This window comes from Eumetopias jubatus, unplaced genomic scaffold (assembly GCF_037043125.1).
Source record: "Eumetopias jubatus isolate StellerSeaLion01/CBP00866 unplaced genomic scaffold, mEumJub1_p1.0 scaffold_8, whole genome shotgun sequence".
Taxonomy (NCBI): Eukaryota; Metazoa; Chordata; class Mammalia; order Carnivora; family Otariidae; genus Eumetopias; species Eumetopias jubatus.
In genome coordinates, this window is record NW_028274814.1 from 94,333,327 (window position 1) to 94,405,415 (window position 72,089).

Here is a 72,089-nt window from a genome sequence, read left to right on the forward strand (position 1 = left end):
CAAATGGTGTTGAGAAAATTGGACAGTCACATGCAAAAGAATGAAACTAGACCACTATCTTCTACCATACACAAAAATCAACTCAAAATCGATTAAAGACTTAAAGACCTAAAACTGTAAGACTCCTAGAAGAAAACATAGGGGGAAAGCTCCATGACATTAGTCTTGGCAATGATTTTTTGGAAATAAGATGAAAAACAACAAAAGCAAAAATAGATGAATGGAATTACATCAAACTAAAAATCTTTTGCACAGCAAAATCAACAATCAATAGGGTGAAAAGGCATCTACAGAATGGGAGAAAATATTTGCCAACCATGTATCTGATAAGGGGTTAATCTCCAATATATTTAAGGAACTCCTACAACTGAATAGCAAAACAAAACAAAACAAAAAACCCTAATAACCTGGTTAAAACTGGGCAAAAGACTTGAACAGATATTTCTCAAAAATAGAACATATAAATGGCCAACAGGTATATGAAAGATGCTCAACATCACTAATCATCAGGGAGATGCAATCAAAATCACAATGAAATATCACCACAGCTATTAAGATGGCCACTGCTATAAACTAAACGTTTGTGTGCCCCGCCCCCAATTCATATGCTGAAGACTAATCTTTGTTGTGATACTATCTGAGGGCAGAGCCTTTGGGAGGTAATTAGGTTTGGATGAAGTCATGGAAGTGGAGCCCCCATGATTGAATTGGTGCCCTAATAAGGGGATGAAGAGCCCAGAGATCTCCCTCTCTGCCATGTGGGGACACAGTGACCAGACAACCTTCTATGAATCAGGAAGGGGGCTCTCACCAGAGAACAAATCTGCCAGTGCCTTGATCTTGGACTTCTAAGCCTTCAGAACTGTGAGAAATAAATGTTTATTGTTTAAGCCACGCAGCTCATGGTGTTTTTGTTATAGCAGCCTAAAATAACAAAGATAGCCATTATCAAAACAAAACAGAACATAACAAGTGTTGGTGAGGCTATGGAGAAATTGGAACCCTTGTGCAACGGTTGGTGGGAATGCAAAATGGTGCAGCTGCTATGGAAAACAACATGGAGATTCCTCACAAAATTAAAGATAGAACTACCATATGATCCAGCCCTCCCACTTCTGAGTACATATCCAAAAGAAATGAAATCAGTTATCTTGAAGGAATATCTGCTCTCCTATATTTATTGCAACATTGTTCACAATAGCCAAGAGGTGGAAATAACCCCATGAACATTTATTTATTCACTGACAGATAAATGGATAAAGAAAATGTAATATATATGCATGATGGAATATTAGCCATAAAAAAAGAAAGAAATCCCATCATATGCTACTATTTGAATGAATACTGAAGACATTATGCTAAGTGAAATAAGCCAGTCACAGAAGGACAAATATTGCATGATTCTATTAATATGAGTTATCTAAAATAGTCAAACTCATTGAGGTAGAAAGTAGAATGGTGGTTGCCAGGGGCTGGGGAGGGGAAACTGGGAGTTGCTATTAAATGGACATAAAGTTTCAGTCATGCAAAATGAAACAGTTCTAGAGATCTGCTCTTCACCATTCTGTCTATAGTTAATAATATACACTCCACTTAAAAATTTGTTAAAAGGGCAGATGTCATCCTATGTTTTTACCACAATAACAATAATTTTTAAAAATTTAAAAATTTTTAAAAACCTACTTTAATTTCCAGACATATCAATATCCCCAGCAAGAAGAGAAACCTGCATAGGAAAAAAATAGAAAAGCTGTGGATTTCTACCATGCCCATGGATGCACCAGACTTTCCAAATAATCTTGCCATCTGGAAGCCCATTCTTGGTCTTTAAAGTATTTAAAGGCTTTGCAAAAGTTCTCATAGGTGAAACAGCAGGCAGCATCTACAACATCTCAGAGGGAGCCTTCTGCTTCCAGGAATAAAGTCACACATTCACAGGTGCTTCCTGTTTTTTCAAACACCTTGCCCACCTTCTGCACACCAAGCTTGCATTCTGCAAAACGTGAGCCCAACAGGAAGCTGCCTGCAAATTCAGGTAGCTTTTCTGATTCTTACCGAGGTCTTGAATATACTTTCAGAGAAATGTCAGCAAAAACTATAGTCATTTGGAGAAGAACAAGTCTGGAAGAAAAATACACAGAGGACTAGCACCAAGAGGGTGAGAATATTTTTCTGTGAAAATGCTGTCTAAAAGTTACATATTTAAACAAATACATGTGTTTTCTTTATGTTTTGGGCTCCTGTGGGTGGAATTAGGAGAACTGACTGCATGTGGGTGGTGTTTGTCATTTCTCTGTTGTGAGGGAAGGAGTGGAAGAAGGAAGGTGAAGCAGAGAGTAGGAAGGAGAACTGGATGGCTGTAATGCCCCCAACTAAGCTCTGGGGAAGAATTACTGGAAGAATTTTTCTATTTTGGGATGCTCACAAGCTTGTCCTGAGATTTCAGAGCCGCCATCTTGAAATGAGCATGAAGAACATTGATTAAATTGTGATAGTGTTCCCAGTAAGCTTTGATTAAACTATTCTGGGTAATGTCTTCTTAACATGGTCAGAGGTGGACTTGGAATAAAAATTGCAGGCTCTGTACTCCGTTTTCAAATGGGTTCAGAGAAGAAGTTGTTCAAGGCAATGTATGACAAGTCATGTATTATAGGTAATGAATAATCTTGGGTAATAGATTGATTATTTGTAATTAAAATTCAAAACTGGAGAAATTAGTCATTTCTAGTAACAATATTTGTTTAGCTCCCAATTTATATTTTTATATTTTCTTTTGTTTTTTCCATTTTTTTGTCCAACCATGTTATCAGATTCAGTTCAACTGCATAAATGTTTCTGTTTATTAAATTGACTCTTTGATGCTCTTTTTTTTCCACAATGAAATTAAGATCAATAACCACAAAGATAAGCTTCTTCTGGTTAACTGGCAAAAAGCCTGGATGGGAGAATTTTCCTCTTCTGGGATTCAAACAAGTGTCTATAACCTACAGCGGTGAGAACTGGTCCATATACATCCTAGAAGACCATGCTTAGCAGTAAGTTAAAGGAACAAAGCTAAGGTTGGTTAATTTCTTTTTGCTTGTAATAACAACGGTGGAAAAACATGAACATCTTATATAACAAACCAAAACTTTCAAATAAATACATTTTATTTGGAAAACTTTATATATCTAAGAGTTTGAAAAACAATGATTTTTTTTTAACTGCAAGATCTCTCCTACACAAGAATTTATTCCTCTTTCAGCTGTCTCATGTAGTTTGGTAAAGCAGCGTGTCACTGTGGGAGAATATCTATTGAGGATCTCAACATGTAAATGCTACCGATTCAAAGAAGTCCTTGTGCTGAGGAACCTGACTTCCTCTCTGGACATACATATAAGACGGTGCAAAAAAAAACAAATAACGACAAAGGCAGGCAGGGTTCTAGTCACTTGGTTCTATTGCTTACTAAATGTCTCTGGGTTTCTCATCAGCAAAAGGAGAAAATTGGATTAGGTATTCTCTGAAACCTTTTCTGGCTTTAAAATGTATTGATTCTTAGGTTTTAAGAAAACCTAGAATAGAAGACAGCGCATGCTAAGTGTCAGATGAGTGGCTATATTGGTTCTGAAAAGGAAGACATTAAATAGGCCTGGACCAACTGGGATGAACTCTGCAGACAGAGAGCATGAGCTGTGTCTGGAAAAGGGGAAGAACCTAAGAAGGCAGAGAGGAGAGGCAGGAGTCCCCAGGCTCACTCTGCAGATAAGCGGATACTCGAATATGGCTAGATTCAGAGGATGTTCAAATACGGCCAGATGCACATCTGAGTACTATAGATAAAATCTTGTTTCTTGCTGCCTTAACGTGCAAGGTTAATAAAGGTCACTTGTAGAAAAGTATTGTAGAAAAGAAAGAAAACCTTGTAGAAAAGGTTTAGTAAGTTGAGACAGAAGTTCTAATAGGCACAGTATCCTCAGAAGAGAGTCACCAAGATTGGCTGGATTTTCTTAAATTTTAATTTTAATTCTAATATAGTTAATATACAGTGTTATATTAGTTTCAGGTGGACAACATAGTGATTCAACAGTTGTATACATCTCCCAGTGTTCATCTCAACATGTGTGCTCCATAATTCCCGTCACCCAGTTGACCCATCCCCCCACCCACCTTCCCTCTGGCCACCATTAGTTTGTTCTCTGTAGTTCAGAGTCTCTTTCTTGGTTTCTCTTTTTCCTTTACTTATTTGTTTTGTTTCTTAAATTCCACATGTGAGTGAAATCATATGATATTTCTCTTTTTTAGACTGACTTATTTCGCTTAACATTATACTCTAGCTCCATCCAAAACGGGTCAGCTATATGCAAAAGAATGAAACTGGACCACTTCCTTACAACATACACAAACAAAAACTCAAAATGGGTTAAAGACCTAAATGTGAGACCTGAAACCATAAAAATCCTAGAAGAGAGCTCAGGCAGTAAAGACTCTGACATCAGCCGTGGCAACATTCTTCAAGATTGGCTGGATTTTAAAACCAGAGCTCTCTATTAAATGGTTTAGTGTTCCTTTAAAAAGTTCAGAAAATATGTCTTCTGGAACAAAAACTATGCAAAATCATGGCTAACGGGACCACTGGCTCTAGGCAAGGGAACAAGTCACTAAGGGTAAAAATGATACTACCCAGCAACTAAGAAAGCGGCAGCTTCCTACTTTCAAGTAGGTCTACGTGACTCCTGCTCTATGCTCTCTGACCCCATTCTGTTCTCTCAATCAGTTTATGATCTCTCTTGCTTCCAGGCCAACTCGGCCTGTATGGTCAACTAGTATTAGCTCCCACAACCCCATTTCTTTGTCCATCTGCTATTCAACGATCCCATTTTTTGCTCTCCCCAATTCTACTCCTAAGCGACTGAGCCGTATTGTAGAAAACTGGAACTGTGCCAAGTGTGGCTTCCATACAGAGTTCTTTTTAACTCTAATTAGACTATCATTGTTATTCAACCATTTTTAAAAATTCCTCCATAACCACCTTCTTAATCCTCAGATTCTTACTGTTCTACTTTTACTTCCTAAAGGTATCTTTTACTATCTTTTTCTTTTACTTTCTAAAGGTATCTTACCATCCGGTATCCTTGAAAATTTTGATGTTCCCTGATACTTTCTCAACTCTCCCTATCATTTCATCTCCAGTTTGTGCCGTATCTTCACCCAGGTACTTACTTAGCTAACATTTAAAACATTTATGACCTCACTGATATGAGGAATTCTTAATCTCAGGAAACAAACTGAGGGTTGCTGGAGTGGTGGGGGGTGGGAGGGACGGGGTGGCTGGGTGATAGACATTGGGGAGGGTATGTGCTATGGTGAGCGCTGTGAATTGTGTAAGACTGCTGAATCACAGACCTGTGCCTCTGAAACAAATAATGCAATATATGTTTAAAAAAAAAAAAGGAAGAAGATAGCAGGAGGGGAAGAATGAAGGTGGGGACATCGGAGGGGGAGACGAACCACGAGAGACTATGGATGCTGAGAAACAAACTGAGGGTTCTAGAGGGGAGGCGGGTGGGGGGATGGGTCAGCCTGGTGATGGGTATTAAAGAGGGCACATTCTGCGTGGAGCACTGGGTGTTATGAACAAACAATGAATCATGGAACACTGCACCAAAAACTAATGATGTAATATATGGTGATTAACATAACAATAAAAAATTGTAAACACAAAAAAATAAAAATACAAAAAATAAATACAAAAAAAAACTAATGATGTAATGTATGGTGATTAACATAAATTAAAAAAACATTTATTATGATCCAGGCCCTTATCTACATAATATCACTTCATCTTTTCAACAACGTTGTGAGGTAAATACTATCATCTCAATTTTACAGATTGGTAAGATGTGTGCCCAAGATCATTCAGCCGGTAAAGAACAAAGCCAGGATTTAAATTTAGGCAGTTTCAGCTCAGAGCCTGCCTGCATTCTATTCCCTTACCATGAGGGGAAGTGGGGAAAGGCTATGTGTGTTTGGGTGGGGGGCAGGATTTGAACGTCCATATGTATATATGATGTCATATCCAAGACTAATCTGTCTCTTCTGCCTCTGTCTTCTATCCCATCCTTACTCACCTACTCAAGGACTTTGTATTTGCTGTGTAACAAATCACCTCAAAACGTGATGGCTTCAAACAACAATCGTAGAGCATTGCTCACAAGTCTAAAGGTAAGCTGCATGTTTCTGCTCGTGTGGGCCAGTTTGGCTAATTGTATCTGTGCTCACTCACATGACCAGCTGCAGACCTACTTGGGACTGGACAGTCTAGAATAGCTCTACTCGGATGTCTGGAAAGTGGCCTGATGTCAACTGGGGTAACCAAAGTGGCTAGGCCACGTGTCATCACCAGAAACATCCAGGGCCTGTTCACATATTAGTGATTGCAGAACTCCCCCCGCCTCCAAAGGGGCAAAAGAGAGCAAGCCTCTGTGTGCAATCACTTTACAAGTCTCTGTCTGCATCACACGTGTTATTGTCTCATTAGTCAAGCAAAGTCAGGGTCAGGCCCAGAGTCACCAAAGGGAGCCACACCTACAAAGCCTATAGATTTTGATGCATTAATTATATACTACCCCTTCTCTTTAATCCATCCCTTTCCACTGACTCCTTCCCTTTATCTACCGATTTGGTGGTCTATACTCTGTTCTAGAAAACCTCTCTTCAATCCCATTATCCCCTGAGGTATTATGTAGCTGAGTATTAGGGATTGAATGCATCACTGAAAGTTCTCTGAATTAACTTCCATGTAGAAAACAATGATATTGAAAGGATGAAGTAGTTTAAAAATATACAATAACCACGATAATTGTAAAGAATTTAGACTTTTATTCAGGGAGGAATACTATTTAGAAATGTTGACACAGGGTGATAATAAGAAAGCAGACTTTTAGTTGGTTATATTTGTTTTTAAATTCTCAATAGACAATGCACCCCCCACTACCTGTGCCCGAGAAAGATGTTCCCACTGCTCTGTCCTTGTATGCCAGTGCTCCAGAATCTTTCTCCTGAGCCTTAGCAAGGATGCAAGACATCGCACCCTGAAGTTTCATCTTCATTTATACCTCATTATGTTAAAAGACAAGACTAAAAAAAGACCCTAATTTTTCTCTGGCTTTCCCTAAGCTCTACTGAAGGGCATATATACTTAGCTTACAAGATTGTACATAACTGCTCTGTGATTTTCCAGCACTGTGTGAGAGTTTCCATTGCTCCACATCTTTGCCCATACTCATTATTTTAATCCTTTTCAGTTTAACAGGTATAAAATAGTATATATTTTAATTTGCTCTTCCATGTTACAAAAGCCTTGTATGCTTCATTGTAGAGAATACTCAAGTGAAGTTTTTCTTTTATTTCTCTTGCTCCATCCCCCAATCTAATTTCTTTTAGGACTAATCTAATTCCTTTTAGTTTGTGATCTTTTAGCTGACAAATTAGTCACCAGTTTGTTCTGGGTAAATATATCTCAAAACAGGTGTTTGCTTCACACAGTAAAAGAAAAGGTAAATTATTTGCCTAAGTAGAGGTGATATGGCTGTGCCAGTTCTAAGGTTGTGAAAATGTCTCTTGATTTTGTCTCCAATTTTCATTCTCTTAAGTCCTCCCATCAGTTGGTAACCACTGGGAGCAGCCAAACAAAGCACTGCGTATAAGGTTGTATTTGTGATATTTGCAGCTTGGCTTAAGAAAATGAAGTTGCTGTAAGTCTGATAAAGATGTACTCCTGACACTTTCCTACTCTTGCACAGTGGTGAGGTATTTCAGACATGAAGCGAGCTCCATTGGACTTGAATCATTTTGAAAAGAACCTCAGATAAGCACCTGAGTTCGAGGCCTTTTACAAAAAAAGAACTTCTTTATGTTTTAATTCCAGGATTTTATTGGGAAGATGAAGGTTGTTGCTTTCTTCCTTTAGAAAATCTCCCTCTGTATTTATGCAGCTCATGATTGACTTTCCGCTCTTATTCAGAGAGCATACAAGTTGGTGTTCAACTCAGTGAAAGCATCAAAATATCCAGCAATGTCAGATCATTAAATAGAACATTATACAGTTATCAATAGACATTATAAAACCTTTTTTAAAAAGTCACTGAAGACTCTTAAGTGATCTAAAAAATGTCCATAATATAAGGCTGAGTTATTGGCAATATATATATGTAATATATGTAAAATATATATGTGTATACACACACACACACACAAACACACACACACACACACACACACATATATACATACCAAAATATTAACAGTTGGTATCTTTGAGTGAAGAGATTATGAATTAGTAAACACTTAAAAATGGATTTCTGATTTGCAATAGGTCTACCAAAAACATGTATTGTTTTTATAATCCAAAATGATTAGAACAAGAAGTTATTAATAAAAATATAATGTGGCAAAAGTTCCGGGAAGACTTAATCTTATACTATAGAAGCTTTGAGGCAGTGATATATACACTTATCTTCCCTTTTGCTTTCTTGAGTTTGACATTGATTTAAGAGAATAATGGAAGTGTAGCTCACTAGATCTATTCTGTAAACAAACATTCAGCAAATTCAGACATGTACAGGCAAGTTTGGTAGTCTGCTGGGATCTATTTGTGTGAAGGAAAGAGGGTCTTGGTAGTAAAAAGTTATTATTTTCTTGATGGTTGATACCACTACGCCCTCCCAAAACTCCATTCACTGTGGCATGGGGGAATATTTAAACTTCCCAAGCACTGGGTGGCATTCCAGTTGAGGAAGACATGCATCATTATAGTAGAGATGGAGTACACAAGCTTAGTTGAGAGTGTTCTTGGGGTAAAGAAGAATTCAGTTAGACGTTCATACAGTAATAACAAGCTTCCTACTCCTTCAGAAAACAATTGTGACCCTCAGGAGAGGAAGCTATGAAAGAGAATGAGTTAAATTAATGCTTTATTAATCAGTGTTGATACAAAGCAAATAGGTCACAGGGCACTCAGTTTCATTAATATTCATCAAAGCATCATTACATTCATGTAGAAGCCTGCAAGGGAAGAGAGACAGTCAGTGGATGATGTCATGAGGCTCTTCCCCCCTTCTTCTATTATAATAATAATATTATTCTATTATATTCTATTGTAATAGATAATATTATTATTCTAATATCTTCTATTAGAATAATAATCATAAATTCATCTCTTAGATCAACAAATTTAGAGATTTTTAAAATATGCTATTTTATCCTAACTTGTTAAAATCCCTATATACAATTTCATAAGACTGGGGGCGAATTTAAATAAACTTTTCAAAGCAACTGAGCACGTGTTTCTGAAATGGTCACACAATGTGTCTAGCACTATACGACATATTGTAGAGGCTAAAGAGCTAAGACACTCCCTCTAAAGAAAGATCTTAGGATCTCATTGGGGAGATAATAATAGACATACATGTAGCACACAAACAACCTTACGTATTCTAGGAGGCATAGTAGGGTGAAGTATAGACAAACTGCAATTTTAGAATAAAACTCTGGATTTGGCTCCCCTGAAAATCTAATCTCAGTTCCTTTTATTACTATTGGGCAAGTTACTTAAGCTCTGCATGCCTCAGCTTCATCTATGAGAATATGGCGAAAAATTAAATCTGCTGCATAAAGTAATCTATATGTCATATGTTTAGAAGAGTGTCTAATACACAGATGGAGCTCAATAAAAACTAGCTCTTATCACCACCATAGGTAAAGAAAAATACTTCCGAGAATACATCTGATACTTGTAATATACCAATTGCCAGAGCTGGACCAGACTTTTGACAGAAAGTGATGCCTTTTAGAAATGGCACGATCAGATTTCAAAGAACATTTTCAGGTTTGCATTTTATAAAAGGCCAAGGATTATTCATCCCAATGACAGCTACAAATCATTCCCAGACAGAAAAGAAAGTGGAAAAAATATGTCAGTTGATTATTTTCTTTAAAAAAAAAAAATCTCAGATCACAGATTGGAGGTTTCTCTTGAAATTTTGAAAAAGTCCACATTTCACAATGATGACAATCCTGAGGATATAGGAAAATCATTTCCCATGCAAGAAGAAGAAACTATCTAAAGAAGAGATAAGAGTGTGCCATGAAATCAAAAAAGGTAAGAAAATAACATTTATTCAGTCAGTCAGTCAACAAACATATTAAGTGCCTACTACATAAGACATGGCACTGGGATCTAGAATCTAAAATTAAAATAGTCCAGGCGCCTGGGTGGCTCAGATGGTTAAGCGTCTGCCTTCGGCTCAGGTCATGATCCCAGGGTCCTGGGATCAAGTCCCGCATCAGGCTCCCTGCTCAGCGGGGAGCCTGCTTCTCCCTCTGCTTCTCTCTCTCTCTCTCTCTCTGTCTCTCATGAATAAATAAATAAAATCTTTAAAAAATAAAATTAAATTAAATTAAATTAAATTAAAATAGTCTGTACCCTTAAGAGTTTTTGACAGTTAAGTGATAAAATGCAATGTGATAAAGGTTAGAACAAGTCCCTACAGAAGGCATGCAAGGGGTATACAAGGCAGGGATCAGGAAAGGCCTCCTGGAGAAGAGGCTTCTGGATGGAATGCAGGATGAAGTACTGCAGGTACTTTACTATGGCTAGAGCAGCAGTATGGTAAAGCACGGCATGGAGCTAAGCCTGAAGACTGAAGTCCAGGCCATGTGAAGTTCTGCCTTTATTCTGAGACCAAACTGAATCCATTGAAAGATCTAAGGAAGGGGAATGATTTAACTATTTTCATTTTTGTAAAATAACACTCGTATACTAGAAGCAAATTGGAAAGTGGACCAGAGCTGAGCTTTTATGAATTTTGTAGCCAAAAATCTTGTATGGTTTTCTATCTATATGAAGTCTGTGAAGTTCAATGAAACTCCCTTTCTCTTAAATCTGTGTGGCTTGCTGATCCAGTCCAGTGCTATTATCCATTCATCATCAGTTCTCCTCATACTCCTACTCAGTTCCCTATAATTAATATGGCTGTCACAGTAGATGAAGAAAAGGAGGTTGAGGTATGAACTTGCTTTTTCTCTTTTTCAAATAGAAACTAACAGACACTTGGGGACCCCATACCACGAAGAGAGAGTATTATGCAGTGGTTAATAGCACAGGATCTTGATTAAAAGGCCAGTTTTGCCCATTGCTCTCTAAGTGAACTTGGGCAAATTTGTCAATATCTCTGGTCTCAGTTTATTATGAGATATGACTAAAATCATGTCTGCCTTGTATTAGTCAAAACTGGCTAACTACTGTAACAAATGAACCAAATCTCAAAGGCTTATCACAATAAAAATTTATTTCTGGCTGAAGTCAAGAAAAGGCATGAACTCAAATGATAAAATAAGTTAAAGGTAGCAGGATAAAAGCAATGCATTCAGAAATTATTTTTCATATGCACATATAATAACTAATGAGAAGACATCATCATAGAAAAACTTCATTTACATTAACAACAAAGAAGATTAAATACTCTGGAATAAATGTAAAAGGAAAGGTGCAAAAACGAGGAACAACAGGGGTGAGGAAAACACTCTTGAAAGCTATAGAAGGAGAGCTGGACAAATGGAAAGACACTCCATTTTTGTTTTTGTTTTTGTTTTTTAAGAGAGAGAGTGTGCACTGGGGGAGGAGAGGCAGAGGGAAAGGGAAAGAATCTTAAGCAGGCTGTATGCTCAGCTCAGAGCCCAACACGGGGCCCAATCTCACGACCCTGAGATCATGACCTGAACCAAAAATCAAAAGTCGTAGGCTTTAACCAACTCAGCCACCCAGGCACCACAACACTCCCAGTTTTTGGGTAGCATGACTCAGTATCATAAATTGACCATTCTTTCTAAGTTAATGTAAAATTTAATACAATCCCAAGAAAGACACAAATAAGCTTTCTTATGGAGGTAGACAAGTTGATATTAAAAATCATGTGGAACAGCCAAACTGTGGAAAGAGCCAAGATGTCCATCGACAGATGAATGGATAAAGAAGATGTGGTATATATACACAATGGAATATTATGCAGCCATCAAAAGGAATGAGATCTTGCCTTTGCAACCATGTGGATGGAAGTGGAGGGTGTTATGCTGAGTGAAATAAGTCAATCAGAGAAAGACATGTATCATATGATCTCACTGATATGAGGAATTCTTAATCTCAGGAAACAAGCGGAGGGTTGCTGGAGTGGGGGTGGGGTGGGAGGGATGGGGTGGCTGGGTGATAAGACAGTGGGTAGGGTATGTGCTATGGTGAGCGCTGTGAATTGTGCAAGACTGTTGAATCACAGATCTGTACCTCTGAAACAAATAATACAATATATGTTAAAAAAAAAAGAAGAAGAAGATAGCAGGAGGGGAAGAATGAAGGGGGGGATATCTGAGGGGGAGACGAACCATGAGAGACGATAGACTCTGAAAAACAAACTGAGGGTTCTAGAGGGGAGGGGGTGGGGGGATGGGTTAGCCTGGTGATGGGTATTAAAGAAGGCATGTTCTGCATGGAGCACTGGGTGTTATGTTACAAACAATGAATCATGGAACACTACATCAAAAACTAATGATGTAATATATGGTGATTAACATAATAAAAAAATTTTTTAAAAATCATGTGGAAAGACAAACATGCAAGAAAATCCAAGAATACACTGAAAAGGAAAGACTGGGAAGAAGGAATAGCTCTAATCAACATAAAATATGCTATATAGTCTTTGTAATTAAAATGGTGTGGTACTGGTGCATGAACAGACCAACAAAGAGAATAGATAAGCAAACCCAGACATGGACCCAGGTACATATGGAAATTGAGTATACGGTAAAGGCGGCATCACAAATTACTAGGAAAAATACTGTAACTTTAATAGATTGTTCTGAGACAACAGGATAGCCATTTGGAATAAAATAAAATTAGATCCACACTTCACACACCATACATGAGCATAAACTCCAAATGTAAAACAGGGATCTAAATGTAAAAAAAAAAAATTGTAATTTACTAGAAGAAAACACAGGTGAATAGGTAAATTCCTCCTCAACCATGGTGTAAGAAAAGATTTCCTAACTAGGACGCAAACCCAGAGGCAATTTTTAAAATATTGAAAACTGGCTATATAAAAATAAAAATTTACCTGTATGACAGAAAAATCATAAATAAAGTCAAAGATAACAAACTTTGAAAAGGTGTTTACAACATAGCTCTAACTATAGATAGAATACTAATATTGCTAATATATAATGAACTTAAAAACTGAGGGGAAAAGAATCTTTAAAAACTCATTAAAATGGAGAAAAGGCAAGAGAAGGCAATTCACAAACAACTTAAAAAAATGACCTCTGCATATAGGAAAAGGTATTTAGCCTCATTCATAATTAGAGAAATACAAATCAAAACAATACTGGTATATAATTATCAGATTGGCAACAATTTAAAAATATAACAACACATTCTGTAGAGAAACAGGCACTCTCATACATTACTGGGAGGAATGCAAACTAGTACAAGTTTTTGGGAGGGAAATTTGGCAATACCTAAAAATTACATCTACATTTACCCTTTGACTCAGCAAGCCCACTTTTTTATTTAATTCCAGTACAGTTAACATACAATATTGTATTAGTTGCAGGTGTACAATATAGTGATTCAACAATTCTATACATTACTCAGCACTCATCATGGTAAGTGTATCCTTAATCCTTATCATCTATTCCCCCCCGTTCGCCCCCCGCCCTGCTCTCTGTTGGCCATCAGTTTCTTCTCTAAAGAGTCTGTTTTTGGTTCATCTCTTTTTTTATTTCTTAAATTCCACATATGAATGAAATCATATGGTATTTGTCTCTCTCTGATTTATTTCATTTAGCATTATACTCTCTAGATCCATACGTGTTGTTGCAAATGGAAGATTTCATTCATTTTTATGGCTGAGCACTATTCCATTGTTTGTATGTATACCACACCCTCTTTATCCATTCATTTATTGGTAGACACTTGGGCTGCTTCCATAATTTGGCTACAATAAACATAATAAACATAGTATATTATAATGCTATAATAAACATAGGGCTGCATATACCTTTTTGATTAGTGTTTTTGTATTCTTCGGGTGAATACTCAGTAGTGGAATTACTGGAGCATAGGGTAGTTCTATTCTTAATTTTTTGAGGAAACGCCATACTGTTTTGCATAGTGGCTGCACAGTTTGCATTCCCACCAAGAGTGCACAAGGGTTCCTTTTTCTCCGTTATTTTTGCCAACACTTTTTGTTTCTTATGTTTTTTATTTTAGCCATTCTGACAGGTGTGAGGTGATACCTTATTGTGGTTTTAATTTGTATTTCCCTGATGATTAGTGTTGTTGAGCATCTCTTCATGTGTCATCTGTATTGTCTTCTTTGGAGAAACGTCTGTTAATGTCTTCTGCTCATTTTTTTTCATTGATTTGTTTTTTCAATGTTGACTTTCATAAGTTCTTTATGTATTTTGAATACTAACCCTTTATTGGGTGTGTCATTTACAAATAACTTCTCCCATTTAGTAGGCTGTCTTAGTTTTGTTGATTGTTTCCTTTGCTGTGCAGAAGCTTTTAGAGGTAGTCCCAATAGTTTGTTTTTGCTTTTGTTTCCCTTCCCGGAGACATATCTAGAAAAATGTTCCTATAGCTGAAGTCAGCGAAATTACTGTCTGTCCTCTCTTCTAGGATTTTTATGGTTTCAAGTCTCACATACAGGTCCTTAGTTCATTTCGATTTTTTTTTTCATATGGTGTAAGAAAGTGGTCCAGTTTGATTGTTTGCATGTGGCTGTCCAATTTTCCCACACATTTGTTGAAGAGACAAACTGTCTTCTTCCCATTGCATTTTCTTGCCTCCTTTGTTGAAGATTAATTGACCATATAATCATGGATTTATTTCTGGGCTCGCCATTCTGTTCCATTGATCAATGTGTCCTATTTTTGTGCCAATACCTTACTTACTGTTTTGATTACCCAGCTTTGTAGCATATCTTGAAATCTGGGATTGTGATACCTCCAGTTTTGTTTTTCTTTTTCACCAAAATTGCTTTGGCTATTTGGAGTCTTTTGTGGTTTCATATAAATTTTAGGATTATTTGTTCTAGTTCCGTGAAAAATACTGTTGGCATTTTGATAAGGATTGCATTAAATCTGTAGATTGCTTTGAGTATTACAGACACTTTAATAATATTTGTTCTTCTAATCCATGAGCAAAGAATGTCTTTCCACTTCTTTGTGTCATCTTCAATTTCTTTCATCAATGTTTTATAGTTTCCAGACTACAGATCTTTCTGTACTTTCTGATTAAGTTTATTCCCAGGTATTTTATTATTTTTGGTGCAATTGTAAATGGGCTTTTTTGTTTTGTTTTAAGGTTGAATTTATTTAGATTAATAAAACATATTTATCTTTCTGCTGCTTCATTATTTGTGTATAGAAATACAGCAGATTTCTGTATATTGATTTTATATCCTGTGACTTTACTGAATTCATTTATCAGTTCTAGAAGTTTTTTGGTGGAGTTTTCAGAGTTTTCTATATATAGTATCATGTCATCTGCAGATAGTTTTACTTTTTCCTTACCAATTTGGATGCCTTTTATTTCGTTTTGTGTCTGATTGCTGTGTCTAGGACTTCCAATACTATGTTGAATAAAGGTGGTGAGTGGATATCCTTGTCTTGTTCTAGACCCTAGGGGGAAAGCTCTTAGTTTTTCACCATTATGATGTTCACTGTGGATTTTTCATATATGACCTTTATTTTATTGAAGTATGTTCCCTTTAAAACTATTGTGTTGAGGGTTTTTATCATGGATGGGTGTAGCACTTTGTAAAATGCTTTTTTTGCATCTATTGAGAAATCGTAAGGTCTTTATCCTTTCTCCTGTTGATGTGATGTATCATGTTGATTGATTTGCGAATATTGGACCACTCTTGCATCCCAGGAATAAATCCCACTTGATCATGGTGAATGATTTTTTTAAATGTATTGTTGGATTCAGTTTCCTACTATTTTGTTGAGGATATTTGCATCTATGTAAATCAGAGATATTGGCCTGTAGTTCTCATTTTTGGTAGTGTCTTTATCTGGTTTTGGTATCAGGGTAATGCTGTTCTTATGGAATTAATGTGGAAACTATCTTTCCTCTTCTATTTTCTGGAAACTATCTTTCCTCTTCTACTTTGAGAATAGGCATTAACTCTTCTTTATATGTTTGGTAGAATTTACCTATGAAGCCATCAGAAAGTGGATTTTTATTTATTGGGAGTTTTTTTTATTACTAATTTAATTTCATTGCTGATAATTAGTCTGTTCAAATGTTCTATTTCTTCCTGATTCAGTTTTGGGAGGTTATATATGTTTCCATTTGTTCTAGGTTATCTGATTTGTTTTGGCATATAATTTTTCATAGTATTCTCTTATAATCCTTTGTATTTCTCTGGTGTCAGTTATTATTTCTCCTCTTTCATTTCTGATTTGGAGTTCTCACTCTCTCTCATGAGTCTGACTAAATGTTTATCAATTTTGTTGATCTTCTCAAAGAACCAGCTCCTGGTTTCATTGATTTGTTCTATATTTGTTTGTTTGTTTGTTTTATAATATTTATTTATTTATAGTTTCTATACTATTTATTTCTGTTCTGTTCTGTTATTATTTCCTTCCTTCTGCTCATTTTGGATTTTGTTTGTTCTTCTTCTTAGGTGTAAGGGTAGGTTATTTGAGATTATTTTTTTGTTTCTTGAGGTAGGCCTATATTGCTATAAACTTCCCTCTTAGAACAGCTTTTGCGGCATCCCTAAGATTTTAGGTCATTGTGTTTTCATTTTCATTTGTCTTCATGTGCTTTTTTATTTCCTCTTTGATTTCTTGGTCGACCCTTACATTGTTTAGTAGCATGTTATTTAACCTCCATGTATTTGTGTTCTTTCCAGATTTTTTTCTTGTGATTGATTTCTAGTTTCATACTACTGTGGTTGAAAAAGATGCATGGTATGACTTCAGTCTTTTTGAATTTGTTGAGAGTTGTGTTGTGGCCTAATATGTGATCTATCCTGGAGAATGTTCCATGTGCACTTGAAGAGAATGTGTGTTCTCCTGTTTTAGAATGGAATATTCTGAATATATCTGTTAGAGTTATCTGGCCCAATGTGCCATCGAAAGCCACTGTTTCTTTGTTGATTTTCTGTTAGGATGATCTCTCCACTGATGTTAAGTGGGGTGTTAAAGTACCCTACTATTATTGTATTAGTATCAAATATTTTATGCTTGTTATTAGCTGCTTTATGTATTTGGGTGCTCCCATAATGGGCACATACATATTTATAATTGTTATACCTTTTTGTTGGATTGTTCCCTTTATGATTATATGGTGTACTTCTTTGTCTCCTGTTACAGTCTTTGTGTTGGAGTCTTTTTTGATAAATATAATATATTATTGGTTTCAGAGGTACACGTCTGTGATCCATCAGCCTTATATAATACCCAGTGCTCATTATATCACATGCCCTCCTTAACGTCTATCACCCAGTTACCCCATCCCTCCACTCCCCTCAACCCTGAGCAACTCTCAGTTTGTTTCCTATGATTAAGAATCTCTTACGGTTTGTCTCCCTCTCTGGTTTCATCCTGTTTTATTTTTTTCCTCTCTTCCTCTATGACCCTCTGTTTTGTTTATTTTAGAGTCGATTTTGGCCAACATATGTATTGCTACCCTGGCTTTCTTTTCACTTCCATTTACATAATAAATGTTTTCTTATCCCTTCACTTTTGATCTGCATGTGTATTTAGGTCTCAAATGATTCTCTTGTAGGCAGCATATAGACAGGTCTTGTTTTTTTTATCCATAGCAAGTCCACTTTTAAGACTTTATCCAGAAGATACCCTCCAATAATACAAAAAATACATTTGCATGGGTTATTAATCACAGCATTGTTCGTTGTTGCAAATATTGGAAACAATGCAAATGTCTAAATATAAGAGAGTGGTTAAATAAGTTACATACATCTACACAGCTGTAGGAAGAAAAAACTACAAGAGGATTTCTATGAACTAAGATGGACTGTTTTCCAGGATACATTAAGTAGAAATAAGACAAGTGCAAAGGAGTACCTATTATGTGCCATCTTTTATAAAAGAAAGAGAAATAAAATATACATGTATCTACTCATTTCTGCTCCCCCCCCCAAAAAAAAGATAACCTGAAACTAAAGATTACTTACTTACAGAAATAAGAGGGAGGGGCATGAGGTGGAAGGGATGATGGCAACAGGGTAAGAAACAGTTCTTTGAGTATAATTCTTTGTACAGTTCTGAATCTTAGAAACCATGATAGTATTTCATCCACCAAAAATACAAATAAGTAATTCAAATCAAAGAGGATGAGAGAAGAACCCAAAATTCATACAAATAATAACAAATGAGTCTAACTCTATTACAAACTACACTACCCTGAAGGGGGTGGGGAAGAAAAGAGTAAACCTAAATAAGTTTGAAAACAGTATTTTGACTATGTGCTCTTAAGACTAAAGACAAAAGGAAATGTACACAACCACTGTATACTAGTTATTCACTTCCTCCACCCCCCAAAGGGGCAATGAGTTAGTTATTCTGAAACTAGTTCATGTATCTTTTAGGACTGTGCAAACAAGTAAATAAATTTTGAATAATGAAAAGGAGATTTCTTACTGTCAGAGAAAGGAGTTACAAATAAGAAAAAGTATAACCGTAAGTAATTATTTTAATTTTTAGGGTTATCCTTGGAAAAAAGACCCCAGGGTTGGAGCAGGGAAAGTATAAAATTAGCCTGAAACATCTTGTGGTGCAGGAAAAAGATGTGCTCAAAAAAATAATGGGCAATGTTGAAAGGACACAGAAATCAACTTGAAGAGACTCCCAATGGTCAAATCTGGGTCAATTTGAAGAACAAAGTAATGATAGTAAAGGATTAGAACATACAGAATAAAATAAATATTTCTCTCTCTCTCTCTCTCTCTCTCTCTCTATATATATATATATATATATATGAGGAAAAAAAGAAAACCTCTCTTCTTTACAGAATTTTAATTAATGTCAAAAAATGATGGAAATTAAAAAATTCATTTGGAAATTAGTGGGTTAATATAGGATAAGGTACAGGGTATTTACATAGTTTTAAAGTATCTCTTTATAAGATACTAATTAAATACAAAGGGAAAAATAGTCCCTTTATCGTACAGAAATCGATTAGACACTACCTTAACCAAGTGATCAAAATTAACATCACCAGAAATAAGCTACATCAACATCATAGACTCCAAGTACAATGAGTTGAGAAAATTACAATGTCACTTCTGTGGCATTTATATGTATAATATGAATTTAATCATTATTGATTTAATCATAATCTAGATCCTGGACCATAAAATGGGCATTTATGGGATAACTGGCAAAAGTTGAATAATGTATGTAGATTAGTTAATAGTATAGTATCAATGTTAATTTCCTGATTTTGAAAATTGTACTGTATTTAAGTAAAATGTTAATATTTAGGGAAGTTGAATAAAAGGTATATGGAAATTTTATACTATATTTTGTACCACTGTTGCAAATTCTTATTAATCTGAAACTATTTCAGTATAAAAATTTTAAAAAATACTAAAGAAAAAAAAGCATTTTAAAATCCTGCCATCCTGCACATTGTTAGAGCTTAAGAGTTGAGGCCGCTGGCTGGCCGATGAACTCACAAGTGTAGGTAGTGTGCTACATGAGGGGCAAGTCTTTTCACTAACATCACAAGGGTCTCTGGCCCAATGAGTGGAGTTTGATAGTAATTCTTGCTCCAAGTATAATTCAAATGTGTCAGCTTTAAGGAGAAATCCTTTTTTAAATGATCTGTATTTTCTTTTCTCCATATTTCTTAACTGCTTGGGCCTCACATGTTACTGGACCTTTTCGATTTTCAGAACAACTTGATGAATCCTGCTATAAGGTCCTAAAAAGGGAGCTCACTCAGGGGGTCTGATGTGATGGATGCTCGCCAGGGAAGTTCTGCGCATGCGTGGCACCATTTCCCAAGAACACCCGTGGTAGGTCACGCCTGATCTCTACTTCTACAGCGATCCTGAAGAGATTGAAAAGGAAGAGCAGGCCACTGCTGAAAAGGCTGTGACCAAGGCAGAATTGAATTTCAGGGTGACTGGACGGCTCCAGCTCCTGAGTTCACTGCTACTCAGCCTGAAGTCGCAGACTGGTCTGAAGGCGTGCAGGGGTCCTCGGTGCCTATTCAGCAATTCCCTACTGAAGACTGGAGCGCCCAGCCGGCCACTGAAGACTGGTCTGCAGCTCCCACTGCTCAGGCCACTGAATGGGTAGGAACAACCACTGAGTGGTCTTAAGCTGCTCTTCCACAAAGGCAAACAAAATGGAAATAGAAATGGAAAAGGCTGACGGAAAATAAACAGTTTGCAAAAAAATAAATAAAGTAAAATCCTGCCATCTATGGTTATATAAAATTTTGTTTTTAAAGGAATAACCTGACACCCTCTCAAAATAAAAGGATATTTTCTTCTCAAAATAAAAATGTTAAACATTTGCTTTATGAAAAGCTAAAAAATATACATGGAAAGATATACATATATATTTTAAAGATTTTCTTTGAGAGAGAAAATGCATAAGCTGGGGGAGTGGAAGAGGGAGAAGCAGGCTCTCTGCTGAGCAGGGAGCCCGATGTGGGACTCAATCCCAGGACCCTGGGATCATGAGCTGAGCCGAAGGCAGACACTTAACCAACTGAGCCACCCAGGTGACCCTGGAAAGATATTTTTTTATATAAATTCTCCCACAGATCAGTATGTTCCCTCTCTCTGACTCATTATTTTAACTTTCCAAGTATTGCTCATATTTTCAGAGGATATGATCCAAGTAATGATATAATTTTTCTATGAATAAACTCCTAGTGATTGTACTCAATGATCCTTGATTGTCTTACAGTCTAATTTTATGTATATATTGTTCTAGGCAGATGTCAGGGAGTTCCTTTTCTGTCCAAGTTATCAGCTGTAATTTAGCAGTAAAGAAGAGCTGGCCCACATGTGACAAGTGCTCATGTGCAATTATGAAGTTTTCTTCTCTATTTCAGAAAGAAAGGTGAAGAAATGGAGAACAGGATAAAGGCCTGGAATCCCTGCTGCTCCAGAAGGGTGAGGACAGTTTGGTCAACTATAAGACCCTTCACTACTCTGTGCTTTTTTCACATTCTTAGTTTCAGGTTACATTGAAGTGTGCTTTAGTTTCTTAAAATATATTTATTTACAACAAGCAGCTAATTAGGATGAATGCTTTTTAAATTTCATTTTAATGAAATGTTTTGCTTTGGAGAACTCAAATAAAACCACAGCAAGTCCCCTGACTTTACCACCAGAGGGCATATGACATTAAGAAATAGGACCAACAAAGCCCACTTGCTTCTGAGATTCTCTGATTTCATGGTTTGAAATCTGTAGTTCGCCACTTCCAGAAATAAACTCATTCAGAAGACAAATAAGGTATGTGCAGATGAGGACAGGAAGAGGTTAGGAGTGAAAAATTCACTCTTTTATAAGAATATAATCCTCAACCTTGTTCTCGAAAGTGCTCACCTACATTCATTTATTAATTACATTATTGATTTAGGTTAAACACTCCATTCAGTGTTGCAAAAGGTTGGCAGTAATGAATTGTGATGTTTCCTCTCCTGGTGATGTTTAAGAAAAATATTGGCTGGCTAATGCAATGGAATTTAGAAAATGAGGGATGAGCTAGTCCAGAATCAATGAGGCCAAGGTCTTTGAGTTCAATTTGTATATGGATCAGTGAACATCTCTGAAAATCAGGTCCACCCCCTCACTGTGACCAGTAGGTGCACATTGTGGGTCACAGAGGGCATGCAGAGAGAGTGCATGTACATGAGCACCCGGCCAGCCCCACGCTAGAGAACTGAATCAAAATGAGTGCTCATTCTACTGATGTTGGGTTGATGAGATCTCCTTACAAATACATGGTATTTTGATCTTGAAGTTAGAAATTACTTGGAGTAAAAACAATTCAAATTTCCCTGTTCCTCCTACCATCATTCTCCCATTTCCCCCTTTCTTATTTCTATTTCCTTTCTCACCTAAGCCCCAACCCCCCTTTTTTCCTTTGATTGGCACATACATGGAAAAAGTGATGAACTATAGATTTTAATGGTTTAAAACTTATTTCAATTCTGCTAATAGTTGTGCTGAAACTGTCTGAATGGGCAGGTGATCTTAGGCTTGGACTTGAATCCAACTGGTCTCTGCATGAAACGGTACCTCACTCAGTCATTATACAAAGTCATTTTCTCCACATTGTATAAAAATCTCTCACACTCATTTCACAGATGAGCAATTTTGAGGGAAACTGTGCATGTTAGTTGGAATCAGTAAGATATTTCTATATCTAAAACAGTCCATGTTAGTTTGAGGATGGTCATGACTAATACTGCATTTGTACAGCTGAAATACCAGTGCACCACATTTTTCTCCCACAATGCTTCCAAATCTCTCTAAACAGGTAAAAGCAAACTAGAGAGCTAATTTTCTTGGCTAATTTAGCCAAAAATGGTGTAAGTATTTGTGATATATCAAGAAGGATGGTTGTGCATTATCTGGAATGTTTTTATATTATTCTAACATGTTTGAGATAATTGCAATGTTTCTTAATTTTTTCAGAATAGTCCCAGAAGTAATTATATAAATGTTCTGCATTGCCTAAAATTTACTGAAGTCTATTTTTTGCTAATATAGCTCATTATTCATTCCTACTTTATCACCTTCAGCTTTTTAATCAGTCTACTATTATAGGATTTAGTGTTCCTCTTTAGATGTGAGTGTTGAGCCCTAGCTCTGATAGATGAAAATCATCTTTTGAATCTGCCAATTCTGACTGTTCTTACTGCTGTGATACCTTTGAGAACCAGATTCTTCTTTAATAAAGTTGAGTGGGTTTCAAAAGCAAACCTGCCTTCATCACATTTTGCACCCCCCCCCCCGCCAGGCCCTGCTCAGTGTGAAGCCCATGGAAATTGATACTATTCTTTTGCTTTGAGCATATGACTAACCTCTGTGAGTCCATATTGGAAATGACAGAGAGAGAGACCATACCATGAGCTTAACAGAGTTCACTTTCCCATCCCCAGCCACTCATTTGTGTGCCCATGAATTATACTGTTTTGGGGAATATCCAAGGCTAAGTTAGTTTATATATAGCAACTGTTTGTAGGGCAGCCAGATTTTGCTGACATCCGAGAATAGAATGTTAGGGTATACTGGATAGAACCTCACCCTAAGGATCCAGGTTGAGATTGAGGTTACACCCTCACACCTGGGTAGGCTTCAATATGTCCCCCAGGTAGCAGGGGTGGAAACGTCAAATACTACCTAGATATATGGAGAATATGCAGCTTTCTTTATTTTCTATCATAGATTTACTCTTCCTCATAAACGTCCACCTTACTGGGTACCAGGGATGGAGAACACTCTTTTAAACTTGCCAATAATAGGTATTATTGTCTCTTCTCTTTTAAATGGACTCTTCTATGATGCATTTTCTTTTGGATAAACGTTAAATCTTTCCTACTTCCTTTCTCTTCCTTTGCTCTTTCCAAAGATAGGGAGAATGGGGCTGATATGATCACATGGCAGCAAGATCAAGGCATGACAGCGCTCCTGATCCCTAGTGAATGGTTTGGTCCCCTCCCAGCTGATGTGTCACTGGGTCCACACTGGCCTTTGGAACATTATGCTGGCACCTACTATAGTCCTGACCATTTGCCTCTGATGTGTCTTCTCACACTGCAGCAATTTGTGCATCCTCAGGCCTCTGCGAATTCTCTGGTCTTCTAAGTGCCAACACATCCACTCATTGAAGCCTAAGAGACCTCCTAAGAGTCAAAGTTCTGTCTCATCCATCTAGCCACTTGCCAAAGCCACAATTATTCCATCACTTCACATGTCTGAAAGGCTCTTTCCTCCAGAGTTTCAAGCAGTGATAGGGGAAAAATTGGACTCTTCTTTGAACTTTCTAAGCAGGATACATATACTGAAAAAACTGCATCTCTGATTCTCCTTCCTTTCTTCCTCAGCAGTCCACAGCATGGAAGGGAAAATATCCCATTACCTGTAAGGAACTTATTTTTATATCCTCTTTGCATACCCTCTCTCTTTATAGCCTTTCTGAGGTGGTATTTTGTCTTTTTTTTCTGAAGTCATAGCAGTGGACAGGTTTCAGAGAGAGAAGCTAGTTCACCCACCAAGAAAGAGGCATCTGGAGAGATTCCAAAAATATTCTGTCATACCTAACTTGTATATAAGCTTCAGTTTCCTCAGCCAAAAAATGGGGAAAATAAACCTGGACCCACTCTCCAGGGATGAAGAGCTCTATCTCACTCTTGATATCCTTCTGGATAAAAACTCTAGGAAGTGGAATGTTATAGATCTCTATTTCATAGAGGGCTTGCCCTCTCAAGAAGTCTATGCTAGTACACAATTCTACCTGCCAGATTAGCCATAAGACAGCATGTCACACACACACACACACACACACACACACACACACACACACACACACACACACACACACACAGAACCATTCTCTACTCATACCCTCCCTCTCTTTGAAAATGTCCTTCAATCTGTGTTAGGCTCAAACAGCAAGACACCGATTAAAATTTCAATATAGTTACAAGTCTAGTGAGTTAACTTTTCTTAAATGATTCAAAAACCTTAAAAACACAACTTACAAGCACCTGTAAGAGAATTATTCATTCAGTAAATATTTTGTGAGCATCTACTATGTGACAAGTATTGTGCTGGGTTCTTGGATGCATCAGTGGTCAAAACCAACCCAAAAACCCACAACAAAACAAAGGAGGCAGGAGGAAACTTTTGGAGATGATGTAGGAGTTTATGGCACTGATTGTGGCAATGGTTTCACAGGTGTATATTTACCTCCAAATACGTCAAGTTGTATACATCAAATACAATCATCCATCAATATAGCAGTTTGAAAAGTAGACTATGACCCTTGCCCTCATATTTTACAAGAAGGGAAAAGGATGAGAAAAAAGGAGGCAGATAAGCAATATACTTAAAGTATACATATATATAAATAAATAATATTGTACATTAGGAACAGACAAGTAGATTAATAGGAAAAGTGGAACACAAATTATTACAATGATTAAAGTAGTTATTGTTTTACCCTCACTTAGCATATTAAAGATTATTGACTCACTTATTCATATTTCTCAATTTATACCTTCCAGTGTTAAAGTAACCTTTAACCAACAGAGAAAGAAATATTATCTCAGACCACCAAATGCTGCAGTTTGCAGGTTATGATCAATTAATCCTTAATCAAGACCTGGGGCGGGGCGCCTGGGTGACTCAGTTGTTAAGCATCTGCCTTCAGCTCAGGACATGATCCCAGAGACCCTGGGATCAGGCCCCGCATCAGGCTCCCTGCTCAGCGGGAAGCCTGCTTCTCCCTCACCCACTCCCCCTGCTTGTGTTCCCTCTCTCGCTGTCTCTCTCTGTGTCAAATAAATAAATAAAAATCTTAAAAAAAAAAAAAAAAGACCTGGGGCTCTGTTGAAATTTCCAGAGTGATTCAGACTTAATCCAGTGGCCATTTTTGCCTTCCCTGTCTGCCCCCCCCACCTCTTTCTAGCATCACAGGGTACTTACAATGTCAGTGGGTCTTTTCAAGACCACATCTTTCTTTCTTTCTTTCTTTTTTTTACATCTTTTACACTGTTCTGACTTCTGGCGATCTGTCATGTTTTTCTGAAATGATATGTTCTTAAAGGTTTCCTTGGCCAGCAAAACACACTGTTGTCCTTTCATTATTATAAATAATTTTGGAATGATTTGTTAGCATTATGATCAACTTATGACGCCTTGTTAGCATCTCTTGATAATTAGTCCAACCATCCAAGAGGTTTTGTTTCCTAGAAGATGAGAGATTGTGTTTACTCTGAGTAATATGGTGAATCTATCTTCTTTCAACCCTCAATTTCTACACATGTATTCCTACGCGGCTGGTCACAATCTTTCTTACTCTTGGTATACCTCTCACTTTTTCAGAACTCCTAGGATTACTCATAATTCTCTTTACCTTGCCTACATACAGGAAAAGCATATATTTATGTTTAATAAGGGACCATATATCCAATAAAAGAAACAGAATACTCACATATGTCAACACAACCATTCCCTTAAAATTAATAAAAATTAAGCATATCTATTATGTTCAATCTTCTTTCATATCACAATGTCTTTTGTGAACTTCATCTTTCCCCATTTTGATTATCATCATGGATTCATGGAATCAAGAACTCAACTTGTTTATGAATAATTTTTTATACTGAAATGGTTTTGAGCTGGACAGTGGAAATCCCTCAAAGCTGACTCCGTTGTCAGCATTACTCCAGGTATTTTTAAAGCCACTCTGCATTCAGACAAGAGTAAAAGGTCCACCTCGTCTTTAAAGAGCTTGAGTTCCTTTTAGTGGAGAGTTAGAAAAGAACGAAGTCCCAGACATCACAGAGCACATTTGACATTTTATTATCTCAACCTCTTTAGTGATAGAACATGTTAGGAGTACACGTGTATATTTTTAGTTTAGCTTTGATTTCCTAAATTCATGTTATTTTCTTCTGAAGTATTTCTTTCTACAACATACTTAAATCCAGAATGAGACAGAACCCTTCAGAAGGGGTTCAGATCAGTATTATCCCCCATTTCTACCCTCCAGCTGAAGCTAGAACTCAGATCCTTTTTCAGCAGCATTTACTCATCTTTCAGCTTGGAAATTGGGGAAAGTTTCACACACACAAAAATAACATCTGAGCCAAGTCTTGAAGAACCAGAGAATTTACCAGCAGACTGGTGGTAGGGGATGGGGTGGGGATGAGATATAAAAGGTACTCCAGATAAAACTGAGCACATATATAGGCACATCATGTGTGAAGATCCAGAGGCATGAAAGGGACTTGGAGTAGAATGATGGGAGGAGAAGGGAGTGAGAAGAGATGAAGGCAACACTGTATGTTTGGTGAGTGTATGAGAGATCTTAGTGTGCCACACTAAGTAGTTTCATTTTTATCCAGTAGGTGATCGTAGTACAAAAGTAACTAGGTGGTTTTAAGAAATGTCCTGGAAAACTAGTCAAGGTAAACTTATAATAAATTCAAAAAAGTTATTAATGTATACTATCAACCTTCTTTCAGTGTGAAAAGAGTTCTTCTAGAAGGGGGTTAAAGAAGGAAAATTTTATGTATAAAACTTCTAACAAACCCCTGATATTTTTATAAGCTGAAGTTGATGAGTCAGTTCTAATGGAGATACCATCTCACTGTATGATGGTATTACTTATCCATCTCCTTCACCCACAGAAGAAGGGATCAGACATTGTGCCATTATGGTAGTCAGAATTCTAAAATGACCCCCATGATCTATGCTCCTGGTGTTACATGCATGATTCCATTACATCTTTGATTAGGTTACATTATATGGCAAGAGTGAAAGGATTTTGCACATGTAATTAGATCCCAAATTAGTTGACAAATTCATCCAAAAGGAGATTATCCTGAGTGAACCTGACTTAATCAGTTGGAAGCTCTGTAAAAGGATTTTGGACTTCAAGGAGGTCACAAAGAAATTCTCTTCCTGGTTTTGAAGAAGCAAGCTGCCACAATAAGTTCTACAACTACAAGGAAATGAATTCTGCCAACAATTATGTGAGCTGGAAAGAAGAATTTGAATCTCAGATGAGACCCTTGACCTAACCAATACCTTAACTACAGATATTGTGATACCCTAAGCAAAGACCCAGCTAAGCCAAGTCTGGACACCTGACCCATGGAAACTGTGAGATAATAAGTATATATTATTTTAAGTTCCAAAATCTCTGGTAATTTGTTATGAAGCAATAGAAAACTAATATACCTATAGAATGGTAAGGAAAATCACAATAGAATTAATACTTAACCTATTAAAATAGGCAATGTGGTTATGGTTAAAGGCTACATGGGTTCATATCCCAACACTACCACCTACTGGCTATGCAATTTGGGCATCTTTCTTCATGCTTCCATGCCTTGATGTCCTCATTATGAAAGAAGGATAAAGGTAGGGCTTAACCTCACAGGATCATTCTGAGGATTAAAGGACTTAATTTATGCAAAGTCCCTATAAGGGCACCTGCCATTCAGTAAGCACACTATAAAACATTAGCTATCTTCATATGATGTTTTTCTACTTATTATCAATGGATCTAGATATATCAAAGGCTTTCTTCCTATACCCCCCCTTAACAAATAAGAATATCATTCTATTATAAACATTCAAGGCATCTGATAAAAAGATCAAATTTATCACTGTGTTGTGTTTCATAGTCAATTTCAGTCAGAAAAAAATTAAATAAAGGATAAAGTAATATAAGAAAACATGGTCTCAATCTTAAACAACAAAAATAGCTGGGGGAGGCCTTATCATATCTGGAACTCTTTATGCTCCCTTAAGATTTGGGGATCAGTCACAGTTCCAAAATAATCACTAAGACACATGAGCAGCTGCTAAATTCTTGTGTTATAATTGCTATGTGTTATTTCCAAGGAATTGTACAATGCAAATATTCCATATCTATAAAGGCAATTGAAGGAGATTACTTTGGGGAAAGCTATTTAGCTATGGTAGGTAGAAAGGCAGGTAGGTTAGTAGGTTGGTAGGTAGATGGATAGATGGCTGGGTAGAAGGAAACAGATGACCTGGAATCCTAATCATGAGAAGATACATCTTGAATTCCCTGCATCAAAAAGACTGAATTTTAAAGAAAATATCAAAAATGTAAGCAGATTAACACAATTGAAATTAATTTCTTGCTCACAAAATGGTTTAAAGTGAGATCAGTAGGGAAATTCCTCTCCCTGCAATCATTCAATAACCAAGACTCTTTCCACCTTGTAGGATCCTCCCTATCCTATGGTTTCACTGTTATTTGCTTCCACCTGACAACAGGAGAAAGAGCATGAGGGAGCCCATGTGAGAGGTTGTAATGGACCAGACTGAAAGTAGCATGAATTTTCCCTTTGCTCTCATTCTCTTAAGGACAACTCAGTCACATGGCCATACCTAACTGCAAAGAAGAAAGGAAAATACAGTGTGGTCTTATGCCAGGAGGAAGTGGATTTCAGTGTACAGGAAGCAGTCTCTGCCATAAGTACACATGCAATTTGTGTACTTGTGCAGCTAGTACATGATTAAAAATTTACAGAAGAAAATATAACTTTTGAGTCAAAATAATCTAGTTTCCAGGGGTGCTTGGGTGGCTCAGTCAGTTAAGTGTCAGACTCTAGATTTTGGCTCAGGTCATGATCTCAGGACCCTGAGATGGAGTTCCTTGTCAGGCTCCATGCTCAGCGGGGTGTCTGCTTAGGATTCTCACTCTCCCTCTGACCCACCTTTCACCCTTGCATGCCTGCTTGCTCTCTTAAAAAAAAAAAATCTAGTTTCCAAACTTAGCCCCTTGACAGTTGTCTGATCTTAGGCAAAATATCTCCCTTCTCTGTGCCTTAATCTTATCAGTTCTTCATCTTTTAAATGAGGATTTGAAAATCCTACAGCTTAAGATTCTTAGGAGACTGAAATGAGATAATATGTTTAAGCTCATTAGAATAATGATTGGCATTTATTATTATCAGTTATAAATATTTCATTCTAACTGTATTGTTGGTTTGGGAAGACAAAGAAGCAAGATGTCCTATTATTTGAGCTAAGAAATCAAATGCACAGAATCAGAATATATTAATTGGATTGAGAAGGTTTTAAAAGGTAGAATCCTCACGCAATAGAAGTTCATTTCTTGCTCTTGTAAAAGTTCCTGGGCAAGTGTTCACATTAGCAAGCATCTTCCATGCAGTCATTCAGAGATCCAGTCTTTGTCCATCTGGGGCTTGCCCAATCCCTAGGGTTTTATCATCATTCTATCCAATGTGTAGAGATACACTATGCAAGCAATATGTGATGTGGTTTGAACTAAGAATTAAGTGTTTCAACATTAGAATATTTGAAGCTCACAGAGAGAAAAATTACTCTAATTTAAAAATAAAATGAAAGCAACCTTAAAATATTATGTAATTGAATATGTTGGCAGTGTAACTCTAGAGCTGAGATACATAATAATCTGGTTATCACGTATTTAGATTCAGGTTGTTTCAGATATTTTTAGATTTAACTTCTGCCACATATAAATGTGTATCACCATACTTAAGGAACTCCATGAACATTCAGGTCCGGAACTGGACCTGAGCTATGCACTGCTTATCATCTGAAGCAAGTAACACTATCATTGATAAGCTGAATTCTGTATAATTGAAAGGATTAATTTACAGAGTGGTTCTGAAGTCTGGATTACTGTGAGGATGCTGTCTAATCAATGTAGTTACCAAAAGCAGAGAACAGCCCTTGTTCAGCATTTCTCAAAGTTGAGTTATACACAGACTTCTTTTACAGAAAATTAATTTTCACTAAGCCCCAAGAATATATCCATGGTCTTCTGGTCTTCAGATTCCAATCTGAAGAATATAACCTTAATCAAAATAACTAAGAGCAAAATATGGCCCTGAATGCCTCATCTTCTTGGTTTCTCTATCATATTTCAACTTCCCTGATTTCAAATCCTACTTCCTGTACCCCCTTGGCACACTCACACACTTTTTGTGCTGTCCTCTCCAATAAGCTTCTCGGAACACACCCCCCTCCATCTGATTGCCTTGGTTCTACCCAAGTTACCTCTTAGGCCTTGTTATAGTTTGATGAACTCTTGCCGACCTGACAAACCTATCGGGACCAGTGCCCTCCTCCATCCCATGTGCTTCATTTCACAATATGGGAGTCAATGTTCTCACTTCTGTAGGTTTCCCTGCTTCTGAGTGCTTACCTTGGCTGGACCACATATTAGGGAAGAGGGCGGAAGGACACTCAGGGTACCATCCGTGTGCCAAGCCTCATGGCATCATTTCATTTATTACCCTGGTGTCCTTGGGAAATTACTGGAGCATTTCAGCTTCCTTTCCACCTCTGCAAAGTGGGGATGGTAACAGTTTCCTAGGCTCAGATAATAGCTACTGTTTATTTAGGTTCGTACTATGTACCTGGCTCTCTGTCAAGCGTTAAATGTATTATCTCATTTAATCCTTATACCATCCCTGGGAGGTAGGTTCTTAGTATCATGTCCACATTTTTAGATGAAGAAATTGAGGCAAAGGAAGGCTGAGCAGCTCAACTGGTTTGGGAATAGCCCTTGGAGCCTTAGAGTTTCCAGGTGATAGCAACCCAATTCATTTACTTGCTTCCTGAACTACAGTAACAACAGAAACTGTTATGACTAGAAGCACATTTACAATAAATACATAATCTCACTGTGTGCTCCCTTGAGCAGCACTTCTGTGGTGGTTCTTTGCCACACCAGCCCATTTCACCAAAAGTCAAGCAACACAAACTTAAATTTGACCTAGTTTAATCAAAATGTGGGTTGTGGTTCAATTATTTGACAATTGGTTACTAAGAATTTAAAGTGTCTAACCACCACTATAAATGTAGTCTTTCTCTTGTGGTCTCTCTCAGAAACTAAGGTTGTCATTTCTCACTGCTACATATACCCTGTAACTCCCCAGTAACCTGAAAATGCAGAGGGAGCTGTTCACCACAGAGCCCATATTTCAAGGTGTGGAATTAAAGAGGCATCATGGGATAGATCTTGAGATGACATTCCCCCTAGTCAACAAGTCCCAAATGTCAGCCCTTATATTTTTTGTCTGCAGTGGACTGGTAGCATTAGAACCTTGATTTTCCTCAATACCGGTCTCTATTATTTACTTCCCACTTAAGGACCAGACAGACTCAAGTGGAGAGGAGGAAAACAGACTGAACTCAGGACTGCTGGTGTCAAACGGATGGTCAGACCACAGCAAGCTGATACCCACTGGCTGTGCTTCCCTCCACTACCAGTACCATGGGCTGAAGTGAGGGGATGAGAGGGCCCAACTGTGTGGGAGTCAAGACTCATCTCTGCCCTGCTGGCCACACCCCTGCTCAGTCTATAAGGCAGGAGATGTTTTGATTAATAGACAAGGACTATACACCAGATTCCAATGCAAGAGTGAGCTGTTGCTTTCCTGTTTCCTGTTTGGGTCACAGGCCTCCTTCAGCTACTCTGGAATGTTAAATCTAGCAATCTGTTTTGAGTTTGGAAAGGTCTGATGTTCCTTTATGTGGGGGTGTTCACTTATCAGAAGAAGAAAAAAAAAGCCTCCCGCTGTCAGCAGGGTAGTGTGGAAATGTAGCACATCCTACTCTGACATTGCTTTTCTGCCTCCTGAGCCCCAGTCACTAGATTGTGGTTTCCAGGTTGTTTTGCTTTTTATTTCTTTCTAATTGGTTTTACTCTTCATGCCAAATATCTTAAGTCACATTAATTAAAGACGTAATATTTTTGAAGTAACAGGGAAAGCGGGTATCAGCCTCCTGCCAGGATGGACAGATGGATTTACAAATGCTTTGCCTTGTGTGAGGCCCTTTTGCTGATCCTCCTGGAGTGGTGGATTTTGATAGCATTGCCCCATACCTCCATGGCTCCCATTTCCTAATCTCCAAGGGTTGAATTCACTGCCACCTACTTAACTCTCGGGGAAAGCTTGACACTTATCCAGATTTCCCCAACTTCTCTTTTCCGACCCTTGCAACAGTGGCTATCCTGGGAGTACCTGACATACGAGGCTTTGAGCTTCAACTCTGGTCATGTCCCCCTGGCAATTACCTCTACCTGGGACCCTAAGCAGTTTGCATGACCACTAAAGGTGTGAGAGCAATTGATATTTTTGGAAACATTAGATGTTGAAGGTCAATGCTTGTTTTAAACACACACACACAGTTTTCTGTGTCTATGTCAGTCTTCTCAATCAAATAACACTGCTTGACTCATTTAGCAAGTATTCATCACCTTCACCTGCCTGCTTTGGATGCATCACCACCATAAGAGAACAAAAAGAATGCAAAGCAACAATGGCCAAGGCACTTAGCATATCTTAATGATACCCTACTCCTTACTATTTGTATTCCCATTTTACAAAGGAGGAAACTGAGGCCAGGAGAGGTAAAGATCTCTGCCCAAGGTCACATAGGACTGTCTGGCTCCAGAGTCCACGCCATAACCACCATGCTAGGTTGTCTCCAGAATATCCCAAAGTAGCATACTCTTGATTCTAGAGCCAGGCGTCAGTCCTGAATCCTTGCCTTTTGTTCAACCCTGGTGAATTATATAGAATGACCCAGAAGGAAACATACTTTGCTTCTAGCTCTCCCTGGAAGCCCTGATCCAAAAAACTAACAAGCCACAAGCCTCCTGCTTCTTCCTTTCAGTGTCGTACTCTCAGGCTCTGGTGTCAGGGACCCCTGCTCTGTCTTGGCCCTGGCACCAGCCAGCACCAGCCCTAGATCTGGCCCAAACCAGCTCCCCAAAGGATCTCTTCACCCCTTCTATTTATCTATTACTTACAACCCTCAGGCCTCTAAACAGCATGCACCCACACCACCCCTTCCTAGCCTGGGGACAAAGTGGGGCAGAGCAAGAGAAGGCAATGGAAGGCATGAGCCTGGTCTTCCTAGACTGCTATCAATAATGGTTTCCACCGCACAGAGGATTTTCATTCCAATATCTCCACTGTAAGTCTTCAATGGTTCTTTCTTCTCCTATCCTGGAGGACGCTGGAATTAGGGAGAATGAAAGAACAATAGTGATCCTTTGAGAACAGCTGAGGTTTTAAAACACTTAGGAGTACCTACATTCTTAAAAGAAAAATAAGTACAAGAAAAACAATCTATAATAAGTGAGAAAGATTTTAAATTTCTGAGATAGAAGAGTTCCAGGTGGTTTACAAAGCAGGGTTGATCATAGGAGTGGGTTGCTATGGTGTAGAAATGGGAGCCATCAGGAACCACAGGGCTGGGTGACTCATCCTCATGCATAATGAAACATCCAGGTCAATGGACAGGGCTGGGATGGAAGGTCTTTCATGAGACAAACATCAAGGTTCTCTGCGTTCAGAGGAGTCACCTTGAGTTCAGTACATGACAACCATTGGACAGGTAGAGGAAAGGTGTATATGTAGATGTGTCCATCTCAACAGGAAAGATTATTGGGGGGTGGAAGAGGCTATGCTAAACCAAGGAAATGCTGCCTCCACTTCTCCCTAAAATAAAGGGAATGGAAGGAATGAGAAGAACACATGCAACTAGCTTCCTCCAGAAAGCATTTCAAGGTAAGTCATGTCAAAGCCATGTATCTAACCTGAGCCCATGGTTTGAGGAGGTAGAAAGCCTAGATTCTCCCAGCTGGTTTAATTCTACAAACCCCATCAAACTCAACAAGCACATGTTTATACATCACTAACAATATCTATTATCACTTCATGTGCATAATATAATTCCAGCCTGTGGGTAGTTTAATTAGGGAAAGACAACTACTGGCATATAGCACAGGGTAAAAGACTTTGCCACCAAGTATAGAAGGAAAACTGCACGCATTAATAAAAACAATAAAACCTTTGCTCTTTCTGTGGTAGAACTCATTTGGTTAGAGCTCCCTGAGGCATAGGGAAGAAACATGCAGTGGCAAAAGAGGGAGGTGAAATGGCATGGGACAGAGAAGTGAAAACAAAATGGGAAGGTGTTATCAAAGGAGAAAACAACAGAACTGGAATGACCAAGCATTGCTCATGATAGCTCAACCTCACCGCAGCACAGACATGTTAAGCATTTGCCTGGCAGTTATTGGAAAGCCTATGGACAGCCAAACAAAATGGTAGTCCTATTTTATTGGATTAGTTGGTAACACATATTTTTAGCACTTAGACAAACATTTCTGTGCAATTTAGGTCTGAGAACCAGGGTTCAAGTTTTGGAATTTTAGGGAAACAACTTCCCCCCAATGTGTTGGTGGAGGTGGCAGCTGCCAAGGGAAGCACCACAGTCAGGGCTATCCTGCCTTCCTTGGGCAGCAGTGCACAAAGTAAGCAATGTTCCTGACCTCAGGAATTCTCAAAAGTCTTTAAGAGATGAATGTGCAATAGGACACTCCAAGAGGGAGGTACAGTAGGTGACATGTCACAAATATATTTAACCATTGAACTCCTTTATTTTTCATGCCAATCTATTAACATATACAATAGTGTTCTGTTGAAACCGGTTTGAAAAACAATAAGCTCATGATGATTGATTTTATGTATTGACTTGGCTGGCCACAGTGTCCAAGTATTTAGTCAAACATTACTCTGGATGTTTTTATGAGGATATGTGGAAGAGACTTGCATTTAAATCAGTAGACTTTGAGTAAAACATATTGCCCTCCTAGTGAAGGTGGGCCTCATCCAATCAGCTGAAGACCTGGATAGAACAAAAGGCTCACCTCCCCTGGGCAAGAAGGAATTCTGCCAGTAGACTGCCCTTTAGACTTCACCTGCAGTGCTGGCTCTTTCTGGCTTGCCAGCAGGCTGCCTTTACATCCGAACTGCAACCTTTCCCTGAGTCTCCAGTTTGCCAACCTTGCCCCCCAGATTTTCAACTCACAAAGCCTCCACAATCACATGATCCAATTTCTTAAAATGAATATTTAATTTCTGTATCTATACTTCCTATTGGTTCTGTTTCTCTGGAGAACCCTGACTCACATACTAAATTTGGAAAATAGAATGGAGTCTATTCCCAGATAGTCAGATTAACTGTTATTCATGGCACAAAGAGCAAGAGGAACATACATATTGCTAGTGCACCATACAAACAGATTTTGAGATAAAGGGCATCTAAAAACCCAGGCACTACGACCAAATATGAAACATGTCAGAACAAAGTGAATCTTAAAAGGAAAAGCACTGATGTAAGAACTAAGGGACCAAAACATCAGATGAAAAAAATCCTGGACTCTTACTGAGGTCTTATCTAAGGCAAGCCAGACAGACCTAAAGCTTTTAGCTGACATGCAGGCAGAGCCTTCAACTCTGGCATATGCATTCATGCTCCAAAAGCAAAGCCACAGAAGGAGAGAAGTGGAGTCACAGGCTTCTGCATGATGAAGACACAGCCAGAGAAAAACTGAAGAAAAGCCAAAGCATAGAATCTGTGAGGTTTGGGCGGGAAAGGCCCAAGACAAGGTCCCAGGGTCCTTACTGATCTCACCCAGCGTGAGGCAAGGAGCCAGGAGCAAGTCATCCCACCCTTCTGGGCAAAGGCTTCACATTCTTCTCACACATGCTACTTTGAAGCCTCTAGAGTTATTGGAGCTTCTATTAACAAATTCTAAGCATCCACACCACAATTCACCTTAGCTGTGCTTATGGTCCACCTATTACCTGACACACTGTATTTATTTGATTTCAATACTATGTGGTCTCCTAAACAGAATTTGATGTTTATAATAAAAACACAAGGACATATATTTAAAAAGAGTGAAAGACAAAAGTCAACAAAGAAGAAAGAGAAGATTATATTCTGTTTTAAGAGAAAAGCCATAGAAAGAATAGCTAGATTTGAAATTCAATTCAATAAGCATTTACTATAGACGTCTCTCCAAGTCTAATTTCTACACCAGCATCGCACAGAAGTTAGGAAGGCTGCTATTTATCTGCTGTGACGTTGGGCCCAGTTACTTAACTCTGTGACTCTATTTCTCTATCTATAAAATGGAGGTAACAGGGGGAAAAATAAAACTTTCCCAGAAATTAGCACAACTTCAAACTACTGCCTATTTCTTCTATTCCTAACCTAGTGAAAGTTCCTGAAAGAAAAGTCTGAGAGAGGGCCAACATTTATTGTGCACCTACTATATGTTAGCACCTCACAAACGAGCCCATTTAATCACCAAAGCTTGTGAGAAAACTTTTTTTTAAAAGGATTTATTTATTTTTGAGAGGGAGCACAAGTGGGAGGGGCAGAGGAAGGAGAGAAAATCTCAAGCAGACTCCCTGCTGAGCACAGAGCTGCAGGGCTCAATCTCACAACCCTGAGATCAGGATCTGAGCTGAAACCAAGAGTTGGTCGCTCAATGGACTGTGCCACCCGGGGACCCTAGAAAACATTTTTATCAATTACAGATGAAATGAAGTCTTAGAGATCCTAGAACCTAGATCAGAAGCTGCAAGTGACCTAAAATCTACTCTCTTGTGAAGCATAGCATGGAGTGATGCTCCATAGAGCAGGAAACCAGGTCAACCTGCCTTAAAATCACTCAAAATGCTTGTGCCTAGATTCTCAGAGACCTACTTAATTTCATTCTCTTGATAGTAGCAGAATTTCAATTTCTTGATAGTAGTGGTTTTAATAGGCCACCCATTGCCATGATTCTTCTGCACACTCAAGAGCCATTGGTTTATTGGTCATGAGCATGGACTCTGAAATTAGGCCTGGTCCTGGTTTTGCTCTGTTATAGATATGTGACCTTGGGCATATTACTTAACCTTTCTGAGGTTTTTTTACCTTATCCAAAACATGGAGATAATACAGGATCATAAGTTTACTGCAGTGAGGGGCACCCGGGTGGCTGTTAGTTAAGCAACAGCTTAGCTCAGGTTGTGATCCTGGGGTTCTGGGATCAAGCCCCATGTCACAACCTTCAGCTCAGGTTGTGATCCTGGGGTTCTGGGATCAAGCCCCATGTCAGGCTCCCTGCTCAGCGGGGAGTCTGCTTCTCCCTCTCTCTCTGCCCGCCCCCTCTTCGTGCTCATTCTCTCTTTCTCTCCCCCCGCAAATAAATAAATACTACAATGATTAAATAAATGCTTAGTGCCTAGTTCAAGGTTTGGAACATGGTAATTATTATTTCCTCCACATAACATTAACTTGATTTCCTTTCTGCTTCCTCATTCAACTTTGGGATTCACTTGCTTTGTTTTCTTCCCCATCATTTAACTGAAAGAAGCCAAGTGAACATTACCAGTGGCCTCTTGCTAAATGCAGTGACCTCTTTTCCAATCTCACGCAGCTTTGAATCCATTTTGTCCATCACTTATTCATTAAAACTGTACTGTGCATCGGTTCTGGTCCAGACATTGGGCCAGGTAGAAGGTATACAATGATGAATACAGCAGGTGCAATATCTACCCTCACAGACCTTTAAGCCTATGCTAGGAACACTGATTTCAATAAGTAATCATATGGTGCTATAAAAGAACAGCTTGTCCTAAAAGAAAATGACAGAAAGGACATTTTGTCAAAGAGGGTCAGGTAAGGTCTGAAACCTGAGAAGGAGCCAGGTATGAAAATAATAGTTCTCAGGGTGCCTGGGTGGCTCAGTCAGTTAAGCATCCAACTCTTGATTTCGGCTCAGGTCATGATCTCAGGGTCCTGAGATGGAGCCCCATGTTTGGCTCTGCACTAGGCGTGGAGTCTACTTAAGATTCTCTTTCTCCCTCTCCCTCTGCCCCTCCTTCCTGTGTGCTCTCTCTCTAAAAACAAACAAATAAATAAATAAATAAATAAATAAATAAATAAATAAATAAATAAAAATTCTCACAGAAGGAACAGCAGCATGTGGGAAGACCCTGAGGTAGAAAATGAGCTTGTCGCAGTGCAGGAAGTAAGAGAACATCCATGTGGCTGGACAAGAGGAAGGGTGATAGGAAATAAACTGGGAGAACAGGCATGGGCTCAGCCATGCAGAGCCCTATAAACCGTCATGAAGGTTTGTACTAATCCCTAGGGCAACCTGGGGCCACTGGAAGACTTTGAGCCAGAGGATAATATAATCACTGTGGCTGTGAAGTGGATGGATTAGACGGGGGACAGAAGAGAAGACGAAAGTACAGTTGGTTTGGATATTTTGGATTTGGGTGCTGAAAGTGGAGGTGGACACACAAATGGGAGAATTTAAGATAAATTTCCAGTGGAAAATTGAGAAAATCTGGAGATGAACTGAAGGTGGAAAACAAAAAAGAAGAGGTGTCATGAACTATTCTGAAGCTCAAAGTTGAGCAACTAGCAGAATAGTAGAGCCACTTACCAAGAAGAGGCATGAAGTGTCCCCCTGGGGGAAGTGCCAAGATCTGTACATTTGTAGAAATCTCCCCCGTGATTCTGATGGCTAGCCCTTGTTGAGAAGAGGCAACCTAGAGAGGCTGTATAAAGAATAGTAGTCAAGTTTAACAGCTAACCATCATATCTTTCTTTGGAGGTGCTTTGCCTTGTTCAAGTCTTATCACTTCCCTGCTATATTACTGGACAAGTTGGTTTCTTCATCTATAAAATGAAAATAATAATAGAACCTGCCTCATAGGTGCCATAAAATGGTCATCTTAAAAAACATTTGGAACACTTTCAAGCTACCATTTTTAGATCAGTTGAATAAACCCAGTGTTTTCACATCTCTGAGGTCTTGCCCTGCCCTTTCCTTGATGGATTCATCTCTTTTTCCACGTGATGATTTCCTATATTCTTCATGGATAGCTTTCCTTGATTACTCCTCCTACCGCCACTGACCCCAGCCAATCATCTAGGCCATTTCTCTTGCTTGCATGATCGCAGAACTTAACACATCATATTAGAGTTATACTTATTTGTTTTCTGAAAAAGACTTAGGACTCCTGGAAGTAGCTGGCCTTATCTTATACAAATTTATACCCAAAGAAATTAGTCTGATGTCATGGCTCAAAGCCCAGAATGAGTTTGTTGGATTTAAATGAATTTAGCTAAATTAAAAGCAGGATACTCTTAGGGAATGCATCTCACAAACTAAATCTCTTGTTTAATTATACGGTATCATATGGATGCAGACACAGCAAGTTACACCCCAGGGATATAAAAAATTCACCCTGTCTATTTAGGCCCAACTTTAAGCCTAAACCAGTCATGCCAAACATAACACCTTTCTTATCTACCTCTCACCTCTGCTTTGTTCTTCCTGAGCAATGTGGGGCCCATGTCTTTCTGTGGAACAGAAGAAGGGGGAAGGGGGGTGTGGAGGAAGACACACTCCTACAACTTTATAAAACTTTCCTTCACCCCTTAATGAGGGAAAGAAGGTAGAGACAGAGCTGCTACTGCATGTGCCGGAACAAGCACGCTCAGGCTGGTTTGAGTCCCTTCTTACCATGTGGTCTGGTGTAAAGAGTCCAGATATCAGTAGGCAGATACCAATATTAATACTGTACCAAAACACCCTGGAACAAACTTTCTAGTAGGACCTGTGGTTTTTACCACGCTCTTGTATGGAAGCACAACTTGGTCTCCTTTATGCTAATGCTTCTGGAGTCTTCAAACCCCAGAAAATATGTGTGACATACTGGTTGTGCATTTTAAACCAAAATAATTTCAGAATTTGGTCTCTCTCATGCTAAGGTTGCTAAAGTCTTCAATCTCCAGAAAGTATGCAGGAGGTACTAGTCATGCATTTTAAACTACAGTAATTTGATAAAGGGTTTGAATTCCTAAGGGAAAAGATGAAAGAACTTTTCACTCTACCTTTTAATCTCAAGGCAAATGGGCAGAGCAGGAGACAGTTTGACATGTACAAGCAGATAGTTTTTGGAGCCAAACAGACTTTGTTCAAATCCTGATTCATTCACTTTTTAGTTCTATGCTCATTAGAGTTGTTAGTAATAATTCTAATAGTAATACTAACACTTATATGTGTTTACCACATCACATACTGTTTTATGTGCTTTATATACAGTGACTTAATCTTAAGAAAAATAAAACCCACAAGGAAGACACTACTATCATATTTTCCAGTGAAGGAAACTGAGGCACAGAAAGGTTTAGTAACTGGTACAAGCTAGGTAACAGTAAAGCCAGGACTCAAACCCAGGAAGTGTAGCTCTAAACCCATGCAGTCTGTCTCCAGATACCTATGCCTATATCCACTGCATTTCCCTGCCCCCATGTACTTCAGGAGCACATCACTGGACTCTCAGAATCCGAGCTTCCTTGTCTGTAAAAGTGGGTCTAATGAGGCTGAACTCAGTGAGGCCTGAAGAAGACAATGTAAATTGAACCTCAGACACCAAAGGGGCACCCATACTAGGTCAAGTGCCTTTAATTTCCAACTTGCTCATAAGGTGTTATCAGAATTCTAGGTAAATTCTAATAAAATTCTAATAAAAGTCAGAATATAGAGGGCCTATGGACAACAAACATAATGGCTGGAATGGACAATTTAGAGGTCTTAAAATTTGAGTTTCCCGAACTCAAACTGATTCAGAAGGCAGTCTCTGAAGCCAACTATCTCAACACTTCTAAATAAACTGTGGCTTTTACTGACAGAAGTCCACCAACAGGTAACGACCAGCAGAAGTAAGAGTCCAAAGCTTGGAGAACCCAGAGTGAGACCAATTGTTTAGAGCTGGAGGGGCCAGTTAGAAAAGTCCTTGAAACATGATCTAGGAAGAGACGAGGAAAGGCCAACGTTGTGAGAGGAATTTGCATGATCAAAGGCACTGAGGCATGAGAACTCCCTTCACACAGGGTTAGCGAAGGGGGAGTGGGCTCTGAACAACAGCAAGAGTGAAGGAGGCCTGGGAGGTAGAAGAAGCTCTGGCAAGCCTTGAATGTCACATGATGGACCACAGGCTTGACTCTGTGTGCCACAGAAGTCATCAGGGGTTTTTTAAAGGAAAGGACATCCTCGGACCTGTGCTTTAGCAAGACAATTTGTGTAGTGTTGTGTGTAGGTTAAAGTGAAGAGCACAGGTATGAGGGAGACCGATTTTGAGGGAGACAGTATAAGGAAACATTTGATTTTCTCTTTCACCGATATAATAAAATACACACCAAAATACACCAATATATTAAAATCTTAAGAGGGAAGGGCCAAAAGTTGTCACTGGACTAAAAATAGAAATATGGGATTACAACCACTAAGGAAGACCAAACTAAAAAACAGTAGTTGTTAACAAACTGCCACATAAAATTTCAGATGTGCAAAGAAAGGCAACTGTAGAATTACGCACATATTTCCACCAGATAACGGAATCTGGACAAAGTACGTGAAGTAAGCAGAGAAGTAAACAAAATGTTCAAAGCTCAAGAAGTGCCTTTACTTTTCACCAAGAAGGGCCAACGTTGTTTTCTCTGAAATCAGCTTTCATATGCCCTTGAAGAGAAGCTGATAGAGTGTTGTGGAAAACTCGACTTCTGAAATCACGATGAAAACTGCAACTCAACCCAAGCAATCTGGTACTATGTGAGAATGACAAGTTCCTGAACTTTTGACTCACACACCCAAAAAAGTGGAGTGAAAGAATGTTTCAGAAGAGTCAAGTGAGAGCAGTAGAAAAGAGCATGCCACTTCCCCACCAGCCACATTTGACCTGAGGGGATGGGCGCTGGGAGACTGAAGGTGGTTGTCCACACTGGCCGGTGGTCCTCCCACAGAATCCCAAACTAAACACCATTTCTTCAAGGTCTCCCTCCTTTTAAGTTGTAGGTCCCCTATTAAACATCCTTCCCCATATTCATCATCCTCAATACTTGTATGGGTAATTAGTCTAAGTGTTTTTCTCAAACATGGCCTCTTAACTCATCTTTAAATATTTTATATATGCATACCTTATTTCCTCAATTCAACTGCAAACATTTTTAAGATGGGAATATTTGGGGGTATCTTTCTGTAATTTTATCATCATGGCTTACATGGCATGTAAAAATTAAAAACAACAAAACAACAGTCACAATAAGAGCTAAGACCTTTTGAATGCCAACCATGTGCTCAGCATTGTTGCTAGAGCTGCACATGTATTAACTCATTTAATTACATTAACTCATTACAACAAGTACGTGAGGTAGCTACTGTCACCGCCCCCAGTTTACACCTGAAAAAAACTGAGGCATGGGAAGGTTAGTTATGTTTACCACACTCATACAGCCAGTAAGTGTATGATCTCACATAGTCTGACATCAGAACCGTGCTCTAATGTACCCTTCAATATTTTTTTCCTTGAATTCAAATTCCAAAAGGAAAACAGAAAAAAAATGAAAATCAGAGGCCCTCATTAGGAACTACAGACAAGATTGGATCAGGAAAGGTTTGGCTTTTTAAAAATGTGGGTAACAATCTTCCTATGATCTCTGCAGATTTTGTGACCCATCCTAGTCCAGGGTCATCTTTGACATCAACATGGCCTCCTAGACCTCTGCCCCCACTGCAATGCCTTTATCCTAATGTGCTGCCACATACTGGGATCTGAAGATAATGTGAGTATAGTAGATACAGTGGTGGTAAGTAGAAGAAGCACCCCAAATAGAAAACATACCCATTCCTTACTGAAACTGTGACCTCTTCTCTCACTTTCTGGTTAGCTCATAGCTGTGACTGGCCAGTGAGAAGAAGGAGGAGGAAGGACTTCAATGACCCAAAAAAACTTCAGAGCAGAGAACAGAGCAGCATTAGCCTGGCACTTTTCTTTGGTACCAAGTCCCCCTGTCAACCACTGCAGTAAGTACTCATCTGCCTTTGGGTCCTGTTAGCCCCCCCAGCAAACCCCACTGGAAAGTAGGGCTGAGCTGTGAGTGCTGTAGGTATTGTCTCCATTCTGTCCTGGTCCTTTGAGACGTTGTGTTTCTATGGGGTCTACTCACTGTGTTTCCACTTTGACTTCTCCAATATCGAAGATATATTGGCTTCTCTCCAGCTCTCAGGTCTCAGAATACTCTCTTCTTTAGTTCTATCCCTATGATCACTTGGTTGTCCACTTGACCAGCTACCCAAATTCTCATGAAAGGAGAGTTTCACAATAGGTAATATCACATCAGAATACAAACTGTAGAACAAACTGCACCTTTACTCATTCTTACCCTTATCATACCCATCACTTACCCTTATGTATCAGGCACAAGGCTTATTCAGGGCATAACTGGGGTAGGGAGATTGTTAAGCATCTGAGGTCCTGTTTGGTAGGCCTTCAGTTATGACATGAAAAACATCACATCAGATCGTTGTCTAATCTGTTTACAAAGTTTACAAAGATGGCTACAACAATTCGTCCAATTCTTATGTATGTGCCTCCTTGCAATGTAACTTTGTCACCACTCCCATTAAGACGTAGAGGCTATTTCCCCTCCCCTGGACTATGAGATGGCCCTGTGACTTCACTTAAGCAGAAAGGGCATCAAATGACTTCAGATCCTTGGCTTTAAAAGGCCTTTCAGCTTTTGCTCTCAGGCTCTTGCTGCCCTGAGACTACCACATAAGGAATCCTGGGCCAGACTGCATGAGGATAAGAGACCATTCCCAGGCAACAGGTAGATCCAACCTCAAGACATGTGAGGGAGGCCCTCCAGCCTCGGTTGTGCTGCCAGGTGACTGCAGCCAAATCAGTGACCCCAGGCAGGCCAGCAAAAGAATCACCCAGCTGAGCCCTGCCCAAACTGCTAAAACAGCAATTTATGAGCAGAAAAAATAAATTCTGACAAGGTTTGTTTTGAAGAAACAGCTAATTGATAAAAACTCCAAATGAAAATTGAGACAAGAAATACCTCATATATTACCATGATACAACATACTATCTTTTTAACAATCACCTTTAAAGTTTTATATATTGTCTAACTGCCCTTCCACTATTATTCCTCCTACACACACACACACACACACACACACACACACACTCTCTCTCTCTCTCTCTTCAATCTCCCACCTGCCCTGTTCATCTCTTTTGGGCATCTCATTTCTCAGTGTCCATATCGGTGTATTGCCAGCTCAGTTTTGTTTTTTTTTTTTAATTAGCCCCTTTCCCATAGATCTAGCTCCTCCAGTCTATGAAGAGTAGCTATCGCTTGCTATGTGTCAGAGACTGTTCCTCACAATCACCTTATGAGGCAGAGCCACCATTATTCTGCTCATTTTATATATGAGAAAGCTGAGGTCTAGTAGGTTAAGTCTATTCAAAGTCCCAGAGCTAGTCATGAGTGAAGAGGTAGGATGTGAATCCAAGCAGGAAGGCTCAAGTCTATGCCCTTAAGAACTACACTCTGCTGCACTACACTCTCTCGTGGCCCCCAGGCACTCCCCCCGCCTTGTATGTTCAAAACAAAAATCATCATTCTCGTCTCCCAAATTTCCTATTCCTCCTATTCCCTACTCTGATAACGGATTACCATTTACTTACATGCCCAAAAACACCTCCCCCACCTTTGAGGAGAAACCACATCATATGGAATCATGCTCTCTCATCCACCTCCCTACCACCACCTCACATCAGGAGACCATGGTATTTATCTTACACAATTGCAAGTAGGCTTGTTGCTAGTGTCCTTATCTGTGATTGAAAGGGTCAGCAATTTTCCTTTTTCCTTTTTCTTTCCCCCAATCCATGTCTACATCACTACTAAGAAGAATATACCTTCTCAGCGGAATAGCTTACCTTGAGAGGTACAAGATAATTAGCCACAGTGGTATGATTATGATTGTGTGTGTAATTGTGTGTTTGCAGGGGGTGTTACTTGAAGACAGGCTAACCAACTCATTCCAGTTTACCCCAGATTTTCCCTATTTTAGCACTGAAAGTCCTGCATCTCAGGAAACTACTCACTCCCTGATCTACAAACCGGACGACAGTCACCCTTCTTGAGGGAGATGTTTAACTAAGTGATTGAATGTAGGAGGCTGTGCTGATATCCTGCCTCCAGTGAAGCCAGCTGGAGTTGTGGCTTTTCTCTTCTTTTCACGAAATTAAATGGAAAGAGAGGCGATGGTCATACCACCAATTTCATAAACTCTCATTTAGGTCAACATAGCAGCAGCTTTTGAAACAGATGACTGTTCTTTCCTTCTTAAAATATTTTCTTCACTTGGTTTCCAGCATTACACTCTCTTGGTTTCTTCTAGTCTTAATTTCTCAATCTCCTTTGATGATTCCTCTCCCATCATCTAATTGTTGGAAAGCCCCAAGTTTCTATGTTTGGACCCTATGATTTTCTCTGTTGGTATTCATTAGATAGATGACTTTATCTAGTGAACCCTAAAGTTCACAATCAATTTTAGCATAGATATAGGGTCAAAGAAAGATCAAAATGTCACCTCTATTACTGGTTTTTGAAATATTTATATTGCAGAACATAATTCCAGGCAAAGCTCAATTCTGTTAAACCATTGCATGTGGTGGTTCTTGTCCTTCTGCCTGGAACTCTGTAGAACTATTTTTCCCCTTGAGTCACAGGGTAACTAGACTTGCTAATATTTTGCTGACTATCTCATTCAATCATAGGAACATTTGTATAACCACAGGCTTCTCCCAGTGCAAACTGCATCTTGAAAAACTCACAACCTGAAAGATTAGAAAATGTATACTCTCTGAAGGCAGACATCCCAAAAAGATACCAGAAAATTAATGAAATTTGATTCTTTTTCCCAAACTCACCAATCAAGTTATGTCAATACTCCTCCTAGGGAAGTGGGACTCTGAAAACAGTGAGAAGTCAGGACTGTAACACTAATGGAGGTTCCTCATAGGAACACAGAAACCAGGTATATGTGTTCTCCCTATAATAAATATCATGTTTATGCTAATACCTTTCCATTACATCTCCAGCTTCCATCTCTTCCCTGAGCTTATATATCCACCTGCCTACTCAGCCTCTCTGCTTGGAAGTCTAATAGACATTTCAAACTCAACATGTCTAATAGAGAATTTGATTATCCCCCCCCCCCAACTATCTTCATTTCTGTATTGTTTGCTAGGTTTTCTAGGGTAGTATTGCTGCCACAATGAAATACCACAGGCTGGGAGGCTTAAACAACAGAACTTTGCTTTCTCACAGTTCTGGAGACTATCAGTCTAAGGTGCCAGCATGGTTGGTTTCTCCTGAGATTCTTCTCCTTGGCTTGCAAGTGACCACCTTCTTGCTGTGCCCTCACATGCCTTTTCTCTATATACACACATTGCTCTTGTCTTCCTCCTCTTATAAGGACACAAGCCCTGTTGGATTCCAGCCCCACTTTTATGACTTCATTTAACCTTAAATTCCTCCTTAAAGCCCCTGTCTCCACAGATAGTCACACTGGGATTTGGCTTTCAACACAGGAAGTGGGGTTGAGGAAAGACACAATTCAGCCCATGACTAACCCTTCCACAGTTGTCCTCCATTTCAGGAAATGGCACCACCATTGACCAGTTGCTTTGGCCAAAACCTTAGGAATCATGTAGGCTACCAATTTCCCTCACACCCTATATCCAGCTCCTTAGTCAACTCTACCAATTCCACATCCCACCACCTCCACTACAGACTCCAGGTTCAACCATCATCTTGTGCCTGCTCTACTGCAGTAGTCTCCTGACCGGTTTTTATTGCTTCCTTTCTTGCCCTGCCACAGTCTACTTTCCATATATCCACTAGAGGTATCTTTAAAAGTAAGTTAGATATCATTACCTCCCTGATTTCAACACCCAAATGGCTTCTCATTATACTTAGAACAAAACCTACCATCATCCACTCCGGCTTACCTCTGTCCTTATTGCAGATCTGCATGCACTCTCTTAAAAAAAAAAAAAGGAATATTATGAAGAACTTTATGCCAATAACTCAACTTTAATAAATGTATTGAACAGCATGAGCTACCATAGCTCATTCAGGAAGGAAGAACTAGATTTTGAATAGCCCTGTATCTATTAAGAAATTAAATCTACTTTTTTTCTGCTTTAAGATTTCTTTCTTTCTTTTTTTCTTTTTACTCTAATAAAAAGGCAAGAGTAAAAAAAAATTTCGGGGGTACAGGTCTGTGATTCATCAGTTTTATATAATACCCACTGTTCATTACAACATATACCCTCCCCAATCTACTTTTTAACTACAATCTGTTAAAGAAGTTGAATGAAAATCCTTTCCACAAAGAAAATTCACTGGTGAACTCTACCAAGCACTTAAGCAAGACAGAATATCTAAACAAACTCTTCTAGAAAACTGAAGAGGAGGAAATACTTTCCAACTCATTTTCTGAGACTAGCATTAGTTGAATACCAAAACCAGGCAAAGATAGTAATGAAAAACTAAAGACCAATATTCCCCAGGAGCACAGATGTAAAAATCCTTAACAAAACTTTAGCAAGTTGAATGTGACAATACAGAAAAAATGCCATAGCTCAGGACCAAGTGGGGCTCATCCCAGAAGTACAGTGCTAGAAGAAGGACAAGAAGGCCACTGTGGCTGGACTGAATAAGCTGGGAAGTGAGAAGAAATCTGAGCAGTAAAAGGAAGGAGATCATAAGGCCTGGGCATATGTTCCAAATCATCTGACTTAATTGGTTCCAATGACCCTGAACTAAACAGGCAATACTAATGATAAGCACTTGAGACCCTTTTATAGGCAGACAGGGAGGATTTGGGGGGTAGAATAAGTATCACAGAGAATTGTCAACCTAAGGATTTGGATTTTCAATCCCTGGGAAAGGTACCTGGGAAGCCATTGCAGGGTCTAGAGCAGAAGAGTGATATACCATCATTTGTGTTTTAACGGTCTATTTTGTTGAGAATATATTTTCACAGAGTAAGGTTAGAATCAGGGAGACCAAATAATAATATGTAAAGCAAAGTATTTTGTAAATAATAAACAAGTCAATATTAATAATCAGTATTGCAGTAACGGTCATTGTCTTGGTGTACCATTTCCGACAAGCTGCTCTACATAGACTTCTTATAAATAAGTCTTTTGATAAAATACATTTTGGTGGGGAGGGCTCTCAGAGGAACGTGGGGAACCCTGCTTGGATGTGTACTGAAGTACAATGAAGCTAGTTGTTCACTGTCAGAAACAAAATGTCATGCTGAATGATAGGACCCTAGAATAATATGGCATTCCTTAATGTGATATGCTTGGTCCTGACTTGATTGTGATGGCCAGAAATATACAATATTTAACATTATTCCAAAGAGCTGCTCTCCTGTAAACCATCCACCTACCGTCATTGTTCCCCTGACTGATGGTCAGAGACCTCTTGTAGGGTTTAATTCCTACTTGTGCCAGAGTAATCCAGAAGAAGCTCCATCTACTACTGAACACAAAATTCTCCAGGGCCTAAGAGATTGGATATATTTATCTACAATGGCCAGAGACAATTTAAACCTTTCAGGAAGTAGAGAACCAGAAAGACTGAGAAAATAGAGCCAAAGCTACAAAGAGGTAATTGGAACCAAAGATCAAGTCCAAGATGTGAAGCACCAGTGGGTGACAAGCTTATGTTGAGGAGGAGTTGGAATCAGGATTGTGTTCATGGGTAAGGTTGTGAATATGGAATACACAATAGAGCTTTCTTTTACAAAGAATCTGGAATATGTTTGAGGGTGGGGTGGCCATTTGTACTAAGTGGTTTAAAAAAATGTATATAATCCAATAATGCCTAATTTAGTGCTCTACATCATAATGATTTAATTCGTTTTAACACTCTTAAAAGAATAATGCAATGGCGAGAGTCTATGGCTCCTTTGTGGGTGAAGAGAGACGATTTTTTTTGAAGGAAGTACCCTGTAGAGAATTATCAACCCCATCCACATATAAAGTCAATTCTGACACGTAAATGTTTTTCACAGGTAGACACTACAGTTTCTATTTAGCACATGGGCCTTCCACCTGGGAAAGTCCAGCTTGGCGATGACATTTCGGTCCAGCTCACAAAGTTTACCTATTGGCTGCTGTGTGCTTATAGTGATATTTTCTAAAGCTAAGAATTATTTGGAAAACAAAAGTGATGAGCCAACTAACCCACATATGTCATCTTGAAATCTGAGGAGGAAATTCTGCCTGCAACACATATACACACGCACACAACCAGATTTTAATATCTGATTTTCACCAAGTTCTATTAAATGGCTTCGAAATGTTTGAAACGTATCAAAAATCTCCAAGAAATCTTTATTTCAGTATTTTTCTGACAGAAAAGTTTGTGAAATAAAAACATTTTTCTTTTATTCATTTATATACTCATTGAATAAACACTATTGTCCATCCTCAATAATTAGCACTCAGTTTATAACAATGAAAAGCATAGGTTCCTGCACTCAAGGACTTCAGTTTAGTGAAGGAGAGAAGCGTATGCAAGTAGCTACAACTCAGAGACAAGCTGATCAGAGAAATATAAACAACTACTTAAGGTTAAAGAGAAGGAAGTGACTAACTGCCAGGGTCTTTGAAGACCAACAAAGAGTTATGCATGAACTGGATCTTGATGGACTGGAAAAAGAGAAGCAGAAAGAATGACAGAAGGAACAAAGCCTGGAGGTATGAAAGAGCACAGTAAGCCTTCTACCACATTGAAGAAGTCTTCTACCTTTTGGTACCCCCAGCATCTAGCACCTAACCCGTAATTAATTGTAACCTGTTGACCTCGTGTCTGTGGCTGAAAGTGATGTGATCATTTTATGCTTATTATGAAATTACGATAGTGATAATGATAATGACAAAACAGGATCTTGCTATAGAGCCTGACTAAAGTGTTGAGGTGATTGTGCGAACCAGTTATTTACCATAGTAATCAACCTGCTTGCATTTTCAATTTCTAAACCCTTCATTATACTCTGATAAGTACTAGCAAATGTTACGGCTATTTGTTGAGTCTGAAAGATTAAAGAAGCTTTTCTTCTTTGACTATAGTAAAGACACCAGTTCTTCCAAAATAAATTTGTATATTCTAAATAATTCCTGTCAAAATTTCAATAATATACACACATACACACAACCAAATTACACTAAAATAAATCAGAAAAGTAATAGAAATGAAATAAAGAAAACGAGTACAAAAAAACTAAGACTAGACTAATCCTGTCAGATATAGCCTATTATAATATATTCTATAGCCTCTGAAATAAATATGTATTACTGGGTTAAAAATAAACAGAATGTATAGCTCAGAACCAGAACCCACGAAATATAGCACCATGGTATTCAATAAAGGAGACATCATTAATCAATGAGCAAGTGAAGCTTTAGTCAATAGTGCTATGTGAGTCATCAGTTAGTTTGAAAAAAAGTTTATTTATAATCTCATTTCATTTCACCCACCAAAATAAATTTTAGATAAATTAAGTAAGTAAACATGAAAAATCAAACAACAGAAATTAGTTGAAGAAAGGTAAAATGAGTATCAAATGCCTAGAGGCAAAAGGATTTACTAAGCTTGGAAATGACGAAAGACGTAAGGGAAGAAATGAAAGATCACACCATACGAAAACATAAAACTTCAATACAGAAACTGAAAAATCATGAGACTAGGATCAAATTGTGGAAAGGCCTGCTGAAAATATTAAAAACAGTATCTTACTGTTTCATGAGCTTATATTACTTGACCAAAAACTCTACAGAAAAAAAGGGGGAGTGGGTGGGAGATACAAATAAATGCAAAATTAACTAAATATGAAAGGGAAATTAAAAACAATTGTATTTATTAATTATAACTAATCAATAGGCATATACAACTTATATTCATCATTAATAACAGAAACACAAAATAAAATACACATATCACTGTATTGCTGATATTTTTGTAACTAATAATATTTGATACAGATGCAGAGATGGTACAGTGGAGAATCTTGATGTTTGCTAAGGGTACTCTCATTACTTTTGTCTTCTTGATTTTTTGAAATGTCTTTAATAATGACATATTACTTTTATAATAAAAAAAGTGACACGTCTGTAATAATTAAGAAAAAGATCTTCTCCAAATTGGTGCTAAAACATAATCCCATACCCCTGGGCCAGAGGGGTTTCAGAATTCCCACTCTCTGCTTGAGAGCGATAGGCTCTCTCAGTAAAGAAGGGTGATTTCATCTATCAGCAGCTGCTGAGGCAGCAGAGTAGAGAAATACCAGTGGTCTATCTGCTCAAAATGCTTAATAACAAAAGAGGTGTTGCTATATAGCCATTATGAGTCAAAGCCAGATTTTTTTTTTTAGAAAAGAACATACAAATAACTGAAACACGTATATCCAGCAGAGATGTATGCTACAGAATTCTAAGCTGTGAACAGTGTGACTGAATCACTAGGAACTTTGCATAGAGGGTCCCCATGTGTGTAAGTGCTTCAGAAAATTTTATCATCTATTTCTCTTTTAAAAAGTTGATGGAGGCATTTGAGTTTATTTCAATAAAGTTTTAAATACTTATAAAATCACTCCATCTCTACACTCTTTGTTGGTAGTGCTGATGGGCAGTGGTGGAAATGTGTTTTGAGGGTGATTCTTGACCGTTCACTGAAATCCACGTGATGGATGAATAGAATAGATACATGGGAACTACAATGTACTGATGGGACAAAGGGCCAAGAAGTTAAACACAGAGGTTAGTGGGAGAGAACTGTCATGAAGGGTCACAGAAAACTGTGCATGCTAGTTCATTCCTTGGGCTAGAAACCATTAATGAGTTTCCCCTTGTCCTTCCACCTTGTATAAAACATGTTAGAAATAAAATCAAGGTCTTCTTTTAAAATTAATTCACAAAATTGTTGAAACAGCTACACTGAATAAATTTACATTTCTCTTTTTGCAAAACCTCTTTAGAGACTACTGTCTTGTGAAGCTGTTTTGTAGAATGTATAACCGTCAGGACCAGGTCACTGTAATCTTGATTTTAACCCAGGAAGAAGGAGAAAGGGGATGATTGAGGCTAGCCTCCAGGTACCTAATCTACCGTGCAAATCAGTCCTATAAAATTTAAATAAACCTACCTTCCTTGGCTTCTATCCACCTGATAGGATACACAGAGAACTTGCCAAGCTGTGAGTCCTCATGCATCAGCTGCTGGATTTCTCCTCCACTGATCATGGGAATTTCCAATTCAGGAGTCTGGTGGTCATGCTGTCCTAGACGGAGTGAGAGCAGGAGGACCTGATTACGTTAAGTGCTTATATGTTGCTTTCCTTTCTTCTGTCAGAAGGTGGAAAGGTGCTTTAGGAATGGTGATTGATAAAGAATAAGAGTGAAACTAATTTGAACTTGGTTGTAGGAAGGTTTTTCATTTACTATATCCTTTCTGTATCTAACAGGGTTAAAAGAAACCACAACAATTTTCCAACAAAGCTGAAGAAGAATCAACACTTTAAAAAAAAAAATCAGAATACAAGTTTATTAAGTGACTTGATATAAAATAAATGAAAATCAATACTTTGTCTTTATAGTAGCATTAACCAGTCAGAAAATAAAAAGAGAAATAGCCAATTCCCCCCATACAGGGTGGGAGTAGAGGAAACCTATAAGATTATACTGAGAGACAGTGAACAAAAAAGACATTTTCATAAAGTTAGCACTTCTGCCCAAATTAATCTTAAATGCAATTTCAATCACACTAAAATATTTTTATTTTTTTAAACCAGATAAAAGTTGTAAGTAAATATAAAAATAAATGTAGGCGATTGCCTGTAAATTTTTATAAAGGAGAAAACTGAGCCAGGCAGGGTGGGACACTTGCTATGTAGCTATTAAGACTGTTTACAAAGGTACTGTGATCAGATTACTGTGATACCCCTGAAGGAAGAGACAAATCAGTAGCATCCAGAAAAAGATCCAGTTACCTATGGTAACTTGACATACAGCAAAATTAACATTTTCTATTTAGTAGGTCAGTCTGCTAGGATTGCTGACCCAGCTAAAAAGGCACACAACTAAATACTAAATACTAAAATTTTCTATATATATCATATATCTGAATATATGTGTATACATATAGACATGCAATTTGTTTTTTTCACTTGCATCTTGGACTTTTGTCATCAGTACATACATCTATCTCTTTCTTGCTTAAAGACCTTTGAATGTAATGATGTAATTCTTTTAGTGGACATAGGAATTGGGTACAGTTTTTTAAGGATACATTCATAGAAGCATAATTACTAGGCAAAAAGATGTGAGCACTCAAAATATTACAAGTTATTGCTAAATTTCTGGCACAGAATTTTAGAAGAAATTCCTCATGTGGTTTCTTTTTTTGAGGGATTATTTTCAGTTGATGTATGGCGGTTTTAATTTGCCCACTAATCTACTTGATCAAGATAACAAGTATTTAATTAAGCACTTTCTTTGCTTCTGACAGTTAACTAAGGACTGGGGCAGAAGGCATGGGATGGTCAAGGGAGACAATAGAAAGTCTTTACCCTTAAGACTATTTTTTATTTATTTTTTTAATTTTTTTATTGTTACGTTAATCACCATACATTACATTATTAGCTTTTGATGTAGTGTTCCATGATTCATTGTTTGTGCATAACACCCAGTGCTCCACGCAGAACGTGCCCTCTTTAATACCCTTCACCGGGCTAACCCACTCCCCACCCCCCTCCCCTCTAGAACCCTCAATTTGTCTTTCAGAGTCCATCGTAAGACTATTTTTTAAAAAGTAAAGAAAACTTTTTACAGATACTTAAGTACCAAATTGGGTGATAGTGTCTACTACACATGTTTTAAAAGAATCAGAGATAAAGGTTTTTAAAAAGACAAAATTTGGCTATTTTCTACAAATACATTCCCCCAAACGGTTATGACTCCAAACCCATTTGGATCTTAGTATGTATGGTGATTATTATCGATAATGTCCATGATAACTGACCGATGAAAACAAGTTCTTCTATACCTTAAGAAAGTTCAAATCACATAAATGATCCTAAGACAAGCTCTTAAGGGGAAGGAAGGAAGGAATGTACCCAACACATAACAGGTACTATGTGCCAGGTGCTTCGATTAGAGTCTCTTCTATTTTTTTCACCGCTGGTATGACTTGGAAGGAGGATTCTTTAGCAGCGATTATCTTAAATGAGAGACAGTTCTAGGGACAAAGGAGGACAAAAGAAAAGCTGGCAACTGTAGATCTCCTGTCTGCCTAGCACCGTGCTAGAACCTTGAAGCACACTGTTTTGTTTCACACAGACTACTCTAAAGGGGGCTCAAAGATACCTTCTAACTGGATACCAGAAGAGGAAGTACTAAGGACAGAATGGGATCTTCAGGGACACAGTCCAAAGAAGTTTCCATTTTAGGAACAGAGGTTAAAAGTACAAGAGAATGGCCCTTGGCTGATAGAAGTCACCTTACATACATACACCTGGGAGGTTACCCTAGCACCAACACAACCACCACCTACCCCTACCACTCTCCATCAGCCAATGGCTGACTGTATGGAACACAAAAGGACAGTCTGCCTCAAATCATGATAATTCTACTGTACCCTGTATGCCTCAGAGTCCCCCACTGTTCAGACCAACAACAGAATTTACCTGTGACTATATCCTCGATGAGCAATGGGCCTATACCTGTTTTGCCTTCCTCTCTGTTATAGGTTTTTCCGGAAGAGCACTCTCTCAACAAGTCACTTGGCCTGAATCTGTCTCTGGGTCTGCTTCTAGAGAACCCAACCTAAGATAAAAGGCATTCGGGATCCTCGCCATGTTTCTTTCTGTTTATCACATCTAACAATTTCTCATCCTCACAATGACTCTACAAAGTAGGTGCTATTATTCCAATTTTATGAATTGGTATATTAAGATTCACCCCCTGGGCCAGAGTCAGCAAAGAGGCAGATAGATCCCAGAGAGAACAGAAATCAACTGCTTAAATAGTTCCCCAAAAGAAATTCCCAAAGGCTGCCTTTAATAGAGAGGTATCTGGCTATCCCCCTCTGGGGCCATCCATTCTAACTTTCTACAAACTTACCCCTTTAAAGTTGTACATGAGGACACAAGATGTAGATTTTTCAATCTATGTTATAAAGTCAATGTTCTAAAGCTTTAAAGTTAATCTTACTCATTTCTAATCTCTGGCATGTGGAACACAGTAAAGATTTTTCAAATTAATGCATGTCTGAGAACTCCAGGAACTAAATAGGAAATGTAATTTCTCCTGGCTTGGAGTCTCCACTATTGGTACCTTCCATACAGCTAGAACTCCTGCCCCTGTAGTGAGTTTGTTGACCTGAATGCTGATAACATTTCTACTTCCTCTTCTAATTGGGTGGGTCAGAACCAACAACAGATTCATAAATAAACAAGGCTGGAAATCTGATGCTGAACCCTGAATGGTTTAGAACTTTCTGGACCAATCTTCTGGCCTTGAGGTAAGCCTTCATGTGACTAACAAGAACAGCAAATATATACAGAACGGGAAACTACAGCACACTTGACAGGGTGGAAGAGAAGTTAATTGAGCACAAAGTGGAATTTTCAGTTTAGACCAAGGTGTGTTACAGTCTACTGGTTGGCTGACATTAATGAAAGGAGCAACCTATTAATGTTGACAAGTAAATCTGAGCTTCTCTCTATAAGGCTACAATGAGGTCCTACTGTTTGAATTTCATAAGTCTCAGTGATACCTCGAAGGGCTGCCTCTAAATCAGATTAGGTGTCTAAAAGCCCTATGGTCTAGAACAGTGAAGTACACTTATGAGTGGACTACAAGTATCTTTAGAGATAACCCAACACTCTATCCCAGCCCACCCTCATAGCTGCCTCTCAGAGCATCATATTTTCCACTGATGCACTACAGATTCATAAATGTAGTGAAACACTGAAAACAATTGTTTCATTAAGACTTTTGAAAATTCCTCTTGACACTACATCTATAAGACCTTGTCTTCAGCTGCTTCAACATTTCAAATTTTCTAAGACTTTCAGTACAGGCCTGCTAAATGCCTTTAATTCCAAAACATGTGTATTTTTCCCCTTCCAAGTTATTTCCTTACCAATGTGACCATGGAGCAGGGATGTCAGAGGTGGGAATAATTATATTGTCACAAAGATAATCACTTTTTTCTTCCAATGCTGGAAGGCAGAGCCAGGAATGAGCCATGGCATCAGTCTAGGAGATAGAAGATTTATAACTACAGGTTTTTAAAGCTGCTAGTGGAAAATGAAGAGGGAGAAATGCATGGCAGGTGAATGCATTTGGGGTAGATTACACAACAGAACAAGAATAAATTACTATGTCTGTCAGAATAGATGGATCTAGAAATAGTTCAATCCTCAGGGCCAATGTGATCATAGCAATTTGTTTTTCCCTAAAGGTCTCAAGCTTATCTGTTTTTCCAGAAAGCAAAGCCGAACAAAACAAAACTCGGGAGGAATCCAAATGACCCATATTAAAAGAATAATATGGGAAATAATGTTAATACTACTTAATTCCAATTTCCCTGCTAAACCCATAGGCCAGTGTTGCTTGCATCAGACCTGCTTGCATCAGAATCACCCTGGAGGCTTTTCAAAACAACAAAAACAAGCAGACGAAAATCTACTTAATCATAACGGAATCTTCATCTAAAATAATCTCCCCCCATGATCTAGATTCACACTTGAAGTTGAATATGGTGATTTTGCCCTCAGCAATAAGGACTGGAAAGACAGGAGCTTGAGAAATGGTATTTTCATCTATTGAGTATTTCATTATTGAGTAGTTGCTGCCTCTCTTGACTCTCTTCACCTTTTACATATCAGCTGACAAGTCAGCAGGTACGCAGCTCTGATCCCAGAAAAGACCCCCCCCACAAGAGCATAAATTTGGTAAAGCCACCTCCTCATTGGCATCCCCTCTCCCCACTCCCACGCACCAGGCAAGGGAGCTTAAATCTCCAAACAGAAGGAGCAAAGCTGGAGGTCTTGGCTGGGAGATGCCACAGTTCTGTAGGTGAGGTCATAAGGATAACTGTGAATTTCAATGTTTCTCTTTTTCTTTCACGTGACATAGAAAACTAGAATGCTGAGAGATAAAGAACTGAAACGTTGGAAAGAAGTACAAATATTGATTATGGATTTGGGGTTGGCAACTTATTGATCCCTATCTTCACTGCTGAAAATGGCTCTTCACCACACATGCTTTCCAGGAGTTCTTGAAGCTGAGCTCAAGAGGTTTCTCTGCTATGCTTCCAACGTCTTTGCAAATGGCCAAGCACATACCCCCTACAGTTACTGCCCCCTATTCAACTTGAGCAGCTTTATCTGTTTTACACAGTAACCTTCTGTTTCAGATTATACTTAAAGGGTTTCACTGTATGCACCTAATTCAGGTTTTGAAAACCATTTAGGTTTTAGGAGTCGCAGTTCTATTCTAAGTAACAGTGCCAACCCTGTACCACGTTTATTGTAACTCTGTCTAAGCCAGAGCACTGGTAGAATTTTGATCATAAAAAAGAGAAGGTGTGCTTTCTCCCTTGCAGGATAAGTGTGATGTTGAACAAGATAAACCTGAAAATTACTCAGAAATTAACATTGTGTATTGTTATAACCACGCATCAATAGACTCCATTTTAGATTGTGGTTTTAGGGTGTTAGCAGATTTGAACCCCATTTGCTTGGTTGACTAATCTACCCCCTGGTAAAACAGGTTCTTCTAGTTTTCCTGTGTAGAGAAGAGGTAAAGAGAAATGAATGCATTTAATCATTTTTTTTAAAAGATCATTCAGTTTACTGTGTGGAGAACAGATTATTTGGTGGGAAGTTACTAACAACAGGGAAGCCAGTAAGGCCGTTAGTACCATAATCCAGACAAGAGGTAAAAACCCACCCTTCGAAGAAAAGTTATAGACATAAACAAGTCTGACATAGATGCCTAATGGATCTCCTCTGCCACACCAGAAGAGAAGGGGAATAGTGCAGCACATAGACAACAGAACAAGACTGCCTTGGTTCAAATGCCAGCTTTGGTCATTATAGGACTTTGAACAAGTTACTTGATTCTGACATCTGTTTTCTTAGGAGGCTAAAAGTAGAACCCACCTCAGAAAATTGTCAGGAATAAAGGAATAAGTGCAGGTGAAATGTTTAGAATAGTTCCCACCAGGCAGTAAGTTTTTGCCTGGCACATGAAAGGTCTAAATGGGGCCCCTAGAGGGCAGCAGAGGAAAAAGAACAAAAGTGAAAGCTCAAAGAGCCAGATTCACATTAGTTAGCAAGGAAAATATACCATCTGATGAGATAAAACCAGGGACAAGCCTTCTATGAACCATGCAACATGGAGGCTGAGCTCAAGATCACATATAGCCTGCTATTTGTTCTTGCTAATAAAGATATTAGTATAGGCAAAAGCAGTGACGCAAGCCAAGTCTGGTAATGAGAAGGATCCAGGCATTCATCTGAGAACACACTTCCAAATGGCTTACTCACACAGCCAGCAAGTTGACGCCGGCTGTTTGCTGGGAGCTCAGCTGAGGCCCACTTCTTCTGAGCTTCTCAGTGCAACCGAACGTGCTTCCTACCTTTGGAGAATTGCCCACCTCCTTTGCAGCTAGGACACTGGGCTCTAACACAGGCCCTGACAATCACACACACCTGAGCAAGGTTTTGAATCAGAAGCATGTGTTGCAGAGAAACAAGTGCCATCTGGGGTCCATTCTGGTAAGAATGGCAGCAGGTAAATCAGATTCCGGAGGAAGGGATGGCCAAGGTCACACACCAGCCAGGACGCAGCACCAGCAACGTGTGCATGCCTGGCAGAAGCAACAGAGCCATTTCTACCAGAGCAGTTTTTCAGTGTGATTCTGGGCACTGGTCCTGGCCAGGGCCTCCCAACCTGGTTTCTGGCCTTCTGGGAAATCAATTCCTTGTCTGCTCACACTAAATTTCAATTAGTAGCAATTAAGGACTCCGACAGAGACAAGTAGGGTGTTTGTTCCCAGTCTGCCCCAGGTCTGACACCTCTAGAGAAAGGAACCGGAAGCCAGAATGGCAGAAATTATTTCAATAAGCAATTTTGTGATGCTTAGTGTCTGAACAACAGTACTTCGTTCGCCAGGTAGACAAAGTTCTACACTGAGCAGGAACATGACCCCTTGCCCACTTTTCCCTGGAATGCAGCAGAGTCCTGGCACCAAGGGGGCTCTGGGGAAATAGTCTTCAAACATCTGTTAGAAGTTCAAATTCTAAAAAAAAAAAAAAAAAAAAAAATTGTTCAAATTCTTCTTTAGTGAAATCAACATAGAAAGAGACCCCTTATGAACTGGATAAAAGTGGACTGCTTTGGTTGAGGTGGGACGTGGAGCTCACTGAAGGCCCTAGTAGATCCCTACACCCACTTTGAAGTCAATCTGCAGGACTCAATGATGGTGCCCGACAGGGAGGCTCACTGAGTCTGTGACACCCAGAAGACCATGGAGAATCTCCTGAAAGGACACCTGGCAGGTGCATGCCAGAAAAGCTGCAGGTCCCAGGTGAGCATATTTATCTCTGAACACATTCTCTGAGGGCCCCCAGAAAGCTGGTGGGGAGGAAACTTTGCAGGGACTTCAGGTCTTGTTTCAGAAATTGGAGAGAATTAACCAGAGGGATTTGAATAGTACACAACTAGTATCTTTTCTAATGCAATCTAATAATGAAGCCTGGAGAAATTTTGGTTACACACCTTTTTAGTCAGCTATATCTTATTAATGGTACATTATGCACGTTCAAGGTAAGTTGCCTTAAACCTTAGTAAACTCGTTCATTAATTTCTGTTGTAAACTCAGCCTTGTGGGAGAGCAACTTAAGTTAATCATGATTCCTCTCTGCCTTGATCTCCAAGGCTCATCCATGCCCTTCCATCCACCCCACTGCAAGGACCTCTGACATTTCTCAGAGCCCCAGGCATCTCCTGGCACCACCTTCTCTGGATTCAATCTTTGCCTGCTGGATTGGATGTCCTTACATCACCTTAGCTGCCTTTTAAAACAAATCCCTGTGGGTATTAGAATGGAAAGATATGAGCATGGGAGAAATGTGGGGCTCATACCCTTACTGGCAGTGAGATTTCAGGAAAGTTGTCTAATCTCTCTGAGCATCCAAATGGATATAATAACCTTGTTATGAGATAAGGTATCTGAAGTGATACCTGGACCTAGAAGTTATACAAAAACGTTACCCACTTTAATGAGGGCATTTATATTCTCAAGAGCACACTCACCATCCAGGTTTGGCCCTCTCACTGCATTGGTTTCCCAGTCTGACAGCCAGGACCAGGTGACAGCAGATCCCAGACACTTCAAAGACATTACATCAAGAAGATCTAATGCAAATCCAAAAAGAACAGAAGAGTCTAAACGAGGAAGTTTGCCCAACTGAAGAAATGTCCAAAATGTAGCCATTAAGACAGAGTTGGGGGATCAGAAGCTTGGCAAATTGCTTATAGGACACAAACACACAAAAGACAAGATAAAGCATTTTGGATGAATCTGAGGTGATCATAGGTCACTATTTTTCCCCAGAGACAATCCTGATTTATCCTCATTGCCCCAAATAACTACCAATACCACCTTGCTTCACTCTCAAGAGAGGCCCAGTTTGGATGAGGAATTGTATGCTCATAATGCAGGCAGGCTTAAGGGGCACACAATGATCTAGTTAAGGAGGTGAGTTGGAAACCAGACAGGGTAACTCCAGGGGCAGTAAGCTACTGGAGGTATAAAGACCTTAATGCCTCAGCCAGGAAGGCTCTTACAGGATTCCTTCAGTAATAGGAACTAGAGGCTATAACTAGACACAACCTCCAAGTGTAAGCTGATGAGCCACAATCAAAAGTAGAAGATGGGCAAAACGTCTGGGGAGCTGAGCATAAATACGGAGTTAGAACTCCAAAGGCCTCCCACTGCCTTGTCATAAAGTCCAAACTCCTTAGCAGGATCTGGCTCCTGCCTACCACTACAATCTTTCCGTAAGTAAAAGTTCCCCTGTATGCCAACCAAGCATTGGCCATAACGAAATAATTACAGTGTCTCAAATGCAGCAACAAGCTCATCCTTTTTGTATTCTTGGCTAAAAGGCCTTTTCTGCTGTATCTTCTGGATCATTCCTGCTTCTCAAAATTGGGATGCTCAGAGATCCCCTCCTCCAGAAGACCCCCACCAGACTGGATTAGGTGACCCTTCTCTGCACTTCTAAGATCCCTTTGTCCTCATCCTCATTACCACGGCGATGACTCTATCCTGTAACTGATCATAACCTAGTATTTCTCCCTTAATTGAAGAAAAGGTCTCTGTGTTTCATCTTTATATTCCTGCTGCTTAATATACAACCTGACATGTAGTTGGTTCTCAACATATTTTTATTGTTTGAATAATGAATCCCGTCTCAAGCTAATGATGCTAGAATTATTTTTAATGTTTTTTTTTCCACCTTAATAACCAAATACAATGACCGAAATAATTGGTCAACCAAGCCCATTGCTCACCCTCTAAATTAGGATCTGAATTCAAATTTGGACTACTTCAATAGCTTCTTATTGGATTTCCCAATTTAAATATACTTCAAATCCATCCTTCACATAAATGCCAGATGTCTCCACTTAAAATGCCACTTTGTTAGGTCATTCCCCTGCCCCGAAACCTGAAGGAAGACAACGTTTTATGAACAGTGGTGGGACAGTAAAATGGTGACAACCACTTTGGAGAACAATTTTGCCTTATCTCATAAAAGGTGAATATCCACATATCCTATGACCCAGAATTTCTGCTCCCAGATGTATAACCTAGAAAAACTCTTACACAGGGCACAGGAGAGAAGACATAGCATAAAATGCTCCCAAAAACAAACCTCAATAGAATAAAAAATAGAAAGGTAAAAAAGTGGTATAGTCACAAAGGCTGTATCATACAGGGGTGAAAATACACTGGAGCTACATGGACAACATGACTATATCTTAAAAAGGTAGTATATGGGAAAAGCAAGTTCTAAAGGCGACAAACAGTATGACACCATTTTAATATGGCTCAAAACAAGAAAACTACAATGTTATATATGTATGTGCTAGAATTATCAACAGAATGATAAACACAACTTACAGAAAAATGGTTGCTTCTTAGGGAGAGGCAGGAAAAGAAAAGCACATGATACAAGTAATGCATTAATACATTATTTTTTTTTTAGTTGGAAAGGTGGGTCATGGGTGTTTTTTTATTATGGTACTGCATTCTTTTGCGTATGTGAAATATTGCATAATAAAAATATATAAAGGATGACCAATATAGAGAGGGCCAGAGCAGTTAATTAAAATCAGTAGGGAACAACCTGCTGGAAATTGCAAAGATTCTACGTCCTCCAAGGGAAGGCTGCCTAGATCTGGCCTTTCACTTCCAGGCATTGGAGACCTGTCTTGAGGAGTCACAGGAGATGTACTCATGCTCACTAAAACATGCATGAGCCAGAGGAAGACATCAGAATGCCAACGTACATGTTTACAATGAAAAAAAAAACAAAAACCTCACATAACTGAACAGACTCATCTAGCATGATTAGCATATCCTGTATCTGTAGTCAAACTACATAGAAAGTCAGATTATAATCAGAAGGCTCATTATTGACCTTCTGACCTTCCACAAGAATTTTTGGTGGGAGGGGATGGTTTACTAACTTATCATGCAACTGTGAAAATATACGGCAGCTACAAAGAATATGAATATATCTTAGAAACTTAATACAAAATATAGCTTCATATTTATATCTGCATGTGCAAACCTGCACGGGGATTAAAAGTTCACTCTGTGAGCATGGATCAACATTAAGGAGTTGGGCAAAATGAGAAGAGAAAGCCAAGACTCGGCTTCCCATTGTCTTCAGGAGGGTCCACCATATCACACTTGATGCTACTCTTACTTCTCACACCCAAGACAGACACCATTCAATGACGGTGGTTTTTTTCCCCCCCAGGAATCGCCTCACGATCCCTTTCAACTGAGTTTTTCACTAGTAAATTGGTGATGATGCTGGGGGAGGGGTGTGATGGTATCAACTTACTAAAGCATTCAATAGGGTAAATGGGTCAAGTCCTAGAAAAATTTTTGCTACATTTCCCCATTTTCTCTCCTACATAGGATGTATTTTGAGTAAAAATACCTGGATAATAAATTAGGTAAGAGGAACTTTTGCTTATTTTTCTGTATGTAAAAGATTTGTAACCATTATGATGTTCACTGTAGAAAATTCAAAAAAATATAGGAGACATAAGAAAAAAAAAAAAGGAGTCCTCAGAAATCTCACCACCCAATGATAACTACATTTTAGCATACATAGATCCTTCCCTTCCTTTCTAAATGCATATATGTATTTGAAATATATACTCTTTTACTAATAGGATCATCTTTATTCACAACTTGCTTTTCTATTCTATCGTGGGGTCTTTCCTACACCCGTGAATATTGCTATGCATCACCCTAATACCTACATTGTACTATGTTGTTTGTGCTTTTGACTTCAAGTGACAAAACCCAGATATAAATGGACTCGAACAAAAGAGTAAGCTAATCACAGCAATGTCCAAAATAGCCAAACTATGGAAAGAGCCTAGATGTCCATCAACAGATGAATGGATAAAGAAGATGTGGTGTATAGATACAATGGAATATTATGCAGCCATCAAAAAAATGAAATCTTGCCATTTGCAACGACGTGGATGGAACTGGAGGGTGTTATGCTGAGTGAAATAAGTCAATCAGAGAAAGACAAGTATCATATGATCTCACTGATACGAGGAATTTGAGAACCAAGACAGAGGATCATAGGGGAAGGGAGGGAAAAATGAAACAAGACGAAACCAGAGAGGGGGAGACAAACCATAAGAGACTCTTCATCTCAGGAAACAAACGGAGGGTTGCTGGAGTGGAGGGGGGTGGGAGGGATGGGGTGGCTGGGTGAGGGACACTGGGGAGGGTATGTGCTATGGTGAGTGCTGTGAACTGTGTAAGACTGATGAATCACAGACCTGTACCTCTGAAACAAAGAATACATTATATGTTAATTTAAAAATTTTTTTTAGAAAGAGGAAGCTAATCCGATTGTCGGAACTAAGGAAAGGTTGACTAATTGAGGAAAGAGCAAGGATGCAATGGAACCTCAGGAGAAATGAGGACCAGGGACCCCAACAGCACTGAGACTTCTGTCCTCCTGATCCATTTGCTTTTTTCTTGGTCTACTTCATGCTCTTTCACTCTAGCATGGATTTTCCCACACAGCAAGAAACATTGCTCTAACTGTACTGACTATGTAATTTTCAGGGTACAAAGTTCAAAATCTCAAGGAAGATGCTCATTACTTAATTCCCACCCCCGTGTCAACTAGCTACTAGAATATGGCAACTCCCATGGCAGCCACTTGAATAAGCAAAGGCAGGTCCTATGAGAACAGAGCTACTGAGCAGATGAAATTACAGATATTCACCATCATTCACTGAATCAAATCCTATTAATGGACATATAAGAGGCTTACAATTTTTAATTACCATACATAAGGCTCAGTAAATATTTTAAATTTTAAATTAAGTTCACTACTGTGAACATTCTCACGCATTTTTAGCACATACCTGATCATATCCTTATATTCCTAACATCGGGCTCATTCAACTTATTTACTCATTCAGTAAATCTTTTTAGCATCTACTGTGTGCCAGGCTCTATTCTTGGCACTAGGAAAACAGCAGTAAACAGTTAAAAAGCTTCTGAGAGTAAGAGTTTGCGCAGCCACTGTGTCTATTTTGAAATTAGAGCTTTCAGGATTTGTTAGGGAACTGGACATGGCGTGTAAGAGTCAAATCTTTCCCTGAGCAAATGGGGAAGACCAGACGAGGAGCAAGTTAGAATAGATCTGTTTGGGGCATGTTAATCTGAGATCCAATTTAGACTCCCATGCAAAATTTTAATTCAGGAAAGGATTCAAATACATGGAGATTCAGAGATTGGGGAAATAAAGAGGACCAAGCAAAGGAGTCAAAGGTGGTCACTGAGGCAGGAGGGAAAAGAGGGAAGAACGCCTTGTAAGGCAGTGAAGAAAATTTAAGCAGCAAGGAGTGACGGATTATGTTAAATGCTGTTGACAGATAAATAGGATGAGGGTGGAGAGAGGCCCACTGAATTTGGAGAACCTGGCACCTATCTATCAGTGACTCCTGTGGAGTGGTGCAGTGAGGAGAAACACCTGATTAGAACAGGTTCAAGAGAGAATGGGAAGAATTGGGACAGCGAGTGTAGCCAACTGCTTTGCTAGGTTTCACTCTCGAGGTGAACAAAAACTGGGGATACAGCTGAACAAAGAAGTGGGGTTAAGACTTTCTTAAGATGGTGAAAATACATCTGTATGCTGGCAAGAATAATTCCTTATTAAGGGAAAGGCTGTGGATGAAGGAGCGGGATGGAACAAGGGCTGGAGCAGATCACTGAGTCAGCAAGAGGGTAAAAGGATTCAGAGCACAGGGCAGGTGTAGGAGCACAGAGGCAGATGGTGGGAAAATGCAGTGTGGGAGGGGGAAGTTCACGTCCAGTGCTGCAGCTTTTCCAGTGAAAAGCAAGCAAGGTCATGGTTGAGAGTGGGGCCCAAGGAGGAGGTGTTGGAGGTAACTGGAGAGGACAGAAGCAAACTGGCTGCTTGAGAGACTGGGAGAATAATGGACTAGACAAATGCAGTATGGATGCAGGGCAGCCCTCAGATGCCTTTTGAGATTTCATGATCATGGTTGTAAAGTGAGCCCAGCCAGTGCGGTTGTGGGTTTTTCTCCAGCAATGCCCAGCCGATGGGGGCGAAGGAGTGAAGCACAGGAAAACAGGATTTTAGTGGGACTCTGGTTTTTCCAGATGAGTAAGACAAGGCAAGCAAGAAACAGGAGAGTCGAGTGGGGATGCTAAAAAGAGACTTTAATTAGGTGGCTCATGGCCTTCTCTCTCTCAGCCCACACACTTTTTAATGGCTTCTCAAAGTCTAGCTGTATTAGTTTCCTATCACCGCTATAACAAATTACCATGAATTTAGTGGCTTAAAACAACACAAATGTATGATCTTACTGTTCTATAAGCTGGAAGGCTGGCACAGGTCTCACTGGAATAACATCACTGCGTCAGCAACATCATGTCCCTTTATGGAGGCTCGGAGCAAGAATCTGTTACCTTTTCCAGTTTCTGGAGACCTCATTCCGGCATCTTCAGTACTAGCAACACGGGTAAATCCTTCTTACGTTGTATCACTGACCTCTTCTCCTGACTCCCTCTTCTACTTTTAAGGACCCTGTGATGATATTGGGTCTACCTGGGTACTCCAGAATCATCCCTTTAAGGTCAGCTGATTAGCAACCTCAACTCCATCGGCAACCACAAATTCCCTTTTGCCCTATAACAGCATATTCACAGATGCTGGGCATTAGGATGTGGACATCTGTGGGTTTATCATTCTGCCTCCCAGAATGCGTAATGCCAAAGTGTCCTGTAGAAGCATCACACTCCCATCTAGTATGAAAAGGACTTTTCATCACTACCCTGCAAGCTGTAAGCATTGTTTTGTTTGTTTTGTTTTCATTTTGCCAATTCGTCAGTGGGCAATGATATCACATACAGTTTTACTTGCATCTACTTGATTACTAATGAGTCTAAGCATATAGATGAACTTTTATTCTTCTGTGAAGAAAATCTGTGCCCTTTGCACAATTTTTAAAGGTCTTTTTTGTTTGCTTTTCTAAGAGTCAAGAGATATTTTAAATCTTTGCCTAGCATATATGCTGTAAATATGGGGTTTTTTTTTACAGGTCATCATTAGTTTCTCAACTTTTTTTTTTTTATTACCTAGTCAAATCTGTCAAAATTTTTTGGGTGGGTGGGGGTGCTGGCCTTTGTGCTCTGTTCAGAAAAATATTCTCTACAATAGGAAAATAAAATTTCCCTGAGTTTCTCAGTGCATCTGTAAAAAGTCCTAAGCCTCCTAAGACACGGAAATACAGAAGATGGGGAATGTTTATTCTCACTTCCCCTAGAAGGATTTTGCTCCACACATACCATGAGAATTAGATCTGTAGCCACTTTTCTAGTGAATTGCTCTAATCCAAGAGGGCCAAATGGTTACAGCCAGGCAAGGCCACAAGGGGTCAGGAAAATGGGAGCTGTTTCTCCTTAGGTAATTACATTTTAAAAAGGAAGAAGCCCAGACTTTAAACACATATCTAGGTCATAAAAGATGCAGACACCCAACATTTCTGTGCTCCTTTAGAAGACGTATTTACATTCCAGAAGATTAGAGTGAGAACCACGGACCCTTTCTATACCTTCTGGAAGGAGTAAAGGGTTTTGTTCTCTCTCTCCTTTCAGGAGGAGAGAATAGCTGTCTCTCCTCCTATAAACAAATAAGGAAAATCCATATAGCCAACTCACTGTGTCATAAAGTTTGACCTGGTTTACCTGGTTTTCATCACATTACCCCAGGGGTAAGGGCTGGGACAGTTTAAGCCTTCTCACTTGTTATTACTGCAAGGTAATTGTAAGAAACCTATCTTTTACCCAGAGGACATTCCATGTACATTTAGGTTTAAATTAATAAAGAGGAATATTAAAAACCCAACAGCCACTCCAAAATTATAAAAACATTCTATCTTCTGGTAAATTATAGTTTCATTTCATACATTTCAATGTCGATCCATCTGTGTTTTATTTGGTATATGGATAGAGTGAGACATGGATTCGGTTTTTCCCCCACAAATGGTTCTCCAATTGCCAGAAGCTCATTTCTAGAAAAAAGCACTTTTTCCTCTGTGATTTGAAATCTCAGTGGGGTGGGAAGCACACAGAGACATTTTATTCCTATTTTATAATAAGGAAATCCAAGGGCCAAAAGGGTTAAATGATTTAAGGTGACTAAGAACCGTTGGTGAAGCCAGGGCTAAATTTTTAGTCAAATGGTCAAAGTTCTCTCTTGTTCTCTCTCCCTGTGGGGGGTAGGGGGGGTGTAAGGGGGTGGAGAGTGTTTCTGTAGTTTTTTTCTGGTAACCAGTGGGTTGTTGTACCCAAAAAAAAATCTACAGGAAAAAATGATTGGAAGATGATGACATGGTGTGATATTTAGCATTGATCACCACCCATCTTGAGCAAAACACAGTATCAGTAGCACTTTCTCCTTACTACAGATTCTCAGAACCAATTCCAAAGTGACTTTGTGCCTTTTTCCTTATTTATATGCTGTTTCGTCCAATGGCAAAAGCTTAGGAAATTTGTAAATATATAAAGCACAATGCCTTCTTAAATATAAAATTAAAAGAAGAAAACTGCTGTCAGAACTTTGACTTAACATATATTAAAAGTAAGCAATTAAAAAACTTAACCTATGAATTACTTTTTTCCAAGGACCATTATTCAAAACTAAGAAAAAAGAATTTTCCCTGTGACCAACTTCATACAATCACAAACACACTATTGTTTTATTGTTAATCCTTAAAAATGTGTCTAATAAGTCTGGTGATTTATTTACATCTTTTACTTAAGGATCCCCCCAAGATTTCAACTGAAATGGAAAAAAAAAAAGCATCAAGAAAACGATCCTGCCCCAAGCTAAATGCAAAGTTTGCAGGGGCCACCGACTGAGCAGAACCTCAGATGCTTGTGTACTCAGAAATATCACAGACTGCTGAAGGTCACTGGCCCTATGAGTTGTGGCTATGTGAAGGCCACCATCCATTTGTGCCTCTGACTTAACTTTAACTCACAAAATGTAGGCATGCCTGGTGAATTTTTGCTTGCTTTTTCTATTTGTTTAGACAACTTTCAGACATTAAAAAATATTAAATTAAATGGAAAAAATGCATATATATAAATTTTTTAATTCATTCAACCAATGTCACTGAACACATTTTTATGTGTATTTGTTTTATATAATTCTAATTATAGAATAAAATGTTTTACTCATTATCACTTAACATTACTTTCAGCATTACATTTTCTGCACAGTTATATTTTTTATTTGATCATAAATTCAGTGGCGATTAAACAGTCCATTTCATTATAAAATATAATTTGCTTAACGGTTTCCCTTTTATGTTCACTTAAATTGCTCTTAGGTTTTTGCTGTTAGAAATATTATAGTATGCATTAAGATATTGCCCCATATAAGTTATTTTTTTAATAATTAATTTAGAAAGAATCTTTTTTTTTAAAGATTTTATTTATTTATTTGAGAGAGAGAATGAGAAAGAGAGAGAGCACATGAGAGGGGGGAAAGTCAGAGGGAGAAGCAGGCTCCCTGCTGAGCAGGGAGCCCGATGCGGGACTCGATCCCGAGACTCCAGGATCATGACCTGAGCCGAAGGCAGTTGCTTAACCAACTGAGCCACCCAGGCGCCCTAGAATGAATCTTTAGAAAGCATACCAAAGGATTAAAAGTCATGCACATTTTCATGGCTCTCTACCAAATTATTTCCTAAGGACTCAGAGTCATTTGCAGAACCACCAACAAAGTATGAATATACCCATTTCCCTGGTAAACCCGTGACTTTGGATTTTCATATGAACTCTTGAAATTTTCAAATAATTCTTCACTGTCTGAGTTAATCAATTTTAATTACTGGCAAATTTGAATGCCTTCCCAAATATTTATTTTCCAAACTTCTTTTTAAGTGAATTGTCCATGCCCTTTTTTCCATGTATCTATTGGAATATCACTGCCATTCTTTAGTTGTGTGAGCTTTGCACATACCACAGAGCAGAGTTTCTCATCCATGGCACTATTGATATTTTGGGCCAATTTTTTTTGTGGATCTGTCCTGTGATTATAGGATGCTGAGTAGGTTCTATCAACTAGATATAGTGGCACCACACACACCCCCCACCAAGTTGTGACAGTCAAATATGTCTCCAGAAATTGCCAAATGTCCCTGGGAGGCAAAACTGCCTTTACCTCCAGGTAAAGGAACACTGTCATAGATCATGACAGGTATAGCTATCAATTACTAACCAGTCACTACAAGTCTAACACCATTCTAAGTGTTTTTTCTATACTCATTCACCTCACACCTCCAACACTGCTACAAGTTGGATACTATTAGCCTCAAGAAGGAGAAACTGAGACACTGATGAATTAAATAACTTGAACATGTTTACACATGGGAAAAGGCAGGATTTGGACTCAGTGGTCTGACTTCAAAGCCCCTGCTTTACGCACCCCTCCTGGACCTTCTTCTGTCTCATTACAGGCCACCATTTTTTCATTTTATCAAATCCTCTTTTGTTAGTTTTAATTTTATAAAAAATTTTACTTAATCAAATTATCCATCTTTTTCCCCATGATTTCTTCTATTGCTTTAATTTTCTCAAAAGCATCGATCTCTCTGACATACCTGGGAATTTACTTTCTACTCTAAAAAAAAAATTTAATGTTTTACTCTGCTGTGTTGTATTCTGGCACATACCTCTAACTTAATTTTTCTCCATATTCCTATCTACTTTTTATAACATTTAATAAAGTTTCTATAGTCTAAACTTGATCATACATCTACTATTGTAAACTAAATTGATTAGAATTTCTTCTACTACATTTCACTAAACAGATAATTTTAGCACTGATATTATACTGTTTATTATTGCTATAACATAATCTACTATCTGTTAGGATCTGTCTTCTCCCATTATTTTTCATTTTCTTTGAAATACGCCTTGATTTTTTTTTGTTTAATTTCCCAAAGCAATCTAAAAACCAGCTGGTCTAGTTCTGAAAAGAATGTTAAAAATTTTATTTGATGTTAAAGCTATGAACTAACTTCATGGAAAATTGTCATCTTTATAGGATGACATCTTAAAATGCACCGGGTAATTTTACAAAATAAAGAGAACAAAATAATGGCATTCACAAAATACATGAACTGAAAGAAAATAGGTATCATTCTACCTAGAAATTTAACGTCCACAGTGAGTCAATACATAAACACCCTGACTTCAAAATTTGAGTTCCAAACACTCATTTGCAAGTTGATTTTTTAGACATCAAAATTTTTGTTCTGAAGAAACAGCATTATATAAATCATAATTAACTGGCTTCCTGGGTAGCCCACAAAAAAAATAAATAAAACAAAAACTTTCTTAATGTAAGGAAATACCCAAAGAAAACCATTACTCTGTGAAAAGGGCACTCAGTGAAGTAGGTATTATTTGGAGGTTTCCAGAAATTAAAGTCACATCTTGAGACAGGGGGCACCTGGCGTTCAGCTTCTGTTGCCCCTGAAAACTCCATAAACACTGCCTTAACCAGACACATTTTCCAGACCTTCACCCTCCAGAATCATATCAAGGAGCACAATCCAATAAGGCTTCTGTTATACCCTCGGACTCT

At 38.7% G+C, this 72,089-nt stretch overlaps 1 protein-coding gene and 1 non-coding gene across 6 annotated transcripts; both read left to right on the forward strand.

Annotated features, from left to right (window-relative positions):
* The first annotated feature begins 2,007 nt into the window (after window positions 1–2,007).
* Window positions 2,008–58,193, forward strand: LOC114215014 (uncharacterized). 5 transcript variants are annotated; one of them, XR_003610528.2, is made up of 10 exons: window positions 2,008–2,158; window positions 2,889–3,059; window positions 6,120–6,204; window positions 19,968–20,372; window positions 21,143–21,203; window positions 43,182–43,301; window positions 43,407–43,542; window positions 52,785–52,925; window positions 55,358–56,131; window positions 57,754–58,193. XR_003610528.2 is itself a non-coding variant. In XM_088025265.1 (7 exons), exons 4-7 carry the CDS (start codon window positions 20,035–20,037, stop codon window positions 32,091–32,093), a joined length of 432 nt encoding a protein of 143 aa, XP_087881391.1. In that variant the 5' UTR covers window positions 2,008–2,158; window positions 2,889–3,059; window positions 6,120–6,204; window positions 19,968–20,034; the 3' UTR covers window positions 32,094–32,365. The 5 variants fall into 5 exon arrangements, 1 of the variants encoding a protein (XP_087881391.1); XR_003610527.2 differs by lacking the exon at window positions 57,754–58,193 and having other exon boundaries at window positions 19,968–20,090; window positions 20,196–20,372; window positions 55,358–56,578; XR_003610529.2 differs by lacking the exon at window positions 57,754–58,193 and having other exon boundaries at window positions 55,358–55,522; window positions 56,038–56,573.
* Window positions 19,694–19,849, forward strand: LOC114215114 (small nucleolar RNA SNORA62/SNORA6 family). Its single transcript, XR_003610539.1, has one exon. It is a non-coding gene; the product is annotated as a small nucleolar RNA SNORA62/SNORA6 family (small nucleolar RNA).
* Window positions 58,194–72,089: the final 13,896 nt, after the last annotated feature.

Excerpts from the sequence above, each read along its gene's own strand:
- LOC114215014 (XM_088025265.1), top strand. The coding sequence starts at position 20,035 with ATGCTCGCCAGGGAAGTTCTGCGCATGCGTGGCACCATTTCCCAAGAA. Across the intron at positions 20,091-20,195 it reads ATTTCCCAAGAACACCCGTG|GGTGACTGGACGGCTCCAGC; the intron begins GTAGGTCACGCC and ends ATTGAATTTCAG. Across the intron at positions 21,204-31,955 it reads ATCCCTGCTGCTCCAGAAGG|GACCAGACAGACTCAAGTGG; the intron begins GTGAGGACAGTT and ends TTCCCACTTAAG.